General features: G+C 34.3%; 5 protein-coding genes across 8 annotated transcripts; 1 reads left to right on the top strand and 4 right to left on the bottom strand.

The window, feature by feature from the left end:
• Window positions 1–452: 452 nt before the first annotated feature.
• Window positions 453–3,774, bottom strand: LOC128233883 (uncharacterized). Its single transcript, XM_052947756.1, has 2 exons — window positions 3,630–3,774; window positions 453–3,276 (listed from the first exon to the last, which is right to left on the bottom strand). The coding sequence occupies exon 2, from the start codon at window positions 3,259–3,261 to the stop codon at window positions 748–750; it is 2,514 nt and encodes an 837-aa protein (XP_052803716.1). The 5' UTR covers window positions 3,262–3,276; window positions 3,630–3,774; the 3' UTR covers window positions 453–747.
• A 12,097-nt stretch (window positions 3,775–15,871) lies between these two features.
• On the bottom strand, window positions 15,872–23,119 carry LOC128235294 (uncharacterized). Its single transcript, XM_052950107.1, has 5 exons — window positions 22,899–23,119; window positions 21,019–21,658; window positions 20,758–20,916; window positions 19,644–19,911; window positions 15,872–19,543 (listed from the first exon to the last, which is right to left on the bottom strand). Exons 2-5 carry the CDS (start codon window positions 21,556–21,558, stop codon window positions 16,833–16,835), a joined length of 3,678 nt encoding a protein of 1,225 aa, XP_052806067.1. The 5' UTR covers window positions 21,559–21,658; window positions 22,899–23,119; the 3' UTR covers window positions 15,872–16,832.
• Window positions 23,120–28,625: 5,506 nt separating this feature from the next.
• LOC128235588 (galactose-3-O-sulfotransferase 2-like) lies at window positions 28,626–30,886 on the bottom strand. The gene is made up of 3 exons (XM_052950398.1): window positions 30,866–30,886; window positions 30,316–30,356; window positions 28,626–29,958 (listed from the first exon to the last, which is right to left on the bottom strand). Exons 1-3 carry the CDS (start codon window positions 30,884–30,886, stop codon window positions 28,626–28,628), a joined length of 1,395 nt encoding a protein of 464 aa, XP_052806358.1.
• Window positions 30,887–33,389: 2,503 nt separating this feature from the next.
• LOC128233509 (BAG family molecular chaperone regulator 1-like) lies at window positions 33,390–43,806 on the bottom strand. Of its 3 annotated transcripts, XM_052947209.1 has the most exons (7): window positions 43,742–43,806; window positions 42,329–42,463; window positions 39,882–39,964; window positions 38,720–38,833; window positions 37,973–38,143; window positions 37,023–37,058; window positions 33,390–34,244 (listed from the first exon to the last, which is right to left on the bottom strand). In XM_052947209.1, the coding sequence occupies exons 1-7, from the start codon at window positions 43,785–43,787 to the stop codon at window positions 34,212–34,214; spliced, it is 618 nt and encodes a 205-aa protein (XP_052803169.1). In that variant the 5' UTR covers window positions 43,788–43,806; the 3' UTR covers window positions 33,390–34,211. The 3 variants fall into 3 exon arrangements, with proteins under 3 accessions (XP_052803169.1, XP_052803168.1, XP_052803170.1); XM_052947208.1 differs by having other exon boundaries at window positions 33,390–37,058; XM_052947210.1 differs by having other exon boundaries at window positions 33,390–37,058; window positions 43,688–43,778.
• Window positions 43,807–46,724: 2,918 nt separating this feature from the next.
• Window positions 46,725–60,056, top strand: LOC128234923 (organic cation transporter protein-like). Of its 2 annotated transcripts, none has more exons than XM_052949542.1 (10): window positions 46,725–46,924; window positions 51,432–51,678; window positions 53,192–53,295; window positions 53,545–53,699; window positions 54,594–54,762; window positions 55,228–55,443; window positions 55,720–55,943; window positions 58,343–58,524; window positions 58,882–59,033; window positions 59,842–60,056. In XM_052949542.1, the coding sequence occupies exons 1-10, from the start codon at window positions 46,782–46,784 to the stop codon at window positions 59,999–60,001; spliced, it is 1,752 nt and encodes a 583-aa protein (XP_052805502.1). In that variant the 5' UTR covers window positions 46,725–46,781; the 3' UTR covers window positions 60,002–60,056. The 2 variants fall into 2 exon arrangements, with proteins under 2 accessions (XP_052805502.1, XP_052805503.1); XM_052949543.1 differs by lacking the exon at window positions 46,725–46,924 and adding an exon at window positions 47,815–47,929.
• Window positions 60,057–60,720: the final 664 nt, after the last annotated feature.

The raw sequence follows: 60,720 nt of genomic DNA, 5'->3' as shown, positions 1-60,720 counted from the left end.
ACCCAAAGTAATTTTACACAAGTGGCTTTGTCACGAGAGTAATATATACTTTTTTTACCACGAGATGATATACATATTGTAGTCAATGACTGAAACAAACTTTTTTGGTTTGTTTCATGCTTCAAATTTAACAAAAACTAAATTTAATTGATATTTAAAAGGAAACCCGTGCGAAATGTTAACCAAATGACGTCATACCGAAAACGAAATTTAATGACGTCATTACATTATTTCCCGGCATTGTAGGCGTTTATGTTATCATCCTTAAAATGAAACGGGTAAAATCTGATTAAACAGTATAATTACATCTTAATAAACTCACCGTTCAATTCACCGCTATACTTAAATAAACCACTGGAAAGCATGAAATGAAATTCCATTATTCTGTAAATAAACATAAATGTTTGTCAGCTGTACACAAATGCATAAACAATAGAAACGGCAAGAAAATTATGATATTTTAATGACATACATAACATTGTAAAAAACTTATCTTTATGTACAATAACTAAAATTACAGAAGTATGCTAAAATATTGTAGATAAGATTGAATCAAATTAAAAACCAGGAATAGAAGAGTAAGAAAATGCCAAAATAAAGAGATTAACACTTATTATTTACATTACACCCATAAACATTATCACTCAAACACTAATCTACACCAATCGAAAATCGCAAAATGCATCATAAAATACAGAGTCAAATATTAACTGCAAATAACAGAAACACAAAAAGATAATGCAAAGTTCATACTGAACCACCACTATCAGTATCATAATCTTCATCGAAGTACCCAAGGTACGACTTTATTGTGACGACTAACGCTTTTTTGTGATGAGTTATGACGCTATAGCTGTCTCCTTTGTTGCAAACACGTTTCACTATCTGCGGTAAAGCGCAGATAAACAAAGCCGTACCAACGTGCATTATGACATGAAGTTCTCGGAAATTGTCCGTTTTCAGAAGCATGTTAATGCAAATACCAAGTAAGCCGAGAACAACGAACGCTCGGAGAAGCGTTGTAAACAATAACTTTCTGCGAGGGCAGTGGTTTTCTATTACTAGTTCGAAAAGGGACTCTCTTATTCCCCATTTTTGATTATGCTTGAAAAGTACTTTTTTGTTATTGTTGGCATTTGCCCGCTGTATAGACTTAGTTAACCTGATTATGTCCTTAAAAAGTCGTGTATACAGCAGAGAGAAATCATTGAAGCTTTCCCAAAGATAGTAGAAAACGGTGAAGCAAAATATGATATACCCATACGCTGTTTTTGGAAATACTATTAGTCCAGTGAACGTGAAAAAAATTACGCGTGTAAAGAGTGTTGTTGCGTCCGAAAATATAGTTGCAAACATTAGAAGAAAATACAGGACTGCGAAAATAATGCATATTGTGAATATATTCATGCAGATACTGTTGCCACATGTGCGCTTAAGTCCGCGACCGAAATGCAGGCAGTATGCCTTGATCACTATGTACCCAAAGGAAACCATAGGCATTCCATAAAAAAATAATGACAACAAAATTTCTAACGCACAAAACACCAAATAAAGAGGAAACAAGGGGAAAAGCATAATTTTTCTAGTACATTTATACCACCTGCTCGTTTGAATATGAAAAATATGTTTCCAAAACTTACTATTCAAAATCATATAAAACTGACCAAGGAAGAGATTGTAAAGTCTCCGGAAGCCTTTGCTTCCCTCTATGGTAACGGTACCAAAGATACTGACGTTTCGCAATGAAAGAAAAAGTGGCGATGATTCGAGTTCATGGTTTTCCAATCTCTTTTCTGCAACGGCATTACACAAAAGCCTTGATATAGAGCTTGTAGACACGACCATGACCCATGTTACGCCAACATAGCACGATAAAGCTACATAAGGGCCGCCGACATATGGTAAAAAATTGTGCTTACTTTTTCTGTAGCCAGTCAGTATTGAGCGAAACCCCATCGGTACACCCGAGTCAACGCAGTCAATTACAAAACCATATAACAAATTATAATCTACAAATATTTGCATGCCAATGACGAATAGGCTTAATACTGGAGTTATTAGTTTTACTAGGCAATTGAAGCAGTTAGTGAGGCAAACCGAGTCGCTCTTAAAAGCAGTAAATGGCATGCATATAGTGTTTTGCAACGTGACGTGCTTAACATCTTCAAATAAAATGCATTCTTCTGGATCGTGTTCATGCGTTTCTGAGTCATCTGGTTCTGTATTTATGTTTCCTACTAGTTCTTGTAATACGCTCAACCGAATACGCCCCGTTTTCCGTTCCGAACATTTGTACAAAACAAACATAAAGAAAATAGGAGAGTATATGAACAAAACTATTGAGACTACACTTGGATATATCCACCACGTATCGTCATAATCAAATTCGACTTCTTTGCATTGCATGACTCTTCCTCCTTTTGATTGATTGTAGACGTAATTGCAGCATGAGTGTGTCACACCCTCGATCGGACACACAATGTGTTTGCATAGTATATACGGCTCAATTATCTTCCTCTTTGCATAGCAAAAGTAACTTGGTCCATACTTGTCTTTGTTTAAGGACATCATTTCTAATGATAAATTAAGCAAAGCGTCGGCAATTATTTGGTCATCGTTCTTATTTCCAACTTCCAAATTTGAGCAATTGCCATGATCCCTTTTCAATGTTATTTCTATAGGCTCTCTATAGACATATTCATACAATAAACCCATCGACCATACGCCAAATTCTCTTGGCCATTTCAGAAACTCCACTGCGCCTTCCTTGCCCCAAAATGTCCATATCCAAATGTTCTCAGAAATTATCCATTTCCCTTTCGTTAACGTTATGCCTGATTCCAAAGCCGGTATCAGTTTCAGATAAACGTAATTACTTTGTTCTCTGTATACCAGATGCCGAAATCTGTTTACTGACCTTCGAGTTACCGAAATATTACACTTTGCTGTTTTGGGTACATACATATCAAAACCATGTGTATTTGCTTTCTGTACGCCATTTGTTTTAGCTGTTTCGGTGTTGTTCCATATCCATGATTTTCTCACACGACCGTTTGACCGAATCTTTGGATTTGTTTCTTTACGCTGCAATACATCAACATTATTATCCGCTATTTGTATTGTGGCAAAAGAGACTGTTTCGTGAGCTGAATGTGTAATTGTATTCGTTCTAACGTTGTCTTTGTAAATGTAGGCCTTTATTCCACCAATCAGCAAAATAAGAACAGCCACACACGCTTTATTCGTATCCATGCTACTCATGGCGAGTTCAGATACCTAAAAAGTATAATAGTCTTAGAATAATAAGTTATAACTGGATTAGCTGTCTATTTAGCACAATTGTAATGGTTATTATCAAGAAGTCTAGGTATCAATTCCAGACTACGGCTTAATGAGTTAAGTTATTGAACGTGGTTACTATCCGGAGGGCCAACACTATTCTTTATACATCGAATATTTGCAAATAGCGCTCCTACGTTTAAATGAGGTTTGATTTAATACGTTATTGATGGCATATATGAAATATGTACAGTTTAATACCATATAATACAGTTTTCTGTCAAAACTCCATACTCAAAATTTACGTCAAAAGAAAAAACAAGCACTCTTAGAGGAAATAATGTACTCACGACGAGTTGTCAATAAGAAATAAATAATACGGGCTTAATTTTCCTTCACTTTCTATCAGATATCTACACATTGAAAACATCTGCATTTGAACAATTTATCAATACTGAGATAACTTCCTCTTGGAAATAGTTGACACTTAAACAATAATAAACAGACACATGACAATGAGTTATATAATTGCGGAAGATTAAATTGCAGTCGAGATAAGTGCAGTTAAAGTCCAAGTATCTTTCATTTTTTTAGTTAGACGGTAAAGCGCACACCATTTTTAACACAGCCATACGGGGCCAAATCCCACATGTTCACAATTCTCCATTATATAGCGTTCCCGATATGTTGGCATGCGTTTGTAGAATAAAATATTGCACGTTTCGTTTAAAGAATTATAATAATTAAAACTTCAGCGACTAGCCCAGAATTCGAAAAATAAAAACATTTTAATATTTAATTAATGATATATTCAAAATGTACGATATATTAGAACTGATGTACCGGCATACATTCAAGGTTGTTTTCGATAACAAAATGGCAAAATGGACAATAACTGTGAAAACATTCGGGAAGCCGGAATGAACGATCTCTGTTACGCCTAACTATAATGTTCCGTAGGAAAAAATAACTCTCATATTTTCTATTTATTTATTCTGTTATTTGTTTATCACCAAGCGGTACAACATACAGGTACTTTATTAATTGACACACTCTGAGACAAACTCTGAGAGCAAGGACAACAAATGCCAACGTAATTATTGGTCATATATTTTGTTAACGTTTTGGCTTCTGACCAGTTAAAGTGACACTCTCATTTTAAATCAAGACATACACATGTCTAACAAACATAAAGTTTGAATGATTAGACATTAACTACTTTTTAAATACAAATGAAATGCATTTACGGTAAATATTAATTAATGATAACAAGATTGTAACCGTGTATTTAATAGCTGAAAATGCACAACTACTAAATGACTGGTGAGTGCTCAAAGATTTATAGTTAGAGTGCATCATTAATGAGTTTGGAACAAAAAAACTCTTTGGTTATTACAGATTTATAAAAACTGAACTGATGGACGACCGCTTCGACAAATTATGATAACTTGACAACCAGGCGCGTTGCTAGGCTTACGCACGTTCGAACGTGTACAAAATATATTTTGAGAAATCCTAAAACTAAGAATGAAATAAATTCGAAATACACTGTTTTGTCATGTTTGGTGTCGTTAACCTTGATGCTTCAGAACAAAACATGGAATCTGGTTGAAGACGTAAAAGAACGATAATTCGACAGGTTGCAGCCGAACGGAACGACCCAGCAGTAAGAATGCCCATTCGTCAACCAACAAATCCGTCGACATGGCCCATAAAGAAAGTGTTGAACCATCACGTTCAATTGCATTCAACACTCGTCGTTAGCAGCATCAACAAAATTCGCCTGCATGCACTATTTCACAGAGGTATGGCGACGAAACCTATATTTACCGTTTGTTGATCACTTTCGATGGAATTAGCAGACCGGCTTATATAAAATGGCGACAGGGTCAAGGCACAATATCTTATTCTCAGTGAAATCGGTCGCCTGAATTATATGTCATTGTGCAGTCAGGATGTGTGACGTTGAGCGTGATCTACCGGCGAAATCTCTGGAAGAGTTCCATTCTGAATTGAGTCGTTAGAAACATAGTCGTGATGGCAATCGCCCTGTGAAAGACAATATAGTTTATACATTTGCACACATATTTTTACACAAACGTATCATGATGACCCCCCATTTAAGTATGAATGCAAGTTTCGACTGCCATTGCAGAACGTTCGTTTAGCTTCATGAAAAGTGTGAAGACATATGACGACCTATAATTTATTCCGGCTTTGTTCGATGAACATCTACCTTGTTCGAGCCATTAAGTCTGATTTAGTAGAAAATAATACAGAGACTAGTATAGCCTTTATAACATTTCATTTCTTTTCAGGTAATTAAGTAAAACCTTTATAATAGTTATTTTCTGGAAATAATTTAAAGCCTGAATTACATTTCATTTCTTTCTTTGTATTAAATGAATACTTACATAACAATTTATTAATTTTCAGGTTATAAATTAAAGACAAATAACCTTTTCATTTCCTTTCTCCTTATAATTTAAAGCATACATAACATTCAATTTCTTTTGGGGTTTTACAACGCCCTAATAACATTTTATTTTCTGTTCGGCCAATAAATTAAGCCAAAGCCTGGATAACATGTTTTTGCTTTTCGGGTAATAAAATGAAGCCTAGATAACATTAAATTTCTTTTTTGGGTAATACAATTCAGCCTAAATATTATTTAGATTTTGCTTATACTAACGTCTATTATATTTAAATCAATATCCTATCTGTGAGTTGGTCTAATACATTTAAATAGAATTATTCTAGTGGAAGACTGGGTACTACATTTCAGTATTGTCAGCAATGGTTCGTGTTAACATCCTAAATAATATTCAATATCCTCGTTCCCATCTATAATGTAATTGCAACTCATTTAACTCACTACTGACAATCCCGTTTGAAATATGTCATTTGGTCTAATGTAAAAGTCCAATACTGTGGTCAATGAAAAACAAATATTGCGTTCAGTTAAAACGACTGACCGTGTCCTTGTGCAAATTAACTCTGAGGCAATGCAAATACAACTCTTGTCGTTTACAAACTTATAAAATAGACCTTTGAATGATCCAATATTTTGGTTCATTTCTAACGATGTTCATAAAATTGTTGATGTGTGGTTAATTTTTATAATATTGTCTTCGGACCGGCTTTAAAATGGTGTATGAGAAGTTTGAAGAGAGATACAGAACTTTTGGATGTTACCATGCAGTAGTCATACTTGGAATAGTTTTTGTGATTGGAGATATGTTATTGATCTCATCTGAATTTGTCACTTATAACATCAACAATGTAAGTCTTACTGTTGAAATCTTTAACCGAACTTGAACAGCTTCGTTTTTACTGGCATTTCCTACTGGGGATTGAGGATTTACTTTTGTTTATGTCACTTCTCAAATCATTTTCCAAAAGTCATATTCACATTCAATATGGGATCAAATTGGGTGGCATCAGCTGTCCCCTGTTTTTCGAGGCTGGAGGTATTTTCGCCGGTCCTTGGTTGTTACAGCCGAAGGGTTCGACTGTACTAGAAAAGTATTTTTAGTGTTTGTAACAACTATTTTGGTATACTGCTTTCCTTTGTTTCCTAACTTTTTCAGTATTTGCGGAACACGTGTAGAATGTGATTCGAGAAAGAAACATCAACAAACTATTGATTAAACAGTTAGATTATTAAACAGCTATATGAGATAATTCTCTTGTCTTTAACATTAGTACTAACTTTATATACTGGTGCAAAAAAAAGAAAATTTGAAATTATTATTTGCGTATACTCCTTCTCCTTACTGCATTGTATCACTTATCAACATTGTACCGTTTGTTAAGTGCTGCCTATTACACACTGATTGTTGTTTATACGTTTTTGCGACATTTACTGAAACAACAACAAGATACCCACTGATTTCTTCAAAAAGCAATCAAAAAAATAATCAGCATATGATTTGTATTTATAAGCAAATACTAGTGAAACGCTGGTAAAGCCCACGGTCAAATCTTCAAAACGTGGTATTGATCAACACGTGCACAAGTATTGCGATTTTGTCAAGATGGCAACGGGCTTCACGATCTTATTTAGGGATGCAATCTTTAAAACAGTTTATACTGCAGCAATGTGCAATACATAGAGTACAATGTCCAGTCGTAATCAGATTTTACAATTATATAGCAACGAGTTCACATTTAATCAAATATTTAAATAAGATTTTAATCCAAAGAAAGAAGGAAGAAAGAAAGAAAAGTAGTATTCGTAAATGCAAGGTGTTGTTGGTTACGAAAAAAAAGAATTATAATACAGCTAACTTTGAACCGTTGGACATGCATACCTGTGTAAAAGTCTTAATCATAATCCTGAAAATAATTTCTGCAACGTGTCGATATTATGAACATCTTGCCCTTATCTTTTCATTTCCAGACTATTTACTTCAGCGCAGTAGGGAAGAATTATGCTGTAAACTCATCATTGCAAGACAAACAGGTACATATGCGTTGTATATTCATACATGCTTTTACCTTCTGCATAATGAAAGCTATGTTCTTCTATGATAAGTGTGGGGATAATGCCATTAAGGATCAAGCGATAATAAAATTTGGTGTTCGCACATTTTCCGTAGAGAGTATTTTGTTGGTCTACATGATTTGGTATATACGTCTATTTTCATTTATCGCCCTGCCCTCTGCGAAGTCACTATAATTGATAGTTATGGGTTATGGTGTCTGAAGGAAGTGGAAGCTTATGTCTTAAACCCGAATTCTAAATAGACGTGTGAACCGCTATTAAATCGTATTACTATTTAGTGCACAATCAAATAATGAATTGACAATGCACCAATTCTCATTCTCGTTTTCTCCTTTAAAATGTTCTTTATTATATAAAACCAATCTAGCATATCCAGTACCAAAATGTGCAACACTTTGTTTTATCATCATAAAAACAAAAACATTTGAAGGTGTCATCCCAGTAAAGTTCTGTACTATGCAAACATACCTACGTATTCTAAATATCAACAATAAGTTTATTTTTAAACAAAAGGTATCATATATGTTCATGTTTCGGTGCTTTTCCATTTTTTTACAAACATTAATCCATTTTATTTGCTTTCATAGCATATGCACAAAACCGCGACGATTTCAAATCGCTTAACACTCAATAAAGGACACTAAAGCCTGGGCGGTTTACCTTGCGCGCCAAAATACCACATGACTAAACAAAGAGCAGAGTAAGTGGGTCAAATACATGCGAACACCACATAAGTTAAAAAGAGAAAAGTGCGAGCTTTCTCGGTCTGCTGCCTAGCTGCGCTCTCTCCATTTTTCGTAGATCGCCAAAATGAGCTCTAACATATACATATAAGATATAGGTACCTTCGAGTATTAACCGGACGATATGTGCATGTACATGTCATTGAATATAGTTTGACATCAATTGTTTACGACGTTTGTCTATTTTTAAGAATCAGTTGTTTGGACCCATTGAATGTCATATGTCACATGATGTTGAAAGATTACCAGTTATGTCGTTTGCAATAAGCCGCTCTTAGGGTTATCTCCAAATGAGGTTTCGGTTTTAACTTCGACAAACTTTCAAAATCTAATATTTTTATTAACTTCTTCGAGGGGTAACTGTGAAAAGGTTCTAAGTGACATTAAAAAAGAAGAACCTTTTTTCGCTTCCACACATTGACTTTAATGTGTTTTGTTTTAATTGGTTTGCATAATAGTATTCACAAAAGTTATACGTTTGATTCAGAACGTTTTGGCGTTATTTTATAAAAGTAGTTTTATATTGATTTGTTCTTACAAATACCAATGTCAAAATGATAAGCGAGCACAATTTCTGCTAGCAAAGTTTGGATTTGAGGAAAAAGTTAAGCTTAACAATATAAAGTCGTTTTCTGTAATTTTAGACAAAAAGTAGCAAATTTGGTGATGCCAAAAACCGTTCGGTAGCTGAAACGTCGCAGAGTACTGATCTCAATATACTAAAGGTAAATAGTCGAAACACCTCGGCCATTTTCAATCGAAAACAACTTCGGATGGATCCATTAGTAGAAGTAGTTCATAAAAATAAAATGGATAATAATGATTGAAAAGTTTTTAAGTGCTATATTGAAAATACTACGCCATCGACTTGCAACGTAATAAAATGTGAAGATTCTGAGATTGTACACACTCCATATGCATCCGAGAATGCTCGATGGGAAATGGCCATGGTGCTCAGATTGCAAATGTAAACAGAAGGATATTTTAATCGAAAATCTATAACCTTAAATAGTCATTATAAAGATACTCTGTTTAGAAAGCTAAACCGGTTTTGTAAGTATGGCTACAGCGAGTTTTATCGGTTTAGTAAACCAATTTTGTTCCACCATTAGGTATATTATAGTAAAATATGATAATGATTACTGTTGGTTCGCAGAAACCTCTGTTGTACATTATAACCATGCGGAGATAAAGTAGCAACTCGGTATTATTGACACTTTGATTAATACAATGCAGCGAATACTGAGAAGAATTAAGAAACTCAATTAAAATATTGAAAAGTAATAGTATTGATACTGTCATGGCTCAATAACTTTATTAAATGTGTGGTTATAACAATGCTGATATATTTTAGTTGTAAAATTGCAGAAATGCAGTCATCAATTTTATTAATAGTTGTTTCTAAAATTCTCTAAAAACATCTATGTTTCTTTCAGCAATCGGAGGAAAGAGGCAGAAAATTTCACCGAGCGTATTTGCTTCATATGCACGTTTATTCAGCTATCTGGACAAAAAGGGATAACATAAGCCAACCAAGCACAGCCTCGGGTAGTTCTAGAGTATTCAATATAGAGCCGTATAGAAACAACACTTCTGCTACATACATAGAACCGACAACCAATAACTTCAACAACATTGCTTTGATTGGATGGATTGACACAGCGATCTTCCGAAGGCCATTCACATACAAGTGTTGTTTTTTAAAAAAGAATAAAGGCAGAAAATGGCATATTTCACAAGAGGCCGACCTACCTCGATGGAAAACAAGAATAAGGGCCGCAAGACTTAATTGCTTAACTGACTTAAATCCATCAAATGTAAAAGGCATAACCGTAACACATCCCAACACAACTTGCCCTGTACAGAAGAATCAGTATATGAACGTAGAAAAACCATTAAATAACCCCAAAACGCATACCCAGCTTGCAATATGCTCCAAAATCGCTTTCCATGAACTAAATGCCAGTCATTTGTTGGAATGGATTGAAGTACATAGGCTATTAGGAGCGGATCTTATTGTTTCATACACTTACAATCTTAACGAAAAGGCACTCGCCGTTTTGAAATATTATGAGAAAATAGGCTTCGTTAAATTATTGAGCTTTGATCTACCTGAAAAGGGTAAGTGAATTTGCAAACTTACAAAATACGTCTATGTCAAATGTATTTCATTGCAATATGTTTATTATTTTTTACTTCTATTGCGTACTACTGCTACATACAATCACTACAACTACCTACTAATATTACTACTACTACTACTGCTACTACTACTACTACTACTACTACTACTACTACTACTACCACCACCACCACCACCACCACCACCACCACCACCACCACTACTACTACTACTATTACTACTACTACTACTACTACTACTACTACTACTACTACTACTACTACTACTACTACTACTACTACTATTACTACTACTACTACTACTACTACTACTACTACTACTACTACTACTACTACTACTACTACTACTACTACTACTATTTCTACTACTTCTACTTCTACTATTTCTTTAATTCTCCTGTTTCGTCAGATATTGATTTATTACTTCGAACAGTATGATGTACATTTACGACTACTATTAGTACAATAGTAGTAGATATGTTAAGGGACACTTTGTGCACTGTACACATAGCTGTTTATATAATTAGCACGTGTATTATATCTTACAGAGTTGATAAAGCGCACCGCAGGAGATAAGACCTCTCAGGGCTATGCTGATGAACAGGTAATTTCAATCCGAATCCTGCGAAGGAAAACGTCAATGAGTTGTAGATTCTGCGTGCGTAATTCTGACTGTTTTGGAGTTTCCCCATATCGTGTACCACGATCTTCAGTAGAAACACTTCTTAAATAAATAAAAATTACATGCTTAAGCCTTATGCAAGGGGAGGCAACGCATATTCATAATTTCATAGAACATTCATTCGATTATTGTAACAGAAAGTGACACTTAACTAAAACATATCAAAGCTTAGAAGTAATTTCAATAAAAATAGCCAAAACCGATGATGTGTTATTCTGCATAGTATATTTAAAACAAGGTATACATGTTTATGCTTGTAACTGAGGCGATCAAAGAACTTGAATGTATCAGTTGTGTTTGTTTTTCAGATTCCTTTGTTTGACTGTCAAAATCGCCTCGCTGGATATAAATACTATGCTCTGCTCGATACCGACGAGTTTCTGATTCCAAACACATCTGATTTCAAAAATGCAATTAAAACTTATATGGTGAGTATAGTATTTCAAATAAGACATCGTACAAAATGTTTTAGGCACAAATTATGTGTATGGTAAAATGCTTTAAAAATACTCATTGTTGAAAGAGTTGAAGACCATAATTAGTTTTCTAATGGTTTTTTTTTCAGACATAAGCACTTGAATAAACACAATTAACAATGTATATTTGAGTTCAATACTACATTTAATCTCATTCAACACTTCATCGTTTTGTATATAAAAAGATAGGCAAGGTGGCTGTAATATGCGGGAGATAACAGTATGAAATTGTACTAACTTTTTAAGTTGAGTTATTTAGCCCTGTCGTAATAAAGGATTTATACTGTATTCGATGCTTAAGGAGTTTTGTTTGTTCAAGCCATTGGTCGTTTTGTAAAAGTTTGATACCTGGTGGCCTTAAATAGTTTTGTAAATAATTTAAAATACTATTGCTTACGGATTACTTGTATTTTAACTAAATGACCAAAAATACTTAACAGCTAAAGTTATGGCATTTTTTGTCGGAAATGAATTGAAAGTGTTTTTAAAAATGAAGCTCAAAACAGCAAATTGGCATTTTTTATTTGTTTAACATTACAGTATTCATCCACTTCGCATGAAACCTGTTTTGTATTTAAAAAAAACGGCAGTGTTTGCATAAGTTAACAAAGATGAAAAAGTCAACAATTGTCCGGATTGAAGAACTTAATAGTATGTTCTGTTTATATGTCTGTTTATACCAACACCATGCCATGTTACAGACTGATACTGTTGTTTTGTTACAGACCGGTAGTATTTTATTTTATAGACCGATGTCATTGTTTCGTTTCAGACCTATACCAAGGTTTTGTTACAGACCAGTATCATTGTTTTGTTACAGACCGATGGCATTGTTTTCTTACAGATCGATATCATTGATTTGTTACAGACCTATACCATTGTTAAGTTACAGACCGATGTCATTGTTTTTTTCTTACAGACCTATACCATTGTTTTGTTACAGACCGATGTCATTTTTTTTTCTTACAGACCTATACCATTTTTTGTTACAGACCGATAGTATTGTTTTGTTACAGACCGATGGCATTGTTTTCTTACACATCTATATCACTGATTTGTTACAGACCGATACCATTTTTTAAGTTACAGACCGATGTCATTGTTTTTTTTCTTACAGACCGATATCATTGTTTTGTTACAGGATAAACAGCTTACAAAACTCCCGAAGTTGGCTGGTTTCCATTTTCAAACAAAGATACATGCCTTAAACTGGAAGGAATCTGATTCGTCGAGTCCTCTAATGATAAAGCGTTTCTCAAATTCCACCCCGGCGTTTGCGGACAGAGTCAAAAAGTTATACTTTCCAAATCGGGTTATTGTTGATAGGATGTTGACACATTCTTTACACGCGAAGCCGGGCTTTGTAAAGTAAGCTTGTTTTATTCGTATTAAGTACAATTTTGATACGTAAACAATGTATATCTAATTGCAAGGTAAATATATCAGTGATTTGCATAACAGTTCGGGCGGCAGTAGCACTTGCCATTTTTTAATTGTTGTTTAAATACACCCATTTACTATGAGAACATTGACAGTATTTGAAATGTAGAAGTTGTTCTTAGCATGGATCATGTAAAACTCGACCAAGACAACTAATTTTCAGGGGATGAGGACGCTCAAGCTGCCATCTGTCGACATTCCGTTTGTCAAGAAATATTCTAAATCTAAATTAGCCGTCTTCACAGTGAGGAAGCAAATTAATGTTGTACACACATTACACTATCTGACTATTCATTCTATATGTTAGTTGTTTAACTCCTTGTTATGTTTTACAGAAAATTTGCAAACCCGATGGAAATTGTCGTGCATCACTTTCGGGCATGCCGTAAGGAGTGGTTGAAAGGAAAACAAATGAAATGGAAACGCCTTCTTGACAACAACATTAATGCAACGTCCGTCTGTTTTGACTTTAAACAACACGCAGATACCATTATTGTAGACCTTGCAAACACTGTAGAAAATATTATTCAAAGACAGAAAAAAATATTGGGATTATGAGGATTCCCTGTAGAACATAGCGGTCCAAATACATCATATATGTAAACGGTGTGCATTGAACAAACATCCAATAACTTGTACTAGTTGGTTAAACTTATTATTCATATAATAAGTTGTTCTGGCAATGTAGGAGTGGTTCATAACACGAACATTTGCTTGGCTTTTGATTATATTTAACGTTTCATTCTTGACCAAAGCCAACCGAATTGACGTTAACAGTTGCTTAGCGATTGTCTATATTGTAAGTTTTTGCCTTGACCAAAGCCAACCAAATGGCCATCAACGATTGCTAGATTATTGTTTATATAGTATCTTTCTTGATGAAAGCCAACCAAATGGCAATAAGCGATTGTTTGACTATTGTTTATATTGTAAGTTTTATTCTTGACCAAAGCCAACCAAATTGCCATAAGCGACTGGTAGATTTTTGTTTATATTGTAAGTTTCTTTTTTTGACTTAAGCCAACCAAATTATCTTTGTTTGATTACTTCAGAGATCAGTGGGAAGTTCTTAAGGATACTATGTGTGTTGCAAATTTATCTTTGTCACTTTGATTTGTCCAGTTATCGTAATAACTGAACCTACGGGTGTAGGATGTTTTTATAACGTAAGAAAATACCTTGAAGAAAATAAAATAATTGTAAATAGTTTGAAAACAAATGCAGGCGAGCACGACCGTTTCAGACGTTACCAGATCAGCTTCTGGCATTAGCTTTTGTCTATACTCCATGGCGTACAACACACTAGCTTGTGGTCAACAAATAGCTTAGTTGAAATACACTTGATTTAGCCATTACCTTATGGTCGGTTATCACCGCAGTTTAGTTCTCATTTGAGTGATCCAGAGCCCGTATTTACTAACTACTTGTGTAACAGTTTAAGACTTAAAATTGAAAATTTATGTCATTGGAAAATTCCTGTGGCAAAAGCATAAAGCATTAAAGGTGAAAATAATTAAGTATAAAATGAAGAACATATTAATTATTTCAAAGAGTTTCACAAACCTTTTCGGCAGAATGATAAAATAATAGACGTATTCTGTTATATTAAAAGTTTGCTTTTCCAAGTTTGAGTTAAAACAAGCTCAAGAAGTTCGTGAATATGGGCCAAGGGGCAATAATTACAAACAGTGTCAAGTCTGAGTAAAGACTCAAGACTCAAAATTGCAAATGTTCAATTCATTGCAACTTTCTTCTAACATATATTTTTGTGAAAGAAATGGAATAAAAATGATTTTTTAGTCTTAACTCAGACTTACGAAATTATGGCCCTAGGGCGTAACGATAAGAACCGCGCCACATATATTGATAATGTAAAACAATATATGTTTAGTCATAAATTCCTGTACCAGAATGTTATTAAGTTTTGCAAATTGTACATGCATCCTAAAATGATAAGGCCACTGTACTCGTATGTCTTTGCCATAGGACTTAACATTTATTCATTAAAAGATTCATATGTTAATGAGCATCACGAGCAAAGAATGAACATAATCAAGCCGGAATAGACGCTTTTTAAATCGATACGCTTTTTTGTTATTCCGTTCCAGATTACTTCTGTCATGCTGATACTGGGTATGATTAGGCTTATGCTTTTAATTTTGTCTTTATTGGTAAGTGTTGCGATAAATGTTAAATTAAGTGCTGATACACTTGTTCAAGCCCCGGGTTCGTTCTTATTTCAACTACAGAAATGTGTTAAGCACTTGTATTCTTCAAAATGATCATTTCTACTAAGATTCAGAACAATCTTTTAAAAATTGCACCAGAAGGTTGCTCTACAAGCAACAGACCGACCGACTAACCAACTAAACGACTGACGCTATAATGACTCCAATATACCGCCATTTAAGGTTGTTTGGGCGGTTATATTATTATTCACCAACAAGAACGAGATTTGCAAAACTTCACCTCTTACATGTCAAATAATACAGTTATCTTGCGATTAAATCATGTTTTGCGTTGTTTTATGCAGGTTTTTTGTAAACAAATGACTTGTTGATCATAGATAAGCGTTAGTTGACATTATTCTGATACAAACAAAAACTGGTTATCTTTATTGAAGTTTATCTCTAAAGGAGTATTATTGAACAAAACTAATTGGTATAAGCACACTACATTTGTCATCGAGCATTTTTGAATAATAATCATTATTTCATAAATAATTAATAAAACGATATTTCACTGAAATGAAGCTTATTGGTTGGACGAATGACATATCGAGAGTAGTGTGAACTTTCACATCGGTCAACATCTGCAGTAGTCAGCGCTTTTCTGTTTCTTTCTCAATACTTTTGTTCATGGAACTTCCAGAGCAGTGAAAATTTGAAAGTTAACAACGATCACGGTAACAACGTTGTTAACTTGAATAATATAGGCTGGATACCTTAACGATCAAATTATTCAGATATGCTTGCACATGAAATGCATTATTTCTTTGCGTAAGTTATACAAATACAATTGCCTTCACATATCAACTTAATGAAAGAAATAATATCAATTAAAACGATAGTCTTTCTTTAATATATATCTACAACAAAGCTGTTTATTCTAATAAAACTATTTGACTGATAATATCAAGAAAGGTATTGTGGTTGCCTATTCAGGGTGATATCTATATTGTATAACCGATTTGCTGAGCTTTAAATATTTGTTTAACACATAAATAAACAAGCGCGGATTCTTTTGTGTGTTAATTTATTATACAATGGAAGCTACAGGGACAAGCCTTTTAGCAAAACACACTTACATACCCTGTGTAAAGGCACAATCCATATGCATGAAACGCTAAAACAAGAGACACACAACTTATAAATGTTACGGACATAACAAACAAGCATCAACATTTCATTGAAAAAGACTGCGATATAGCACTAGCTCTATCCTCTATCAAATTCACGCAATTCGTTTTTAAAAGTAACTCTTGTTGACATGCTGAACAATGTTTAATAGCAAGTTAAACGATGCCAATGTACTTTGGCTGATGTCCAAACACCAGGGACTGTCTATTCCACGCAAGTATGGAAACCAAGATTTTTAATGTTAGGGTCGACTTTAGGCCCTGGTGAACGGATATTTATTGGTATCGGAAAACTCTCATTTCTTGACCGAAACACTTTGTGATCGATTTCGTAAGACGGAGGCTTGCATGTCTCAGTGATGAATATTTCAATTGCATTAGAGTCAGTGTTGGTTATTTCACATCCCTCAAATTGGCATTCTATGCTCTGTTGAAATGATTTCACCGTTGATACTAGTACTTTGAAAGCATCAAATGATAGCTTTACTTCATCGAGTGAAAATCTCTCAAGTCTTTTCGGAAAATTCAGTTCTGACTCAGAGCAATCTATATGCATTAACTGCAAATCTCTCAAATTGCTCATTGTTTGAATTGTTCTTAACAATTCTGTCGATTTGTACTCTGACCCACTGACATATAATTCAACTATAGTCGTAGAATTTTCAAGAATGCTGAGAACATCTGGCCAGTAACTTTTATCATCGTTTCCGATGTGGTCACCGAGAAAACACGTTTTTATGGGATGTTCACTTATTTTCAAACTGTCCATGCTTACATTCCATAAACAAATGCCGTCTAAGTGTTGACACTTGCTTATATCTAGCTCTCCAATCACATTGACTTTCATCAGGGTCAGTTCTTTCAGATTTGCTGAAAATGTTTTATTCTCTGCAAATGATAGCTTAAACGAATTATCTTTGTCATCTATAGGACGCAAGAAGCAGTAATGTAGTTTCGATGGATTTAAGTGAATTTGTGATAGTTTCACTTTTGCAATCGTCAGTGATGAGAGTGTTTGGCAGTTCGAAAGATCCAAAATATCTGTCAATTCTATAGATCGCAATTCCAATGTGTGCAGAATGTAGCATGCATTCAAATTTGCCGATGTACACCGTATATCCTTTCCGTGCTCTCCATTAATAAACACATACAGCAATGAATCGCGAGACTCTTGAATAGCTTTATTCATTTCGTCAACCTTAATGGAAAACTGCTTATGCCATATACAGGCCAATGAATATATTCCTTCCATTTTATTCCATAGTTCCGGATTTGACTGAGAGTCCATGTGCTTATCAAAAACACATTGCCGCAGAGAAATGTTTATCTCAACTCCATCGTTCTTTGATTCTTGGTATCCCTTCAATGTTAAATCTCTGAAATTGCGCACATCTAAGTACTTGATTCTGTCACAAGTCTTCATCTGGTCGTGTTTCATTTTTAGAATTTTTTCATGCGCTGAGTTTGCTATTTTAGCACTCATGCCACAGGAGAATACGAAAAATTCTGACAAAATGTCTTTTTGCATTTTGCCTTCCAATTTATTTAGGAGCTCCTTCGTAAGATCATCACTTCTCTGTGCGCATACCAAGTACAAACAACACAACATTTCTTGATACGTTGAATGTAGGAAATTGTAGTAACACACTTTTCGTGCAAATTTCTCGCTTTGCTCGTGTTTTGATAAGATACCGGTGCAAAGTGTAAACTTTTCTTCTTCACTGGACAATGTTTTTGTAACCGTTCTTGCATCGAGCATATGTGCGTTGTCTGATTTCAGGCTTTTGAACGCAAGTTCTCCTAGTTTTAAGAGAAGCGTTTTGTATTTATGACAACACTCTGCATCATCAGTGAAACATGGCGGGAGTTCTACATTCTCTTTTTCATCACTACTCTGACTAATGTGAAGTGGTGCCGACTTTTGTTCAGCCCTGATGAGAAGCATATTGAGTATTTGACAATATACCTTGCACCTTGAGTCCACAAACGATTTGTCGTCGTGCCAAAGGCACATGATCTGAACTATTGTTAGCGGGTTGGAAAGGAAGTCCTGAATTCCATCTTTTTCAACTTCCGCTAAAAATTTCACTACGTTTATGCCACATGTATCTTTTTTCAGTCTTTTAGAAATGTTTTCGACAAGAATCCTTCGTGCTCTTTCATCAAGCTTCTGCAAAGCAAGACGATTTTCAAATTCAGTGAATGCTACACAACTATCCGCTATTTTCCCTGGTTTCGATGAAATCAGCAGAACGCAATTGCGAAAACTGCAATGGGGAAGGCAGCAGTGTTTTTGCATGCATGAAGTATGTCTTGAAGGATGTAACCATTCGTCAAGCCCATCGAGAACGATAAGACATCTTTCTTCATTTAAAACTTCTCTTAAGAAGGCCATGTCGTATGTGTCCTTGTGTGCTAAATTTGGTATGATATGTTTGTAAATCATATCATCTACGTCAACGATGCCTGCTTCCACTGAACGAAGGGGCACGAGAAAAAGGAGTTTAAACTCCTCCAGTATTTTCGATTTGTCGATGTATGCACTATTTTCAGTAAACAATGCGCCTTGTCGTCTTTCGTTCACTTTTGAGTTCTTCCTACACCATAGTGTAGTCAGAAATGTACAGTAAGACGTTTTTCCAAAGCCTGTCTTGCCCTCAAGGTATATTGTTGTCGCTCGTTTGTTTTTTCTCATGAAAATTTCATCTATAGATGTAATTGGTTCTTGAAAAGTATTGCAGCCGCTACGAAACATGTCTTCCCTTTTCTTTTCACTCGTTGTTTCTGTTTTCAAATGTGTCAGAGTTGGAATCACAAACATGTCTTCAACTGGTGTCACCTTTTCTTCAAACAACGGACCAAGTGGTAGGGTACTGTAGTATTTATTGTACAATATGCACAAATCTTCAGCAAATCCTGCAATAATTTAAGAAGTGTTAATAACATAAATAATTATAAAACAGTAGTGTGTATTGATATTTTAAACAAATCAATGACTTAATTTGTATGTACTTACCTTTAACCTTTTCGTCGTATTTCATTTTCACGGTGTCTGTTGTTTCTCCATCGTTGGTAGCTGTCTCTCTAGTACTCTGTCGACGAGATCTTTGTTCAATCAGTTCCAGTAACATTGTTATTTGATCTAAACGGGAGGCTATTTGATTTATGAGCTCTCCTTGAGTATCCTGGCATTGCTTGTGCTGGCATTCTTCTGCAGCTTGTCGTTCTGTGGCCAAAATAATTTTGGTTTCTTCCATACTGATTGTGATATTGTTTGATTCGAGCTACAAAACAAAAATGAAGCTTTAACAGCGGAGAATTATATTTTAAGACACGTTAACACACGCAGCATTATGATTTCGACTGTATATTCAAATTCACGTTCCTTTTGGGTTTACGAAATGAAGATTCAAAAGTAATTTATAGTGTAATTAAATATGTTTGTTAAATCGATGTTTAGCAATTCCATTATGATTGATTTTCATACAAATGATACTTTGTGTTCAAATAAAGAAAGTATTAATTTTATCTTATAATTTTATATTAAACAGCAGTATTGAAATTGTACCATATTTTTTCTAGAGGGGGATTATCGATTTGAACCACAAAACAAAATTTCATCCCAAAATACTCATTTAAACAGAGCAACATGTTATATTTTATAGAAAATGTAAAAAATAACATATTTTGCTATCAATCAGGGTTATTGTATTGGGACTCTTTAAATAATTTCATTTTTCTTCAGTGGGCGAATTATTGGTACAGTATACTGTCTTTTCAGTGGATTTTACTGAGTGTGAATGGTACTTGAGTTTATTCTACAAATAACCATACATGATAAATATTATCATACAGAGTTTTTTTATCAGGAGCCTACTTTCTCTCTTTGAAATTTCATCACCAATATCTAGTATTTATCAAGTTATTCAAGAATAAATCAATTTCCGGGCGAAACAGGTATCAAACCGGTAAATATATATATATATATATATATATAATAAAACAAGCACATAATACAAAATTGCAGCTTAACAACTAGTTCGTTTTCTAAAACTGTCGACTAAAATTACTACTTTTTGTCATGTTTTATAAATAAATAAATCAGCATGAAAGTAAAGAAGGCCAAGTACCTCGTTTAGTTGTTCCAAGGCCTGTTTAGCTTCTTGGCGTGTCCCAATGTCCTTTTGGTCTGATAGCAAATTTCTGAGAACTTGAAAAATGCGTGGTACTTCTGTGTTTGGTATTTGCATGTTGGGAGAGTGGCGCAAATTCCGACAATATTCACGAATCTAAAAAAATGATATGAGATATAATTCAATTTTAGTTCTAGACGATAATGCTTATTGTTATGCCAAAGCTCACTGATAAAAAAATAAAAATCAATCAATTACCTCTCCAATGCATTTTACGTCGTTGAATTTGTCTTCAAATAATACACAATTTTCGAAAATGCTCAGCAGCCCATTCAGGTCTGTTTCTTTGGCAGATTTTGCATTGATGTAACCATCCGGAGGACAGAAGCATTTTGCAATCTCCCATGCGTTGGTAAACCAAGCACTTGCATCTGTGTTCTTCAAAGAAGGGGCGCCATATTTATGATTTCTCATTATGAACAAAAGCATGTGGTTGCATAGCTTGTTTGGACATGGCTGCGGTAGAGAGTCATGGAATTTACAAGCACGTGTACCACGAAGAAATGAACATATTCCACGTGTAGGGCACGGTACAACACTTTTCGTCGTGCAACTCGAACAAGACTGATGTTTTGCCGAGTTATTTTCATTGGCGTCATCCACAGCTTGATCTCTAAATGCAGTCATCACATCATTTGTGAACCGAATCAATCCATTTCGTGTAATTTTCATTCCATAAAGACATTTAATGCAGTTTTGTGTTTCTTCGTCTTCAATTATTTCTGCACAAGTTGCCATTTTTATTTTAGTATGTTTTCAAACGATGAAAATTCAAAATGCCGTGCATAATCTTTAACATCCAATGTTTTCTTCGGACATTGCCATTTAGATAAACTCACTGAAAATAAATAACAAAAACAAATTTGTTTTCAGCATCTTCTCGTAGTAGATACGCAATATGCATGAATAAATGCAAATGTGTCAGTAATTTTAGCAGATTTGATTATAACAGGTAATATGACACTGTAGTGTACCCAAATGACTGTTTACCACTTCAAGCCATGGAATACTCAATTACATTACTCCAGCATTACTCCATTTTAACCGTTAAATCTTAGACAATAAAGCATGAAACAAGATGTGTTTATACTCGTCGCCTTAAAATTAAGTTATATGAGTATAACACGGCCATATTTGAGGACTTGCGTAGTAAACTAATTATAGCCTATTTCATAGGATAAAATTGTTATGCCCAAATCAACTTTTATTATTATATGCACCATTAATGTTAGTAGTGGTAGTGGTAGTGGAAGTGGAAGTGGAAGAGGTAGTGGTAGTAGTAGTAGTAGTACTAGTAGTAGTAGTAGTAGTAGTAGTGGTAGTGGTAGTGGTAGTGGAAGTGGAAGAGGTAGTGGTAGTGGTGGTGGTGGTGGTGGTGGTGGTGGTAGTAGTTTCAGAAGTAGCAGCAGCAGTAGTAGCAGTAGCAGTAGCATTAATATTAGTAGTAGTAGTAGTAGTAGTAGTAGTAGTAGTAGTAGTAGTAGTAGTAGTAGTAGTAGTAGTAGTAGTAGTAGTAGTAGTAGTAGTAGTAGTAGTAGTAGTAGTAGTAGTTAGTAGTAGTGGTAGTAGTAGTAGAAGTAGTAGTAGTAGTAGTAGTAGTAGTAGTAGTAGTATAATCATTACTATTGTTATTATTATTATTATTATTATAATTCATTAATATGTTCATAAGTATATCATTAAAAATGTACTTAATATGATTAAACTATAATTTCGAAATAACAAATATGTATGCATTGATATCAAGGCACCCGCGATGCTCGTCTATTGTTATTTTAAGTAGACAAAGGGATATTACTCAACATTCATGAGGCAAAAGATATGTGCCTTTGTGAAAATTTGCGTACTTGTATTGGAAACATGTTAACTCCTTTTTACGTAATTTCTTGAACGGAATTCGAGTTACGGTCAAGGTTAACTTTCAAACAACGACAGCGAGCCGACGGCGACGACGAAATTAACGCATTTACAGTACGTTGAATTTTTCGTCCAACAATGACAACCTAAAACAGCCGTTAAGAGAAAATAAATTTCAAGTAACTACTTCGCAAAAAGATTTAACATATCAAATGCCTTACCTCTTGTCGTTTAAGCTGTTGATTTCCAAATGACAGCTCTCTACATTTTGCACACATTGATATCTAACTTTTAAGTTACTCTCTGAAGTCCTTAAATCCATATATGATGTCTAAGGTGTAGCTTCTTTAGCAGTTACTCTTTTAAGTTAAATCCATTTATGAATAATTAAACAGAAAACATTTTAGTAAGCATAAGTGCTCTATAAGCGTCTTTGTCGGCCTACGTGCAGGCAACTTGTAAATAACATTCTGCTTGACAATCAATACATAGTGGGCAAACAAACTATACAAACTACCGGATGTCGTTATCAAATAAGTCAACATTTATGAGTATTTATTTAAGAATATTTTTTTTTGTACAGATCGGATTGTGTGTTGCTTAATTTAATCGGAATATTATGTTTTATGAGAAAACTGCGACATTATTTCACTCATTATGCAAACTTCATCATCTTCGTTGAATAGCACACACCATCAATGCTCACCCCAAAAGAATTCAAGACCAACGTAATCCAGTTCCTTCATATTAAGAATCCGATACCAACGCAATTCAATTCATTTTCTTTTACATGGTATACATGCAGGATTTAAATAACGTACTAACTTAAGTAAGTCATTGGGCGTTTAACAAAACATCATTTAACCATTTCAATCCATTTTCAGCCTGAAAGCACCACGGTTGATGGGTCTTAGTTACACTACTGCAACTCTTAGAATTCATCGGTGTGTTTTAAGACGTTATATGGTGAGAGCAGTACGGGGGGCAGGCGTCCGCTTCTCGTCCAAAATGGTAATGGGTTTAAGTTCAAACAAAGGTACTCTTTGTCTCCCAAAAATGCATCAGTACTACCTAGGAAACGAACTCGAATGTAAGTTCTATCTGCTTATAGCTGAATTTACAGTCAAGCTAAAATAACGTTTTATAAACTAAACAAGTCAAATGAACGCTAATGCTTAGTGTGTATGCTTACTCATGTGAATGCAAATGCTAATGTCTGTGAGTATGCTTACTCAAGTGACAGTTTATGCTTTGCGTTTATGCTTACTCATGTGAATGGTAAAGCTTTGTGTTTATGCTTACTCAAGTGACTGCTAATTCTATGAGGCTTTGAGTGTGTGTTCACCTCAATTCTGTAACGTCTTGAGTCTTAATTTGCAAAAACTTGAACAGTTTGTTCAACCACTGTGTTCATTGCTTTCGTGTCCTTGACTATCTCTTATTACATATTATTGTGCGAAATTGAATATCTATTTTGCATAAGGCTTTTCCTTAAAGCTGCACTCTCACAGATTTACCATTTTTTACAACTTTTTTTTATTTTTTGTCTTTGAAAGAGCAAAATTTTGCATAGATATCTGCAAACCAATCGTATAAGATAGCTGACAAAAACTCAGATCGTAGATTTTCATACTTCCGTTCGAAAATTAATGTTTAATGGCTTAAACCGTTACTAACGGTTTAAGAAAATTGCATAAAACATCAGTTTTTGAACTTAAATATAAAATCTGCGATCTAATTTTTTGTCAGCAATCTGAATTAATTGGTTTCCATGGATTTTCGCAAAATTGGCTCGATCCAGGACAAAAAAATAAAAAGATGTCAAACCGTTCAATCTGTGAGAGTGCAGCTTTAAAAATCTCACAATATTTTTTTGCTACGTTTGCAGTATCTTTACAAAATCAGCCTTGAAGTCATGAAGGAGGATCCTTAAATAGAAGTCAGATTGTGATAAACGGAAGCTTTTGAAGCTCAATTTTATCAGCATGTTTTCATATCATAAATTATGATTATTATGGTAAATGGCCACTTGTATTTCGTTTTCCATTTAACGAGAGGTATAAAATTCGAATAAGAATAGAAACATAATGATCAATACTCCAAGCACACAATATATCATTTGTACTGTTAATTGTAGATCACATTATTAAGTTCGTGTAGAAGTAGTACTAATAGTAAAGTAGTGGTATTGGTTGTAGTAGTAGTAGTAGTAGTAGTTGAAGTGGTAGTAGCAATAGCAGTATTAGTAGTTGTAGTAGTAGTAGTAGTAGCAGTAGTAGTAGAAGTAGAAGTGGTAGTAGAAGAAGTAGTAGTAGTAGAAGTAGTAGTAGTAGTAGTAGTAGTAGTAGTAGTAGTAGTGGTGGCGGTCGTGGTGGTGGTAGTGGTAGTGGTGGCGGTAGCAGTAGCAGTAGTAGTAGTAGTAGTAGTAGTAGTAGAAGCAGCAGCAGCAACAGCAGCACCAGCAGTGGCAGAGGCAGTGGCAGTGGTAGTGGCAGTGTAAGTGGTAGTGGTATTAGTAGTAGTAGTAGTAGTAGTAGTAGTAGTGGTAGTGGTAGTGGTAGTGGTAGTGGTAGTAGCAGAAGTAGTAGTAGTAGTAGTAGTAGTAGTAGTAGTAGTAGTAGTAGTAGTAGTAGTAGTAGTAGTAGTAGTAGTAGTAGTAGTAGTAGTAGTAGTAGTAGTAGTAGTAGTAGTAGTAGTTGTTGTTGTAGTAGTAGTAGTAGTAGTAGAAGTAGTAGCACACCCCCAGACGGTGCTATTTTCAACTTGAGTTGTGCGCATTTTGGTGTTGGAGGTATGTGTTTGTAGTAAGTTTAAGTGAAAGTCGTTGGTAACTGTTTTTTGTCATTTTCCTATATTTTTCCATACTGTGTATACTCGAAACAGGCAGAACTCGAAAATCGAACTTAAAATGGTAAAGAATTTACCTGCAAACATGTCGATCTATTCAATATTATAACAAAGGACTCGCAAAGCTCAATGTAGTATGCTGAAAGTGATGAAGGTAGAAAACTATCAGGTTTATGTTTTCCAGTGTTCTATTTTACAAATTAATACCATTTCAAAAATTTGAAATATGATGTACTCCCCTGAAATGTTTTAAGATATATAAAAATGATCGGAGCTGGACGTAAACGTCTCGAAGTGTGCATCATTGAAGAGCGGCAGTTAATTGATTTCAAAACACTCCTTAATATATGAATCTTATACTTTAATTTATTTTTTGGTTAATCTATATATTGACCGAGGATAGGTAGAACGAAATCAGTCTAATGCGAACTAGTAGGGAAAAACAAACACGTTGATTGAATGAAAAAAAGGCATTTTTTGATTAATAAATGTTAATGGATCTTGAACTATTTGTCTAAGAGCAAACATGCTGTAAAGTTTGTTTGTTTGTTTCATCTAGCATTAAACATTGCAGATTAGATCACTATTCTTGTCTTAAAGATCACCTGTCAAAGATATCATTTAAGACATTATAACCCATGGTTGGAAATAAGAAATAATATCTTATCTAATCCTGTCAAAGATGAGTGGTAACTGATCAAAAAGATACTAACACAATACTAGAATCAGCATGCGATATGTTCAGTCCTATTATCGGTTTTGATCATCAAAGTTTACATTCTTAAACCCAATGCGTGTTGGAGAATTGGACAATAGCAAATATGAGTAATCTTAACCAGAGTATTATTCTGATATTTAAGTGTTTCATTATAACCGTCCTTTGATAACTGGCGTTCCATCTGTAATCTATTGCCAAGCTCTATTCCATAATGATAGTTTAGTCGGTATTACGGACACCGCCACATATAATGCGGCCAAAACTACGGCAATGCCAAAATGTTATCACCTCTTCGACTAGTAATTGCACGGATATATATCAGGCCCCAAATTCTCGAAACTTCTTAAGTCCCTTATAACAGAATTAAGCTAAGTAAGCTCACTATTTCTGGGTGTTTTTTTTTTTCAATAATTCGGGTAATAGGTACTTTTTAGTGCTTTCATACTTTTGATAGGCATTATCTTTATGATAATCACAATTAACCATTTTTCATTTATCAAAATTCAATTTAAGTATATGTACTTTGGCTAATTAAAATAAGCTACTTAAGCCTGTTAAGCTTAAGAAGTTTCGAGAAATTGGGGCCAGATTTTAAAACTTCCTGTCAATATTTTATTGTGGCTGTCAGTATTGTTCATTAAAGTGGCTGATGGTGTCTGTTTTTGACAATTGCAAAAGCAATGCTTGAATTTTTTAGCATAAATTGCCGTGTACGTACTATTCCTGTCAAGTTTAAAAACTTCACCAAAGACACGTTATTGAAAATAGAGCGATGGATAAAACACGTTTGATACTTGCTCTTTAATTATGTATATTTACAGCATGGGTTACTTCCACTCTTAACGCGGAACACGGTACACATTCACGCAGCGTTACTTCCCTTAGTACAGTACTGATGCAAATCACGTGACCACGTATCATATCGGTCGAGATTGTAAATTATCTTAAATTTCAAATAATTGGGGGGGGGGGGGGGGTTGTATTTTAATCTCAATGCACCTTGAATATTGAAATATGATAAAAAAAGGCCACAAGTGTCATAGTCCAAAAACAGAAGTAAAAATAGATGATAATGGTGGAGATAGATATATTCTGTTTGTCAGGGGAGATCACTGCTTAGGAGATTGCTCAACTCTCATGCTTTGGTTAAATTGATCCCTTTAATAAAGGCACTCGTTCACATTTATTATGTTTGCAACGTTTATTTTATACTTTGTTGAAATTGTGTTATTTTATCAACACTTTCCTGAATACAAACCAAACAGCAACATTCGGAACTCCTCGGCCATTTTCCATCGAAAAACAAACCCGACCGGATGTATATGGACGGTTTAAAATTGCCAGAAATCTTGACAATTAACTACGCTGCAAGTAGATTGCGTAGTTATTTCAGTTTAGCAGTTAAACTTCATGAATTTTCTCTTGGGAATCTTAATTATTTATGCAGTAATACTATTCACTGGCAACCAATTTAAATTTAGATATACAAAACACACATTAAAAGACTTAAATTGATTAATACTATTATTCAAAATTTAAGAACTACTTCTACTTATGACCGTCAAATCTCCGAGGTTGTTTTAGATGAAAAATAGCCGAGGTACATAATAAGAACGGCAACAAATAAAATAAAAGCATCGCCCAGTGGGTAAGTCATAGTGTTTAAAATCATAAAGCTATAAAAAAAATAGATTTACTCTGTTTCAATTCCAACTTAATTGTGCCAGTATTGAATTATACTTAATGTAATTTTACAGAAAATACGTTTACTCATTCAAAGGACACATTTTGTCTGTTATCCATATAGGTAATTTTAAATTCTGATGTCTGGTGACCCAACATACCATTGGTTTCTTCTTTAGGGTATTCGATTTTGAAATCAGGTAAAGAGTAAGGGTTAGGTGTTTAAATAAATAACTGTTTAAATAATGCAAAAACAACGCCCGTATAACACTTTCGGTATGTGTTTGCTTATTAACAATACAAATATTTAATAACGGTATTAGAATGTAAATAAATAACCAACAATACATTGAAAAAGAATATGGATCAATTTTTTGTCTTATTTCAACACAAATTGTAAGTGAAGAGCCAATTATTCATTTTGTCCAATGCTAAATGAGCGTACCTGTATGTTGTAAGCCAACAAACTGTAAGCCACACGTACACATAGCAATATAAGTTGTGTTACGCAACTCCATTTTTTCATCATGTATGTAAATGCTATAAATGTAAATATTGAGGTATCATTTTTTTTTTCAGTTGAAATTATAATTGCAGTTGTTTATTTAATGTTAGGGACAGTTTTATTATTATATCACACTTTAGATGAATGTGCATAGTTAGCCATACTTTCTTTTATTATGCAGTATAACAGTAAATACTAAATGTCCCTCGAACCATACTGGCGTACCCGTATCCGTGTAATGAAACTAATTTCTCCACTAGTCATATCCTTACACTCTTCAATACCGATTGCAAATTGTTCACCCCAACTGGTCTTCGGTATTTCTAAAGGTTGAGCTTTTTCTGCAGCAGGTAAAGCACAGAATTCTTGCACTCGTTTTCGTAGTTCTTTGAAAGCTAATAACTCATCATCGAAATCCTGACCTTCTTCTCGAATCTGCTCTCTTAATCGACGATAAAAGAAATTGTAAATGTCGTAGTCTAGTTTTGCATAGTTTCTGTAAAAGTCTCTATCATATGCTTTTGTTAACTCTGATTCATCTTTATGTCTCGCCACGTTTAAATTTACGAAAAGAATGTCCTTCGTTTGCCAGCGTAACAAGCGACGCATCATAACAACGGAATCTTCAAAATACTCTGCTATAATAACCATAGTGAATTCATGTCCTATCTTTTCTAAGTATTTTTCTGAAGCTGCTTTATCATATTTCTTAAACAATTCTTCCGGAAATCCATATTCAATTGCCATTCGACTTCTTGTCCACGAGTTTGAAGATTTTCCCTTTGGTTCATACTTTGCGGGATCTCGGAGGAATTGCGAGGCAGGGTGTGGTCCCTGAATCATCTTGAATATATATCTTGGTTTGAAATAATTAAGTATGGACTTATACAATTCAAATGGTTCTCTTACGATCCCTATGAATTTGGTGTCTTTAGGCATAAACTGTCTAAAAGCGTTGTAGTTATAAAACACATGGTTGCAAAGAATATCATAATGCTTGCCAGGAGGAGGTCTTAGTATATTGCTATTTGTAAGAGACTCCCGGAGACTGATAATATTTGGATATCCAGCAGGATTTTTGGCCGGTGAAAGTACAAATGTCAAATTTCTTTTCCAACCAAACCTCAGAAAGATATTCTGTGCTGTGGAGCTAGCCGCTTTGTGGACCTTTAGAAAAGCAATATGCTGCACTTCTTCTTTTGAAGCTTCAATCTTTTCAGCGGTGGTTGTTGTGGCGTAAGTATCTGCATTTCCTTTGTTATTTCTAGTGAATTCTTGAACTTTATTGTCATCGATCATATCATCGTTTCTATTTTGAAATGATTCATTTGGAAATGCTTCGTCATCTTTCATATTCGCTACAATCGTTTTATCATGATCGGGTTTAGCAGCTATGTTTTTGTTTAATTCGCCAATCGCTTCAATTACATTGAAGGAAGGATCCACCACCGCTCTGTATGAGCTGTAGCGAATACTGGACAACAGGTGTATAACCAGCAACGCTACTCCAAACACGCAAAACAGAATCCTGGAAAAAATAACGTGGTTTTTTATTACACTTAGAATATTCCCTGGTATCACACTTGTAAATGAATTGCGGTTAGGAAATAAAATTCATAATAAACGTTTAGGCTTTAGTATTTGTATGCGGTGTAAATGTTTTGTCAATGGCCTATGCGGTTTTCTTCATTTTTATAAAAACGGACTTTTTCAATAAAACACTACAGAACGTTCTACAAAAATTGTTTAATGTTGTCATTTTACTGATTGTTGCCTACTACTCGATGCATATAAATTGAAGCATATTCCCTCTATAATTTGCGATCAGATATATCACAGTATGAGATGCTAAATGATTAATGAAGATAAGAAAGCGTAAAAATACCGAAAGCAGTACATCTTTATTGGCTTCCATGGTATCCTCATCTAGAATAAAAACACAAACAATATAGTATAACTGCAAATTAAGATAAACAAGTAGATCTTAGTATATATTTTGTTGTTTTGTTCGCCATGAATTCAAATGGAAGAGTTATTTTCCGTAAAAAATAGTAACAGTACGTACGTTATTTCCAAAATGGTGGGCGAAATAATCGATAAACGCGTGACTGTTTTCCTTAAACATTTACCTGAAAGTTGTTGTAGTTATTACTTTGATATGATAATAAAAAAAAAAAAATAAGCACAATGACTGAAAAAAATACCTTTTAATGTTGTATTAATAAACTTTAATGCGCTTTTTCCAATAGCGGTATATCCTTCACGAAAAATATATTCCAAAAGTTGCATTGATTTCACAATTCACATAGAAATCACCACAGCCATACATTTCTTTCTTTGAAAACAAAATTAAAACTGAAATGTTTCTTTTTTTTCAATATACAATTATTGGACGGTTACATATCAATAAAGATGTAATCAGTATATATACATACCTCAGGTGATTTTACAACCATTTCATTAATTACGCTGTTGAAACAACAAGAAAATGATTAAAGATCTAATAATTGATATTTCTATTTATTATATTTGTATTTTTCATCACTTTTACGAAACGTACTGAAAGTATCAAATTATTTACTGACTTCATAATTAAGAATATAATGTAATTTTCGTTAAATTAAAAAAAAATATATAACGTTCTTGCAATTTATAAGCGATATCAACCGGTTGTCTGGTTATTACAGTGGTTTTGAGAACTTGCTTCTCGCCATGGCGTCCCGGGTTCGATTCTTGAGTTTGGTTTGTGGTAATCAATTCCTATTTGGCAACATTGACGTACATCTACGTACACTAGCGGTTCCGGGGGGGGGGGGGGTTCAAAACAAAAATCGTTTTTTTTTATCTGTCAATATCGGAGTTAAGAAATAAATACGCTCAGAATGCACCATATCAGACTAGAAATTGTTAAAAATTTCTCTTAGGGGTACCCCAAAACCTCCCTGCAGAAATTTAAACTAGTTTATTTTCGGTTTTGAGGGACGGACGATTGTCAAAAGGTTCTGATCCTAAGACACGCCACCTCTAACGTAAATTACGTGAACGTGACCATGAGCTGACTACGCAATTCGTTATTCGAGCCAGTCATTGATATTAACAAAGTTGTGAATGAAACAAGCAGAATGCCTGTGAGTATGGTATCCGTTTTGGGTTACATAGACCTTAAAGCGTGAGCGCATGAATTTAATACAGGAAACCCATTCCTTATGTGATACAAATTGAGAAATTTGATTGAGCCCTCATAAAATGTTACAAAGCTATTGCTATGTAACCCTTCGTCATGGGTGACATGGATATTTGAGATGAGAGCACACTTTATATGTTGGTGCTCCACAATTCTACGAAGTCAGATTTAAATCCATAAATAGTTAAAACGTGATGGCCACAACACCAAGTGATGCTAGGGATTCCATGTTTGGCAGCGCTGTCAATGAGAGCACAAATTGTATATAAAATTATTTCGACAATGCTGCGCATCTTGCATTTCCAGAAATAGTTAAAACGTTATGGTTGGAATACGGTGTTGCACGAGATCAACACTGTGCAATTTTGACCAAGTGACTTTATCATTTAAAATATGAGCATATTTCACGCATGACAAGTCCTTACATGAAGCTCTTTAACTCTGTAGTTTGGTTACATTTGTATTCATTTGTGAAAACGTAGGCATGAGACAAAACCTATAGCTTTAAATATGCAGTCCATATTGTGAAACATCGACTTCCGTGACCTTTCAGTTGAGAGCAATGACTTGAATCCGTTATTATGGTGGCATATTACTGCCGTAAGAAAATTGTTTCGTGTAAACCACTTATTTTCGCGATAAGTGTCTAGCTATCTAGTTAATATTCGCGAAACTTTTTCGGTAAGATAAATATCACAAGACTAAAAACTGGCTTGAAAGTTCCAGAACTGTCACCTGTTACCTTTTTTAGCTGTACAAAATTAACAGGTTGACTAGTTATGGTTTGTGAATTCCACTTAAAGGGACTGTGTCACAGATTGGCACCAAAAAAAAGTTTTTTTTGCTGTAACGAATCTCAGGACAATTATCTAATATAATGTGTTACGCTTTGATATCATAATTGTAAAAAAAAATACTAAAATGTAAAAAAAAATGTGTCGGAGACCGGGTTTGAACCCGCGTCGCCAAAATTGCAGTCCAGCGTCTTACTCACTGAGCTACAAAGGCTTATTCTTATCGGGTGACATAATTAAGCTATACACCTACATCGGTAATATCACGTGATAGCACCAACTAGCAAATCACGCATAAGGAATGAATTCTACCTGGTAGACATACCAAGTTATCTTTTTTAATGGAAAGATACCAAATAACTGCTAAACTTAAATAAATTGTAAACTATGTGGTACTTCAGTTAGTAAGTTTCAATGCATTGAACACATCGATGCCAAGATATGTCAGTTTTCGACAATTTTCTTTTTTTTCTCTATTTTATCATCTGTGAGACTTTAATAAGTAGCATAATAACTGGTTAACTCGATCAGATTCGTGTTATTGCCAACTTTGGAGCTTAGCAGGCTAACGGCGATCACTATCGATTTCTCGTCCCACCATACATTATAAACCTTCCAATCGTCCTATTATTTATGTGAAACTTGATTGAATTCCATTCAATTTATGACTCAAACAAGATGTAAACGGACGGACAAACGTAGTGATTTCTATATGCTTGTTTTTGGGAGCATACAACTTGTATAATAGTGCCAGCGGCATGATAGATGTTGCCTATGGCCTCTTTGTTCAACAAAGTTTCCAAGTTATGGCCAAAACTTAAGTTACCGACTACATCTAGGCTATGAAGATAGCAGTCCTATTTAATTTCAATATTATTTACACATTGTTGTATTTTGTCTTTAATATATAACTAACAAGTTCAATCAATTATTTTCTTATTTTTTTCTTATTTTTTTTGGGATAATACAATGTAAACAAAACAATCTTAACATTTATTTAACAAAATAACAACATATAAATGCACACAGAGTGATATCAAGTTCCAATATATACAGGTATGCCAATGTTAATTTGTAAAAAAAAAGAGGAAACAAGTACATAATATGGGTATCCCCATCACGCTTTATACAAAAAAACAAACATTTTTTGTATAGATCAAATAAAAGGCCAACAAAAATAATTAAAAAATAAAAAAAGTTTTGCGGCAAAATATGAGGAAATCAGCTGAAAAGAGGAAAATTGGCAACCCTGTATAATAATATATGGAAAAACCTTCATATACACACTAATAAATGCCTTTTAAACAACCTTTTGAGACAGATTCAGCAAAAACTCAAACCTATGAATTATTTTGTTGATTTACTGCTAATAAACCTAAAAAAGCACAAACTAGTGTATATTTAACCCTTAAACTGCAACATTGTCAAATTGATTACTAAGGTCAAAATAATACATGATATACTTTTCAGTCCAACTATGAGAGGTGATGATAAAATATACGTGAACTTTTGTAATACTTTGGATCAATATATGAACATGCATTTTATCCCTTAACTATAGAAACAATTATGCGATAAAAGTATTTGAAACATGTACACATCATTCCATCAATATGAATACAAAGGAACGTGCTTAAATTTCATCAAATAATTTGCGAAGCATGACACCAACTTTCATCTTTCATGACGTGCAATATTGACCTTGACATCAGGAAGGTCATGATATTTTAGAACTATTCGCAATGGAACGTTTGCACAAGCAACTGAATAGAAATAGAGTGTTCTTCTATCCTCAATGTTTCGTCAGGAATTTGAGAGTTTTGCATCGGGAGAAGGCTGAAAATCACAATTTTGCACTTTTTTGTAGGATATAAAATTTAAATAAATATGTGTTTTAAAGCAATAAAGTTATTTTAACAACATCTGAAATAAATGCTGGAAATGTAACTAAGTCATCAACATCATACAAACAAAACAGACCATGGGCAGATTGTTCAGAACATTGTTGTACTTGAAGTCAACAAAGTTGTTAACAGAATCGTTGGTAACTTTTACAACTTAATTACTCTGAAAGTTTCATACACAAGTATGTAATCAGATTTGTGATCACAAAAAAAGCAAATGATTTAAGGTACAGATAAAAAAAATGCATTATAATTAAAAAAAAAATTCTCAATTAATAGCTAAGCATCCACAAATTAAAAAAGCGCCAAAAAATCACTTATATTTTTTATCTGTACATAATTCATTTACTTTTTTTGTTTTGATTATTAATGTCAAATGAGTTAAGCATAATATTGAATTAAAATTAACAAAAAAAAATGGCATGAACCTATATTGTGCAGCTTTATATTATGTCAGTTGTTAATAAAATTCACCATATATAATATTTCACTTTCCATAAAGTTGAAAAACACTTATAATAATAAAAGTGACTGTCTAAACAAAACCTTGAACAAAACATTACATAAAGAAAACAAAGCTCTTTTTCTGAGTATATATAGAAACAAATGATACAATCTATTTTTACACCTAGTAGCTACATTGAGTGCATGAAAGAATCTGCATTGGGTAAAACACAAAGAGTAACCAAATATAGGTTGTACATAATGTACATGTATTTACAATGGACTTAAGTGATCAACAAGTTTACAAAATATTTGCCTTGCGATCATTTAAAAGTCACAAGGTTTGCTTTGTATAAATTATATAAATTACAAAGTATTATCATTCAAAAAAATCTTTCAGATACCACCACTGAAAATTAAAACTATTTGTTGTCAATCAAGAACAATTTGAAAATTAAAAAGTTTTTATACAATAGTTATTCTTGAACTTATTTTCCTTAAATGAATTCTTGCAACTTGTTGAAAACTAGAGCCCTGTATACATGTAAATACCGGTACTATCATATAATGCTGTACAGGTGAGCTATACCACAGAAAGGAGTTGTGCTGATTGGTAATATTATAAAGTAACCTAAATATCCTATTAGACGCGAATGGCTTAATAGACTTGCGGGAGGACTTTTCATGGGTCAATTTTCAGATTCTGCAACTAAAAGAATAATTAAAACTTAACTCGAAACTTCATTAAATGCTCTTTTTTTTCCATGAGAAGCATTACACCGGTCGCCAATTGTTTAAAGTCCACCTGCCTAGGCTGCTAATGTCATGCATATAAACCCATACCCTTGCAAATAATTTAGGTTACACACCAACTAGGTTGATAACAGAGCAAAACATACCTCATTAATGCAAAACATTGTGCAAAGTTTACGTTTAAACTTTTTCACATCAATATTGTAAATAAGGATGCCCAGTGTTCAGTGGGCCATTTTATAAATTACAAAACAGCGTTGTATACAACTACACTGCAGCTGATACTGACCGCTGATTGGTCAGGCGTGAGCTTTCAACTCAACTTTATAACCATCCTGGTGATGGGTAATTGTGACAACCCTAGTCAGTATTTGATATTTATAACTCTATACATAACTGATTATCCAATTAGGCATTATTTAAGAAGTCTGCTGAATGAGTGAAAAAAATTCTCATTTAGGTTCATAAAGAGACACGCATTGGGCACGTCTAATAGGATATTTACGGTACATATTATAATAACATGCAAGTGTGTGAAAGGTTCTATCACAATCTAAGTGGTATGATTTTATTACAAACTAAAAGGTATTAGCTCAATTTGACCCAGTTAAAAATTCAGTCTTGTTCATTTTGGTCTACTCAAACTGTTCTTTGTCTTCAAGTAAACCTTTTAAAATCACAATCAAAGGGCAATTTTATTTGGTTAGAACTTTTTAAAATCACCAAATACAGTATATTCAATCATTGAAAAACAGAAAAGTGAGTATGACAAAATGGACATGGATGAATTTGTAACTGGGAAGAAATTAAATATGCTGCTACATGTATATTGAAAGCTATATCACAAACTCAACATTAACAGCTACAATAGAATATATATCCGAATCTAGACAGTGTAGCTAAGTGGAGAGAATTATCACAACTTAGACGTGTAACTATGTGGAGAGCTATATCACAAACTAAACGGTGTAACTTTGTGGCAAGTTATATCACAAACAAGACGTGGTAACTAAGTGGAGAGTTATAAAAAAAACTAGACGGTGTAACTAAGTGGCGAGTTATATCACAAACTAGACAGTGTAACTATGTGAAGAGTTATATCACAAAATGGACGGTAAAACTATATGACAAGTTTATCACAAACTAGACGGTGTAACTATGTGGAGAGTTATATCACAAACTAGACGGTGTAACTAAGTGGTGAGTTATATTACAAACTAGACAGTGTAACTAAATGGAGAGTTATATCACAAACTAGACGGTGTAACTAAGTGGTGAGTTATATCACAAACTAGACGGTGTAACTAAGTGGTGAGTTATATCACAAACTGGACGGTGTAACTAAGTGGCGAGTTATATCACAAACTAGATGGTGTAACTAAGTGGTGAGTTATATTACAAACTAGACAGTGCAGCTACATGTATGTGGAGAGTTATATCACAAACTATCACGGTGCAGTTACGCAAGGGAGGGCTATCACAGTGCATTCCAGCGTGCCAACATATCACTTACTCCACGGCTTAAACCATCCACTCTGTTCAGCAAAACCTGGAAATGTGAGATAATGTAAGGCATTTGAATTGTTTTTCTTTTAAATTGGCTGTCAATGCTAGCATGTTTTTCTCAGTCAACCAAAGGGCATAACTCTACAATTGATTTTAGACAGAGTAATGGACCTTTCATCTCAGTTGCATTTTGTCAAGTGTCCAAAACATGTGTTTTAATTTTCTTGTCAATATCTTGAACTGTTTTTTTAGTTATTCCCAAATGTTTAAATTTGCTCTGCACTACTGCACTGCTGTACTACTTCACATGTTGTGCTACTGTACTGCTGCCCTACTGCACTTGCTGTACTGCTGCACAACTGCACTTGCTGTACTGCTGCACAACTGCTCTGCTATTAAAGACACCCACACTATAACAATACATCCATATTTATCTTGGAATTCAAACAATGTTCAGCGTTTGAAGCTCATGCTAACATTCATACATTCTTATGTAAGTCAAACGGGAATAACTCATCAAATATTTCAGCCAGGGTTTGCTACAGATGTAACTTTTTATAGTGAAGATGTGTATACAGTTTTCAGTTAATATTTTTTTTTTTAAATTAAACATTAAAACAAATGCCCTACATGAAAGTTTTTGCATGACGACAACACCAATTTCAGGGAAATGATGCCTTATAAACTTACCTAATTTTACGGTGTATCATACACAATTATTCTACCCAAACATACAGGCACAATATGATTAAATGATTGTCTGCATTCTGCAGATCGTAATCACAGAATAAATTGCAACAGTTTCTTTTTTCCCTACGTTCTAAACATAGTATTAAGAGGTTTTACCACATTTTTCTCACTATATTTTCCCCTGCGTACTTTCTTTCCTAGAACATTATCAACAGTAAATTTCAGGACCCAAAATTGTAAAAAAGAAATCTACACACACACACACACCTGTATTTTATCCACCAGAGACTTCCTCTTCCCTCTTGCACCCTTGTTCGTCTCCTCAAATCGTAGGGCGTCCAATTTCTCAAGCAGCCTCATTAGACTCTCGGCAACACTGGCTAGCCTTTTCTCCAAGGCTTTCGTGGCGTCAGATCGTTTCTCCTTGTCTAAATAGCCCTGTAGAAGTTATAGTGGCATTCTCTATACACTGGACAAAATATTTACATTTGTCTACATGTAGTCCTTTGAAAAGATGAAACGTTAACATTTCTCCAGTCCTTAGTATAGATCAAACTTGATGTTCACATTGTATAAAATGCAAGGAATTTTATGACGTAATTGTTTATTTCAATATTGTGCTCCCATTGGATAAACGCAACATCTTGAATGCTTTTTATTACCATAATACCTTGACTAACAAGATAACTTGTTCTAACTTAAAGGTACCAAAATTTTCAGATAATTCCCTAAAGCAGTACTTGAATCAGGAGTTATATTCATGAAAAACATTCTCTTTTTCTATTTTCTTTGCTATCAAAGTATAAAGAAATTATTCTTAATATCTAACCCTCTTACTTCTATAATTATTTGAAGCTTGTTATAAAATATAACCCAAACATTTTTTTTCACAATCATAAAAGGGCAGCAAATTTATTATAAGCATTGATTTTGCCAGTCAATGGACCTTGTGTAGCATTGCAAGATACAAATTGGATATATTTACAATGTGAATCATAAAAAAAACGTTAGTACCCTGTGTATTCCATCCAGCTCATAAGTGATGTCGCCAAGTTTCTTTGCCTCTTTTTCATACGTTTCTTCCACCGATTTCATTTCTCGCGTGTTCTCATCATCCACAGGACTTGGCTGAAAATAGAAAACAAAATCCCAGTAACAGCTGACAAACTGAATTTTAATTTACAGCGGTGATAAGAGATCCCAAGCCTGACAATTGGGTTTGAGCATGAGGGATTGGAGCTGAAAGCAGGGATATGGGGCTTGTAAAACACAGTTGAAATTGAGTATATAAAGCCATTTATATAAAAAAAATAGTGACTGAACAGAAACCTTGGTTGTCGGGTAATGCACTCGCTTCTCACCAAGGTGATCCAGGTTCAATTCCCAGTCTGGGCCACTAAGTGTTTGGTTGGTGGTTACCAAGCCTTACAAGTTGTTTTTCCATTGGTTTTCAAATCTTCCCCACAATACATTACCACATCTCGCATAACATTGCGCCAACAAAAGTGATTAAGCATAAATGAATATAGCTTTCTTCACAATCATTGTAAAAAAAAAAAAAGTTTAATCTAAACAAATCTGAAATTAAAAAAAAAAAAATCCTGATTTAAGCTTTTAAAAAATCATGGCTTTTTTCATCGCTAATTGAAAATAGGTGTGATTTGAGCGATACAAAAGCATAGTATCTATTTAGTTAACTGGCACAGTAGCATTATAAGATGTCATTATGTTCACTGTGTGATGTCATTTTCTACAAAAAGTACTACGGTATATAAAATACATTATATCTTGAAAAACATTTAAAACAATGGCACGGCAAATGATTTCCAACATTTATTTCAGTAAAAAATGAACATAACTAAGCAATTATTAAAGTCACATTAATCGGCCTTTTAGTTCTCTCAAAAAAGATAGCTAATGGTTAAAATTAGGTTCATCTCTCATCAAAGCAGTTAATGGTTCGATCATATCAGTGTTATTTTCTCATGGTCTCTCAAAATGGACACCAGTAACTTGTTTCTAACCAGAAAACACACTCGAGAGTGATTTTATAAGCTATCAGATTTCATCACATCATGCTTAGAGAATTTAAACAAGTGATTCTAAAAGCTATCAGCTTTCGTCACATGGGCTTAGAGATATGAACTGACTTAAGAAGACTCAAGTTGTGACCTACCTTTTTCCCAATCAGCATCACTTTAACGCCTTTTTTGATTCCAACTTTATTGAGCTCTTCATCTCCATCCTTCAAAGATCTCCCTGAAACGAGTTTGAATTTTAAAAGCAAGATAGCACATACCTTTAATATTGTTTCCTAAAAATAGACATGAATAATGCTCATATATTACTAATACTACACATATGCCCTCTGCATAGAGCCTGACGATGCATTGTATAAGATACCAAGTGGTTAGTTCTGGGGCCATATTCATAAAACTTCTTCAATCATTTCTTAACTTAAGTTCATTTCTTAAGATTTTTGAAGCCATAAATTACAAGAAAAGTATAAATGTTTTTAAAATAAAAGTTTGCATATTCAATAAAATCAATGACATTAAAGTATGTCAGATAGTATTACGCTGTTATAATATATAACAAGTGAGAAACTTAAATTAAGAAATTGACTTAACATAGGAAAAGACTTGAGATGTTTTATGAATAACAACCCTGGATCAGAAGGTCTCAATTTAATTCCCACTCGGAGCCTCATTGATGAATGATACCGGTTTTCACTCATAAAGTATGAATAGTTCTTAATCACATGTGTATACATGTGTGAGAGATTTAAAGCTACATAAGTCCGGAAAGTGTTTTAACAGTACATGGCTTGCTGGCCCGTATTAATTTTAACCACTGTCTGCTTCTGTTACACTTCAAAAAAAAATACAAAAAAAATTGAATTTTGAAAATCACTTACTTATTTTCAAATAACTTTTAGAAAAATAAAGGCCTGGCATTGATTTCTCGAAACTTCTTAAGTCTCTTATAACAGGATTAAACTAAACCCACTATTTTTGTCTTTCAATATTTTGAGTTTTATATACTCCTTTAAAAGTTTTATTACTTAAGATAGGAATTATCGTTACGATCATCACAACAATCCTATTTTCATTAATAAAAAATCACTATTAGTATGTTTTTGGCTTATTGAAATAAGCAATATACCGGTAATAAACTTAAGAAGTTTCCAGAAATTGGGGGCTGACTTAGGATTAACCATCTCTAGAAAAACTAAAGGATAAATAATACAATCAAAATAAAATAAACTTTATGCAGTTACAGATACTTTGTTTAAAAACGTTTTATACCAAATTTGAGATATAAGAATGAGATACATTATAATTATTGAAAATATGATAATTCAAGTAAAGAAAATTTGCTACAGGCAAATTAAATACAATCTTGAACTATTATAATTATACTGATAAAATCAGAAATTGAATTGCTTTTAATTGTTCAAATTGTTTACATTTGAAAGTGTAGTACTAATGTTCAGTAGTAACATATGTTTATCAAGCATTTTGATCAAGAAGCGGCAATGATAATGCTCTTTACTTAATGACAATAACATATTAAAAAAAGCATAATTGAATGCGTCACTTTTCCCTCCCACACACAAGACAGATATGTAAACATCCCAGAAGAAAAAATATAAATATTCCATTTTCTGTTGTTGCCAAACATCTGTAACTGACTCTCCAAAAACGGTAGATTTAAAAAATATGTTCAAAATGTATGGAGTCTCTTTTTCCAACATTATAGCAAAAGAACAGCTTGATGCTGTGCTGGAGAATAATTTGAACAAACAATAACATGTAATATATTATGATATCATGATGTTATTTGAAATAAAGTCGTGTTTAGTAAAGGAAATAAAGCAGACACAATATGCACTGTAATTATTTACTTTTCCATACAAGAAAAGATTAATCAGGCCTTTTAGTTGTGAAAAGACCCTAGACATTTTGGGAAAATTTGCGTCGTGAAATATGCCATTTTGAGAAAAAACAATTGATTTACTTTAAAAATTTGGATATAAATATTTAACAGTTAATGATAGAATATATATCATGGGTTTCCATCTGGATGGAAAAATTTAACCCGAGAGCATGCATGTAAGCAGGTAATGAGGATTGCCTAGGGTCTGAATTCTTATCCAGAAGGGAAACACACCACTGATTGTTTTACATACCTAAAACTATCATCATCCCTCTAAAATTCATGTTTTTGACCAATATTTATTTTTATTTAGATTTTAAAGTCTTAAGAAATTTTAAATTGACTTGTGCTTCATTGAAATGTCATAATAATATTATCATAAACCATACAGTTAAAGATATAAGAGTGTGATGTTTTGCATAACTCATTTAGCATGGGAAGGGGGCTGCCAGATAAAATTTTCACCATGGCCAATTTCACCAGTAATGCCTGTCTGATGTGCAAGAAATACATGTGCTGTACATACTGTACATAAACAACAACATCATCCATCAAAATTTACCTTTGTAAATTAGTCGCTGAGCTAATGGTGGTATTTCCATTCGTTTGTACACCTCCATTAGATGTCACACAAATGAGTCCATGAAATGTGCATGACTTTGTTGTGGTACTCTTCAAAATTACCTTTGTAAATAAGTCGCTGAGCATCAGGGGGTATATCCGTCCGTCTGTACACCTCGTCCATTAGATGTTTGACACACAGTGTGTCCCCAGCCTCTTCTGGGGGAAGTTCCAACCGCACATCAAACTTGCTTGTGCCTGCAAGCATGTAGGTTTAGATCATGATGATACAAATTCATTGATCAGCTAAAATCAGTATGATGATCAACCTGGATTATTAAATGAGTATGTTTCAAACTATTGGGTGGTAGTCCAAATAATTGTACGTTGACAGATTTTTTTTAGATTTTTGATATGGCAAATCCTTCACGTACAAATTGTTTAGTATCAAAAGTGGGTAGTTGTTCCGATCAGGATTCCGGGTTAAAGCATATAGCATCTATAAAATATCATAAAAACAAGAAATTTTACCAGATAATGTTATTTTATTTTAGTTCCGTACACAAAAAAATAAATATCCAACTTATAATTATGAGTTTGACGGCTTTTTTTTCATTTCATTCTGTCAAAACATAACGATATATACATGAAGGGCACCTGCAAGGCTTTAGGGCACAGTTATAAATCGCTCGGAACATTTCGGCCATGGCCGAGTTGTTACGATTGAATAACGAGGTATATCTCGAAGCTTTGTCGGAGGAGGCCGAGCTATTACGATTGTATCGAGTTGTTCCCCTTCGCATACTTGTTGTCTGTGTCAGTCAACTTTCGTTTTATTGGAAAGGTAAACAACTTGTTATAATGCATTAAGTGCTTGTTTAGTGCAAAATAACATATCACTTACATGGTAAAATATGAATATAACTCTTTATGATCAATTTCAACCATAAAATACTTCACTTAACACAATTTCAATATTTTTAAAACACCCCCGTTTTTTGCACATTCCCGTTTAGACGTTAGGGATTGGAAGAATCTCGTATAACACGTCTATTATTTTAGACTATATTGGGTGGGTGGGGGGGATTTTCTACAAAAATTTAGTTTCCCAACGCAAAAATCATCTTTATTTGCAAACGTTTTTAAGAGTTTCATGTAATGTTCAAAGTGTCAAACTACCATGCCAACATCGCTGCAACATCTTTTCCAAAAACATAAACACCAATGCTACCATAATACCTTTTCTGTATAATTTCAATAACACATCATGAAGCATTGCAAATATTCATATGTCATAAACATAATAAGTGCTATAAAGACTAAAATAATTATAGATGTATTAATATCAAGCAAACAAAAAAAATCGTCTGAAACAAAACATTACCCCACCCACTAATTACCACAGTGGAGTAACAGAACACTCGTGTCTGGCAAGAATAGCAAATTTTTAAACATTCAGTAAAAGGGAGAGACATATAAGACCTTAAAATGGCGGCCACAAATTGTCCATTTCATTCATTAATGTTTAAAATTTACCGTGAACAACTTGAAAACTTAAAACTTTCGCTTCTTTGGTAGCCATTTTGCTTCTAGTGGATACATAAAACACACACCCTATTAAACAATAACTAGGGCTATTAGACATTACGTATCACTAGCGTTACAGTTAAAATAAAAAAGTTTAAATCATCAAATAAATCAAATCAACATAATAAAAGAACTGTTCTTAAAAGCAACTTGGTAAGCTTTATGTTTTATAATAATGCACTTTTTTACCAGCTGAATAAATTCTTAAGTAGTATAAGCCTTATTCAGGCTTCGCCCCTGGGATTGTTTTCGATCCGAATGGATTTCAATCCTCATGATACTTGGAAGATGAGGGCAATTTAATGAAAGAATGTGACAGTCTCTTTAGACTACGCCCCTACAGAAATGCGTATCAAAAGGCAAACATGTGTAGCAAAATGGGGGGGGGGGGAATAGCTAGAACGTAGTCCAAAGCAGAGTCTTTAAAAATATTCGGAAAACCAATTTCGAAATATAATGCGCCGCGGTTTCCCGGAGAAAAAAGTGGTAAAAATATTGATTTGATGCATGTGTAGCAGTTCTCCATGCCTGATAATTTATAAACATATAGGTACATAATATAATTTATCTTTAGTGTGATTGAACATAGTAACCATGATATGTAGTCATACATTTATGTGTACATGCGCGTGTCCCCAGGTATATTAATAATGATGGGGGACTGTAATTAATACTAAATAACAAGAATTATAATGTTGTTTTTTTCAAACTTTCAGTCTATTATTATAAACTAGGGATTTTATTTTGTCTTTTTAGTAACTGGTGGGGGTGCATAAGGGTCTGGCATAACAATGCAATATCGAGATTGCAGAAAAAATACAATTAAACTTAAAGTATAAAAGAAACTGATTTTAGTGGGGAGCGAGCCCACGCCGGAACAGTCATTTTTTTTGTAAAATGACAACAAAACCGTTCGCCCACAAGAACTCTTACATAAGCTTTGGATAAATTAAACTTTAAGCCTTTTGTTGAAAAGCATTACTAACGTTATTCAAAGTCGTGGACTTCAAAGCCAATAATTGAGCTTCACCTTCGTCTCTGGAAGTGGTCATAATCCAGAAAACCGTTCTGGAAACGTTCACCCGAAAAACGTCACGTGACGTACGTAGTAACACTAAGATATTGAACAGTCTTCTAATGTCTTCTAATTGAAACGAAACTAAACACTTATATAAGAATTGTGAAAATGTAAGACCAGAAACAACATTTTCCTACTTCCCCGAAATATAGCTCAACTTCCTATGAGGAAAATCAACTCTAAAATTCTTCGATAATACATGTAAATGACCCTCAAAACATGATAGACAGGCGTGGGGGGGACACCGAAATTCTCAACAAAGCGTAACTTGATAAAAAAAATATAATACCTAAAATGGCGCAAACACGCAACCGACAACCTAGTGAAAATAAATGCGTATGGATATGTGATAATTCGTGGTTATCATGGATATGCGCGCAGTGACTCAGATTATGTTAATAGTTAAATCAGTCTTTAAATAGTTCTGAGGAGAGTGAAGCATTATTTCTTGAATGGTGCGTGAAAACCGTTTTATGGTGACATTTGAAGCGAGAAATAATTAATAAGCTTGCTAAATGTTGCACCAAGACAAGGTTTGCTACAGGCGACAGTCTTTAACAAGGGAGGTAATTACAATGTGATGACCATTAAAAAGGAGTTCCATACGGGCGTTTTATCTTTGCCCTTGGGCAGGATAAGAATTTCTAGCATGGTTAAATTTTTGGATCTACTTATCTGAGGTGGGAGAAATATAGATTCCGCACGTACCCTTGGGTCCGATTTTTTCAACTGCCCTGCTTACATGTGAAAATTTTTGCCCGAATGCAAGGACCCGTATTGCTTTATTTTAATTGGCAACGATCATTATATATACTGGTTATAGAAAACAAATAAATATAACATGACTAAGTGTTATTGTTGAATTATGTAGAATGCACTTTGATGGCAATATGTGAGCGATTGTCTTTAAGCTTAAGTTTGCTGATGTTGTGATCTAGGTAACCGACTCCCTCAACCCCTCCGCACATATGAAATACATGGTAATTAAGACCGTTATAATATGTTCTTGGTTTTTTATCATATTTTTTATAATATGTTACCAACAAATGGAGGTCTTAATCGAAACAACCATACACCAACATTATTCTAGCACACCGGATAGGCATTTCCGGTGAATTAAGCCATGCTTGAAATCTCCATCTGCCCCACCCCCATGCCAGATGAGTCACGCGCTGTGACGTAATACTTTTCATTTCTTTAACAATACACCGCATGCAACCATAATTATGATATTTCAATAGATGATTTCCATTAACATTTAATGCGCTTTTTATGTATTTTCTTCACAAAAAATGTAATTTAAGGTATGCTACAAAACATATATATCATATGATCCCGTTCCGGATAGAAAAATCCGACCCTCGGGCACGCTGCGTAGCCGGTAACTCGGCAAGCCTCGTTACCTAACAACGCAGGTGCCCTCGGGCCAGATTTTTCTATCCGGAACGGAAACATATGACAGATATTATTATTATAGTTTATTTTTCTTAATCACCCTGTGAGTTTTCAGCATTTCAATTTTAAGAAAAATCACATTCGGGTGTTATATCTGTGGTTTTATTAATTTAAATTAATACGATATTTATGCCATGCATCACAACTATATTTGCGGAAAATTTCAGCAAGATCAAACCAATATTGACCGAGATATGGACACATTTATACCTGCACATTTATAATATGTATTAAGCTTAGTTGAATAAGGTCGTGTATGGTAATACGTTTTTTGGTGATCATGCAATGTTTTATCTTCCCTTGAAGGTAATTCATTTTCTCTCTTATATTTATGTGTTTTGCATGCACGCTAATTAATCATTCATTATTTAAAAGGTAAAACACACCGAGAGCGCGCTTAATAGTGTAGACACGTTTAACTGTTTTAGTACGTAGGTTTAGGTTCAAGTTTGCATAATGAAGTTCGATGACATTCTTATAGAAATTGGAGAATTAGGATACTACCAGAAAAAGCAACTTGTTGTTTTATACATTCCGGCAATTTCTGTTGCCTCGTTTATGATGATGAATATTGTTCTCTTGTACACACCAGAGCATAGGTTGGTTAATATTACTTATTTGTAATTGAGTGAATTTTATATTTAAATATGTGTGCATCTGAAATCTGCATTTAAATTGGATTACTTCGAATATGTATTTTTTCTTAGAACTGTTGTCAATGATTTAGTGTTTATATTCAAAGATATCTTGAAAACGCATGCTTGAATTTGCAAACCATCATAAATGTTATCAGATAGGCTGTCCACCTACATTATTGTCAGATGTTCCAAAATGAAATAAGCAACATTTATATAGCCTTCTCTTTCTTTATATACAGCTTATTCAAGCTCATGCTTACACGAATCCGATCATTGCCATGGTGTATCTTTTAATAATCATTGCATAAAAACAATATGGAAAATGAAGGCCACTTTAATACAATATCATAGGTACTTAGCAATTTTTAAGCAACATATCCTTTTATTTTTGTAGATGTATCTGGACATTAACGTCATTCTACATTATGTGCAACATTGACGTCATTATCGTTTCAAACAAACATGCAACATAAGTTAAAATATGTAAGCTGAAAGTCTAACAGTTCTAACTGATTTCATATTTTCGAACTATGCAATTTATATTTTCATTCATGGCAAAAACTTCTTTGCTGTGAGTCATAGTATGTATGAAGATTGATGTGCATATTTGTCCCGGTAAAAGAACATAATAACAAGAAAACAGTTTTGCCTAATTACATAAATATAACACCTTCGTTTTAACACGATAATAATTATCGTTAAACAATATCATAACTTCAGACATAAGATAGAGTTTTTTTACAGAGACTTGCTCATTTTTAATAAGGAACAGGGAGACAGTTAGAAAAAAAAATACGGAATAAGGATTAAGTAACCAACTAACGTCTAATATTAATTGTATGTCACATAGGGTGAAGACCTTGGACTCAGAAGTGTCTTATGATTTCAATATTCAGCCGGTCGACGGCCCAGGTTGACCTTCAATAAAGCTGTCTACTGAACTCGGGCCTTCTGTATCCATGATAGGTAATCAATCCTTCAAAAGTAATATACATTTTAACATAATTGATTATGTTATACAATAGGGAACTCCTAAAACATTTGGCTTATAAATTCAGAAAAAAGGGATAGCAAGACTTCTGTAAAAAAACGTTCGTCTTTTGTAAAGCGTTAACTTTTCAAAAAAGATAGCTCAATTTTCCTAAAGCTAATTCATATACTAAGTAAATAAAAAAATCATAAATGAACAAAACTCTTTTATTGGTGTGCAAACCGTATATACCGCATATACGTATACTAATTTTATATAAAAATAACACGCAACAGCATTGTTGTCTCCCTTAATCGCACCAATATCGTTTGGGAAACGAAATGTAAAATACAACTGATATACAAACTTATGCCAACTAGCTAACCTTTAACGATAGTCTTGTTTAATGGCACCAATTATACAATATAAAATACAGGGACGAGACCATATCATGACGTAGTCTCAAGTTACAAGTATCAATATAAATGCTACCACGAAAATTACAGGGACGAGACCATATCATGACGTAGTCTCAAGTTACAAGAATCAATATAAATTATACTATGACCACTCCATGGACGAGACCATATAAGGAGGGACAGAGCTTACAAAAAGAAGAAAAAATCAGGAGATAAAAGAGACAGTGCTTCATATAAAGACCTAAAGAGCAAAACCCAAAGAGAACTAAGAAAGGCATACTGGAGGTATATTGAAGACATCGTTACACCAAGTAGTGAATTGGACAGAGGTACTGACTGCATGAAAAGATTCTGGACGTACATTAAGCATAAACGGTCAGATGGGAGTAGCATACCACCTCTTAAATCAGCAGGTCTACTACATGCTGACTCAACCGACAAAGCCAACATCTTAAATGCACAGTTCCAGGAAGCATTTTCAAGTTAAAACGACCTCAGCAACACAGAATTCAAGGAAAGATGCAACATGTCTGGCCAACACCCCACAGCACCTGATATTACCATCACAAAAGAAGGTATAATGAAACTTCTAAATGGTCTAAATCCCCATAAAGCCGCGGGCCCAGATAGCATCTCCCCTATGATTCTAAAAGAACTAGCAAATGAAATAGCTCCAATACTCCAACTTATCTTTAAAAGATCATATGACACAGGAGTGGTACCAACATTATGGAAAACAGCAAATGTCTGCCCAGTATTTAAAAAAGGGAAAAGGTTTGAACCAATCAACTACAGACCAATATCGTTAACCTGTATATGTTGTAAGATAATGGAGAACATAGTCACCAGCCATATCATGTGCCATGCAGATAACAACAACATCCTGTATGACCTCCAACATGGGTTTCGGAAGAAACTATCATGTGAAACACAGCTGATAGAATTCATCGACGACATCACCAAGAACCTTGATAATGGCCAACAAACAGACTGCCTAATCATGGACTTTTCGAAGGCATTTGACAAGGTCAGCCATGGCCTACTGACACATAAGCTCAAACACTATGGGATAACAGGAAAAACAAACACCTGGATAAAAAGCTTCCTTGGTGAGAGAACCCAGAGAGTACTGATAGAAGGGGAAACATCTGACTCCATCGATGTAGAGTCTGGGGTGCCACAAGGATCTGTGCTAGGACCCAGCCTCTTCCTCTTCTATATCAATGACATGCCAGAAAACATCAAATCGACCGTGAGGCTCTTTGCAGATGACACCATTGCATACATCACAGTAACATCAGATGATAATACCCTCCAGGAAGATTTAGACAAGTTGGCTCTCTGTGAAGAAATATGGATGATGAAATTCCATCCAGATAAATGCCAGGTACTATCGGTAACTAAAAACAGAACACCAATTATAAAGGATTACCAGCTACACAGCCACACTCTGAACACCAATTATAACGGATTACCAGCTACACAGCCACACTCTGGAGCACGTAACATCTGCAAAATACTTAGGGGTAACCATAACATCAGACCTTAAATGGCAAAACCATATCAGAAACATCTGTGCCAAGGCAAATAAAACAATAGGATTTCTCAAAAGAAACCTCAATATCTCCAACAGCGGTATCAAAGAAAATGCCTACATCTCCCTCGTTAGACCAACAGTCGAGTACGCCAGCGCTCTATGGGATCCACATCTACAAAAAGATAAATATAAATTAGAAATGGTACAAAGAAGATCGGCCAGATATGTAACAAATCGGTACAGAAACAGATCATCCGTTACTGATATGATAGAACAACTAAGGTGGACACCGTTAGAGGTTAGAAGAAAAAAAAAACGCACGTTTGTCAATGCTGTATAAGATCAACAACCAGGAGGTCAACGTTGCAGCAAGCCACAAACTCGTAACACCAGACAGGATCTCAAGAAATATGGGCACAAACTCTTTCCAGATCCCACAATGCAACACAACGACTAGGAAAGAGTCATTCTACCCGAGGACCATCAGGGATTGGAATGCCTTACCCTCCTCTGCTACATCTGTCAGCAGCCTGGAATCGTTCAAGAGGCTCCTGACTAACAAATAAATCAATAGCCCCCTGTTTTTAATCACCACTGTCTAATTTGTATAGCACCTTTTTTGTTATTGTATTCAAAATTATATTTGCGCACACCCAAAAGTGACAGAATAGTCAACATGATGACAGTGGTCACTAACCGGTAGAAGTAGAAGCATATCATGAAATAGTCTCAGGTTACAAGTATCAATGTAAATGATACCACGAAACTACAGGGACGGGACCGTATCATGACATAGTCTCAAGTTACAAGTATCAATATAAATGATACCACGAAAACTACAGGAACGAGACCATATCATGACATAGTCTCAAGTTACAAGTATCAATGTAAATGATACCACGAAAACTACAAGGACAAGACCATATCATGACGTAGTCTCAAGTTACAAGTACCAATATAATTTATACCATTACCACTCCAGGGACGAGACCATACCATGACATAGTATCAATATAAAAGATACAATGAACATAACAGGGATGAGACCATATCATGACATAGTCTCAAGTTGCTCCATGACGATTTGGTTGGGGCATAAGAAATATTGGCAGTCGCTTGTAGATCGTATGCTTGTGATCACGCCTTTCTTACGCAGGCCATCCTGATTATCGTACGCATGCACTTTCAGGGATCGTTAATTTTAAAGCTCACTAAAATACAATGCATTTCTAAATACTTGTACTAAGTTTGTCTAAAATTATGTAAACTGCACTATTACATATAGGTAATTCTTTATATTCCATATATATTAAATATTTATACACTCACCGGTCATTTAATATTTTTGCGTTTTCAGCTTTGAAATACACGGTTACAATCTTATTATCTGTTATTAATATTTTCCATAAATGCATTATCTAGTAATGTCAATCAAAATTAATGTTTGTTATACATGTTTTTGTAATGATTTTGAATAAGAGTGTCACTTTGACTATCTTTACAATGTTCGATCATACTCAAATTTGATTGTTTACATTTCAGATGTCAATTACCAAAGGAAATGTTCCCCGCCGACACCTGGAAAATACAAAATGAAGTTCACGAACAACTAGTAAGCGCATACATACCACCAGCAAGCGAATATAAGTATGACAGATGTAACCTCTACCAGGACGAGGCTCCTAATGATATAGTTGTTAATACCACGGACCTTTCTAATGCCAGCCTGCACTCCTGTACACAGTGGGTATACAGCCGAGATGTTTTCAAAGAGACGTTTACGTCAGAGGTAAAGTTAATTCCTACGTTTTTAATACTTGCAATTGCATCATGTAAAATTATTGTATTTTGTTACAGTCAGTATCATCAAGTTGTTCGAAAAAGCAAATATAACTTTACCATTCCTTTTAAAATAGAGTAATAGGACAGAACCAAGCATTTATATATATTTATCTATCTAAATAACAAACAAAATATACAAATTAAATAAACAAATAAAAGCATGTTCCACGTGACCATTAGGTCTTATTATGTGAAAGACTGAACACACAAAAATACAACACAAACTCCACAAACAAACTATGATTTAGTTATAAAATTGTAACAACTGTATTGCTATCAAGTTTATAGTTAGTACGCAACCACATAGGGCAATGCGTCCTGTATGGCGATCCAACTGTCTTTTTCATGCACAATGCTTGAGCTGTACCCCACCAGATAGGAGAAAGCTTCCTGTTTGACGATCCAACTGTCTTTGTCATGGGAAATACTTTTCTCCCACCTCAGATAAGTAGATCGAATAATTTAACCATGCTAGATATTCTTATCTATCTTATCTTATGCCCGTATGAAACTCCTTTTACCACATGGTAATTACCTCCCTTGTTGAAGACTGTCGTCAGTAGCATCAAGGAAATCTTGTCTTATGGTAATATTTAGAACGCTAATTAATTATTTCTCGCTTCAGATGTCACCATAAAACAGTTTCCATGCACCATTCAAGAAATAATGCTTCATTATCCTTAGAACTATTTAAAAAGACCGATTTGACTATTAACATTAACTGGATCACTGCGCGTATATCCATGACAACCACGTGCTATCGCATATCCATACGCAATTATTTTCACTTAGCAAAAAAGAGTTCCAGCAAAAATACATTTTTACTTATTTTTGTTTTTCTGAGGTGGGAGAAAAAGTATCTACCATAGCCGCTCGTATAAAAAGGTTCCGACCCTCGCGCAGGGTGTTTTGCGGAAACTCGGTCGCAAACCTCGTTTCCGCAAAACACCCTACGCTCGAGTCGGAATGAACCTATCTTACACTCTCGACCATGGAAGATACTTAAAGAGCTGTATCCCATCAGATAGGGCATTGCTTCCTGTATGACGATCCAACTGTCTTTGTTATGCGTCTCCATAATTTAACATTTTAGCACTATGACCCGGTCCAGCCATTTGCTACGTCACGGCTAACAGCAACCCACCAGATTAAGCAATGTTTTCCTGTGCAAGAGTGTTTAGAAATATTTTAAATCATAATGCAACTTCACAATCAAAATTATTAAAAACCAACATATATCGTTCTGGAATAATTGGCCATTTTGCACATTGATCGACTATGACGTTTTGATTGGTTAATGCTAATCGCAACTCTTCAGTTATATCAAAGCCTGTTGTAACAATATTCTTGCAAATGGTATGATTTGTCATATGATAAGTGGTCTTTACGTTCGTATGTTTGTAAGGCTATGCCCGCTTAGAAAATATACATTCTAAAATGTTTGTTTATGTACATTTCAGCAAAATTTTGTCTGTGGAGATTCTTTGAAGACATCTCACATACAGCTTGTTTTTTATTTCGGAGTTCTTTGCGGCGACCTAGGATTTGGACTACTTGCAGATATGTAAAGCATTTTCACTTCTGTATATCTATATATCTTTGACAGTTTTGTCAACTTATCTTCATAGTCAACTGAAGGAAATATCATTTACACGTGCTCCGGTGTATCTAATTATCTATGAAATGCAAACTGATAAATGAGGAAGTTGTTTGAGATAATGCAGTAACATTCGTTGTTGTAAGATTGAAATAAAACAAAAAGTAACACAGTAACGTACACTTCATCGCATTCATCGCATACTACGCATTGCAGAATTGGTCGGAAGAAGAGCTTTTTGATTTCCGCAGTGTTCCAACTAGCTTCTGCCTTGGGCGTTGTTTGGGCCCCTAATTTCTTGGTGTACACAATTCTGCAATTTTGTGTGGGAGCCGGTTGCCATGGCGTGTTCATATGCAGCTGTGTATTAGGTCAGTTATTGTTTTGGTAATATTCAAACAACTATACTCATTTTTGTCTACTTTAGATTAATAAAAAACGCAGAAATGCTTGAAACTATTTGGAATGGTTTCGAATTGTACATTCGAGACTCCTCGACCATTTGACAACCTCGAATGTATATATGAACGGTTTACATGTTCAGAAATCGGTATGTTTAAGTCCGCTGCAAGTATATCGTGTATAAATTTAATTTACCAGGTAAACTTAATGACTTAACGCTTGTGAATCTTAATTATGTTTGCAATAATACACTTCACTGGCAATCAATTTAACTTTAGATCAATAAATACAGTTAAACCACTACATTTAATTAATGATATTAATCAAAAATTACGAACTACTTCTACTAATCTACCGGCATACATCCGAGGTTGTTATCGATATAAATGGCAGAGGAGCTCCGAATGCGAATTGTAGTGACTTGTACTGCATAGTAAATATATACATTGCGTATGTGTATATGCATTTCTTGTTCTTTCTGTCTACGATTACCATATTGTTCGGGCGCCATCATACTCCATCAAGTTTGACAGAGTGTTTTCGAATGAAATTTTCTTTGTAGATTCTTTAATAAATCGAATTATCAAACAGCATAGCTCCAAACCTTTAAATTAAGTCAGAGTTGGTTTTAAATTAGTATTAATTTAATACATTTCAAAGCCTTTCTTAATTCCAAACCTTCAAACTAGACCAGAGAGTCTATTAAGGTAGTATTAATTTAGTACATTTCAAAGCTTTCCTTAATTCCATACCTTCAAACTAGACTAGAGAGTCTATTTAGTTAGAATGAATTTAATACATTTCAAGGTCTTCTATGGTCTGACTTTAGAACTGAACTAAAGTAGAAAGTATTGTTGTTTTAGGTTTGGAACTCGTTGGTCCTAATAAAAGGGTGTGGGCCGGTATTCTCATACATGGCTTCTTTACGACGGGACTGATTTACTTGTCGGGAGCGGCGTGGATATTCAAACACTGGCAATTCATCCAATTAGCCGCAGCAATACCATGTGCTTTCTATCTTTCTTACTGGTGGTAATATATCATTTATGGTTCATGTAATTAAATAAACGATTTACCTAACATTGATGCATGTCTATTATGTCTGTTTTATAGTATTTATTTTTTACTATATTGTGTGTAATGAGAAGCGTTTATATCTAGTTAAATATACTTCTGTTTTGCCAGTTTCTGTAAAAACGTCAGCAGTTTATTAAAAAGTAAAACAATTTAAATAACGTTTTGAGGTTAAACTAATAACAATAATGAATGTTATTTGACATGTGTATTTAAATACCGATTTATTACCAAATTGTTTGTCGAGTCATTTACTTCCAACTTAATTGACATGTCATTTAATTCTGTGTTAATTGACAAGTCATTGAATTCCATGTTAATTGACGAATATTTTAATTCGAGGTTAATTGACGAGTCATTCAATTCCAGGTTTATTGAGGTGTCATTGAATTCCAGGTTAAATGAAAAGTAATTTAATTCCAGGTTGCTTGACGAGTCACCACGATGGCTTATCAGCGTTGGGCGTACTGCGGAAGCCGAGAAAATCATTCAGAAAATGGCAAAACAAAATAATACACAGGTTCCAGAAAAACTCTTCGATGGCAATACGACTGCTACAACCCAAGCGGGAGGAAAACTGTGGGAGCTATTTACCAATAAAGTGCTTTTTCTTCGAACCATGATCCTATTCTTTAACTGGTGAGTATGTCTACAAATACACATACGCTCAAAATGTTGGTTTTTTTGCGTTTCTGCTTTTCTTTTTAATTTGTACACAACTATAATGATATGAAATTTCACTACAAGTGAAGTCAACCTATTACAGAAATTATTGGCTTGCCATATCGCCATTGAATTAAGTGAAATGTCGGCGTTAACAACTGGCTTAAAATTGACTTAAATTAATTTGAAATGTTGTATATAGTTGTTGATGTCTTATTCTCAAAAGTGTTAAACAATTGTTTATTTTTTCAGGGTTGTTGTCAGTATGTGCTACTACGGGGTGACTATGTATGCAGGAACAATCGGGGGAAATTTCTACTTGAATTTCTTCCTACTAGCTGTTGCTGAGATTCCAAAGTTTGTCAATATACCGATGCTTGAGAGATTGGGTAGACGATGGACACATATTTGCTTCATGTGGCTGGGTGGATTTGCGCTTATAGGGATGGTATTCACGGTTGTGTACGGTGGACAAGGTAAAGCAATAATACGTGTTTTTAAAGAAGCCTTAGTCTTTTGATTATAATTGATATCCTCACTCTTTCTTATTGTTCGTATGATTAGGAGTTGTACAATCGGAACACCTGAGCCATTCCCCATATGACGAGCCTCGGGTGTATGCCAGTGCATAAGTAAAACTTTTTTTTTTAAATGATGATAATACTATTAATTGATTGTACAAGTGTTCTTCCGTGTAATGGTTATTACTAAGATCAAATTAATTCTCATTGTATTATTGAAGTATTCATTAAGATTCATAAAAGAATACTCCTTAGGCTTAACAACTAAATTGAAATTACTACGCGATATACATTTTAAGCCTTCCTATGCATATGTACATTCGATGTTGTTTTCGTAGTAAATTGCTGATGTGCTCTTGTTTTCGTAGTAAATTGCTGATGTGCTCCGATTGGCGGTTATACTGGGGTGCGCCTTCCCCTGAACCCCTTCCTATAAGTTTAAGTAAAGTTTCTAAAATGTCATAATCGAAGACAAACCCAACAACACACTATAATGCAGCATTTCAGATTAAATGTAGCCCCTACACCCTTAACTGAACCGCCATTTAAACCACATATACATCGATTCTATGGAAATATAAGATGCACCAAGCTGTATCACCTCGGCTCTAACGCAGTGATGAGGGAATTAATTTGGAGCAGGAGAGAACATATAAAGAGAGGGAGAGGAGTGAAGGGAGAAAGATATTTATGAGATGGGAGTGTGAAAGGACGGATGGGAATAGAGGTCAGGAAAGATCAAATGGGAAAGTGAGCAGAGCGGATAAGGTCAGATAAGAGAGAGAAGTGGTAAAGGAGGGTGTTGATAGAGGACAGAGATGGATGAATGAGAGAAGTGAACGAGAGAGTCGGATAAGAGGTGATAAAGAGAGAAGGGACGGTTGGGTGGGAGAGGAGATACGGAACAGTTAAAGGGATGACAAGGTGAGAGAAAGGGGTGGAAAAGTTCAGGTAAAGAGTTAAACGGGAATTTATAGGGGATTAGGAGAGTAGTAATAGATTAAGAAGCAGATACTCAGTGGCGGGTGATTGGAGAAAGGGAAAGTCGATTTAACAGTGTTCGTATCATGCGCGACCACATACGCATGTACGATGGTGGCTCTGAGAGCCAGGGGAAAGACAGGAAAGAAGACAGATCTCGTACCATGCACGACCACACGTACGAGCGGTGGCTCTGAGAGCCAGGTTCGAAAACCAGCATTGCCAGTTCTCATGCAAATTTGTCCAAGTTGTAAAACTTGGGTCATTGTTATTATAATTAAAATAAATTTGGGGGTTAAATGGTAGATATTTATATCACTTTCCGTGAAATAATAAAAATATAAATGTACGAAGTGGCAAAACCAAAACCTACATGTTATAGTGACTAACTTTTAGTTGTCTGTTCTGAAAGAATAATGCATCAAAATTGTGTAAGTGTCATGTTTAAAGGAATAACTGATATTGTTTTTTGTCTTCCGGTTTTTGCGTCAGTTTTATGATAGTATAAATATTCTATAAATACATTTATTAATACCAATATAAAGCTTTGCTATATAGGTTAAACTATTTCAATGAAAGGTGCGAAAATGTACAAAAATGAAAAATGGTTTGAAACTTAAGTGTAGCATACCGACGGGTAGGAGGCAATATCTGTTAAGGATGGTGAAAAAAAGGATATTATCATATACATAATAGGAAAGTCTCCAAGATTCCTAACTTTTCATGTAATTGATAAGCACAAACCTAAATTTGCGTTGAAGACCTCGGATTCACAAACTTAGCCGCAAAAACAGTGTTCGATATTTTTAATTGTTTTCGAGTATTCCAACTTTCTAATACTATTCAGTGGGGTATCTACATATAGGCCTTGTAGGCCTACAACTTTTTCGAAAAATGACAATTTTTTAGCAATCAAAAATTCAATAAAACAAATGGCTACTCAACCACTTTGAACAAAAGTTTGTTGTTTTTTAACCAAAGCAAGTTTGATGTTTATTTGAACTACGTTCAGTGTGTATTGCTTGATTTTATTGTTATCATTGCAAATATGATTCAGTGTGTGTAATATGCATATAAAAGTCCAATATCTAACATAGGACAATTGGGCGTACAAGTTTTTAGACCTAATACGCCTCAGCTATTTTAAAGTGGTAATGTTTTACAAAATGTTCATCCAATGATTACACTAGTTTTCGTGAAAATATTAAAGCATCCAAGTTCTTCAAGACCAGTGCAGTAATGTGTCCATAATACAGGGGAGTATGGCCTGGATTCCCCTAAAATGGCTGCGCCCCTGAGTAACTAACTGAGTGACTTATCACAACCACCTTAGCAGTGTATGTTCTTTTGAACAAACTTAAACACATTTTCAGAATTGCACTGGGCTACGTTAACACTATCTTTGATCGGAAAGCTTGGTCCAGCCGGTGCTTTTTCAACTGTCTACGTCTTTTCCCTTGAACTATACCCGACTGTCCTTCGGAACGCTGGAATGGGGGCAAGTAGTTGCGTGGCAAGATTTGGTGGAATGGCTGCTCCTTATGTAGCCAAAATGGTAAGAATTTGAAGTTTAGACATGGCATAACTATGTACCACGCCATCATAGGCTGAATAAACACATGTAGAACGTTCATTAATATCTGTTGAAAAAAATTGGCTTCCAGTAAATCATACTGCATGTTTACTAAAATTATGTAAGACTCGTAGTTTGTCCATTGCATTTTACGAGCCAGGAAATGGCGGGCGAGGTGATAAGAATATAGTGTTTGCAGTATTAATAGCATAGTATTGTAAACACTAGTTGTGAATGTGCTGTCGTATTGTTTAGGATTGTATATACAATAAAAGCTCGTAAGCCATTATGTTTTCTTTTGAACAGTGACATAATTTATCATTATCTGTATATATGCAGGGTGAACTTATTGGAGGTGATTTCGGCAAAGCTCTTCCATTGGTTATATTTGGAGCATCCTCAATCCTGGCGGGGTTCCTTTGTATCTTTTTGCCTGAAACGTTGCACCAGCAGCTTCCCGATACAGCAGAAGAGGCGGCTAAGTTTAAGGGGTACGAACTCTTTTGCACCGAGTTTGAATACTTTCCATGTATGATACATTTATAACAGTGTGTGTATACCACGTGATAAATTGCGTCAAAAGAGTGTTTTAAGAAACAAATTCTCAATCCTACTCTGGTAAGAAAAAGCGATTGGGGGGGGGGGCTCTGTAAAGCGGCGTATACTGCACTATGTTTCATTTAAAATGGTGAAGAAATAGTAAAGTTTTTTGTGTTCAAAGTCTTCAATCAAAGCAAAATATTGCCTTCCGACGTAGCAATTATAACGCAATGTATCACGTGGTATACACACACTACACCCCACAGAACAACAGGTGCGGTGTACATTTAAGTTTAATAACACGCTTATCTTAAAAGCGCACAATACAGGTTGATTGAAAACAATCATTTTAATGCATTATTATATTTAACTCATTTGACTTTAACGATCAATACAAAAACAGCATATGATTTGTGTACTGATAAAAATAGCGATTTTGGGGCGCTTTTGAACAGGGGATTTCGTGGCCACGTAGCTATTTAATAGAAAAAACTGAAATTTATAAAGGCTAATTATTTTTTTATCTGTACACAATTCATATGCTTTTTATCAATAAAGTCAAGTAAGTTAAAATAATAAGGCATATATAAACCTATATTGTGCGCCTTTAATTTCAATTGTTCACTGTTTTGGTTAAGATCGAAGTACATTTGTCGTTGATTATATTTGTCGTTGATTATTTACTGAAAATTGAACCAAATATCCTACCTATATTATTATCATATTCGTCACTAATACTGTTCAAAATACCAATTTCAGGCGCATGGCCGATAAAAGAAAAACTGATAAAATCGTGTTTGTGGGCAACAAGGAAAATAATACGATGGATGCTGGAACAGAAAAATGTGACCTCGGAGATGAATCTTGTGGATACAAAAATGGAATCGTAAATTATGGATATGAAAACACGAAACTTTAAAACAGTCGGTTCCCCAGAAGTTTTTAATGTTGACATGACCATTTTCTTAAATAAACAGAGAATTTGTTTTATTGCTTTTTGTTATGTTTTGTTTGCTTTCTCTATCCCGCAACTCTCAATTTGGGATAGAATACATTATTTCTTTCAATCAGCCGAAGACGTCATGTACAAAAGCGTGAAAGGCTAACCAGCCGGGCTGAATTAATGTTATCATAAAACCTTTCTGATTTGTAAAAATAAAGATGGCCAGTTCAAACATGAAATTAATCTTATAAATATGGTGATCAAAAAGATAAAAATTAAATAATGGAAAAAAGATTCTACCGCCGGTAGCAAAAACTGCACTGCGGTACTGTAGATAATATCCATTACACCACTGTAGATAGATGAAGCTAAAGAGTTCTGTTTAAGCTGAGACCAATAATACATGTATCTTACTCCCAGGTTTAAGATATAAACATGGTTTAAAATTGTAGCGCTTTTTGTCAACATTGATAAAAGTTTCGAAAAGTTATCGTTATTGGTTAGGGTTATTATAACTTTATTAAGAACAAAGCAAAAATTTGTAGACAGTTTTTGCTATCCGATATATATATATATATATAGTAGTGTAATGAATAGCCTTCATATGAGCCCAAATTCAACATCCTTCACTTTCTTTGATAGTAAATATTAACAGATTTACTGGCCAGAAAAGTAAGTCCTACTTTTAAGTGACT

The sequence above is a fragment of the Mya arenaria genome, chromosome 5, assembly GCF_026914265.1.
Source record: "Mya arenaria isolate MELC-2E11 chromosome 5, ASM2691426v1".
Classification (NCBI taxonomy): Eukaryota; Metazoa; Mollusca; class Bivalvia; order Myida; family Myidae; genus Mya; species Mya arenaria.
The sequence above is the reverse complement of the archived record's forward strand: the minus strand, read 5'-3'. Positions and strand labels throughout refer to the sequence as shown.

Bases quoted from the DNA above. Each gene is read 5' to 3' on its own strand.
- LOC128233883 (XM_052947756.1), bottom strand. From the start codon at position 3,261: ATGAGTAGCATGGATACGAATAAAGCGTGTGTGGCTGTTCTTATTTTG.
- LOC128235294 (XM_052950107.1), bottom strand. From the start codon at position 21,558: ATGGCAACTTGTGCAGAAATAATTGAAGACGAAGAAACACAAAACTGC. The intron at 20,917-21,018 runs GTAATTGATTGA...TCATTTTTTTAG, and splicing joins ACGTAAAATGCATTGGAGAG to ATTCGTGAATATTGTCGGAA. The intron at 19,544-19,643 runs GTAAGTACATAC...AAATTATTGCAG, and splicing joins ATACGACGAAAAGGTTAAAG to GATTTGCTGAAGATTTGTGC.
- LOC128235588 (XM_052950398.1), bottom strand. From the start codon at position 30,886: ATGGTTGTAAAATCACCTGAG. The intron at 30,357-30,865 runs GTATGTATATAT...TTTTTATTCTAG, and splicing joins TGGTTGTAAAATCACCTGAG to ATGAGGATACCATGGAAGCC. The intron at 29,959-30,315 runs GTATTTTTACGC...TATTTTTTCCAG, and splicing joins ATAAAGATGTACTGCTTTCG to GATTCTGTTTTGCGTGTTTG.
- LOC128233509 (XM_052947208.1), bottom strand. From the start codon at position 43,787: ATGGCTACCAAAGAAGCGAAAGTTTTAAGTTTTCAAGTTGTTCACG. The intron at 42,464-43,741 runs GTAAATTTTAAA...ACATGCTTGCAG, and splicing joins AAGTTTTCAAGTTGTTCACG to GCACAAGCAAGTTTGATGTG. The intron at 38,834-39,881 runs GTAGGTCACAAC...TTCTATTTTCAG, and splicing joins TGATGCTGATTGGGAAAAAG to CCAAGTCCTGTGGATGATGA.
- LOC128234923 (XM_052949542.1), top strand. From the start codon at position 46,782: ATGAAGTTCGATGACATTCTTATAGAAATTGGAGAATTAGGATACTAC. The intron at 54,763-55,227 runs GTAATATATCAT...ATTTAATTCCAG, and splicing joins TTCTATCTTTCTTACTGGTG to GTTGCTTGACGAGTCACCAC. The intron at 59,034-59,841 runs GTACGAACTCTT...TACCAATTTCAG, and splicing joins GAGGCGGCTAAGTTTAAGGG to GCGCATGGCCGATAAAAGAA.